This window comes from Telmatherina bonti (assembly GCF_933228915.1).
Source record: "Telmatherina bonti genome assembly, chromosome: 14".
NCBI lineage: Eukaryota > Metazoa > Chordata > Actinopteri > Atheriniformes > Telmatherinidae > Telmatherina > Telmatherina bonti.
This window is the reverse complement of record NC_136612.1, coordinates 11991414-12063502: the sequence shown is the minus strand read 5'-3', so window position 1 is coordinate 12063502 and position 72089 is coordinate 11991414. Positions and strand designations below refer to the sequence as shown.

The 72089-nt window shown below is 40.2% G+C and overlaps 4 protein-coding genes across 4 annotated transcripts in view; 3 read left to right on the top strand and 1 right to left on the bottom strand.

Annotated features, from left to right (window-relative positions):
• Positions 1-1330, top strand: part of epor (erythropoietin receptor) — a gene marked incomplete at its 3' end in the record, with an annotated part of 3070 nt that extends 1740 nt beyond the window's left edge. The window contains exons 5-8 of the mRNA XM_079253006.1: positions 1-93; positions 206-293; positions 425-512; positions 596-1330. The exon at positions 1-93 is cut by the window's left edge and continues 64 nt beyond it. Of these exons, the coding sequence (XP_079109132.1) occupies positions 1-93; positions 206-293; positions 425-512; positions 596-1330 (1004 nt within the window). The remainder of the gene's footprint in view (positions 94-205; positions 294-424; positions 513-595) is intronic.
• A 2909-nt stretch (positions 1331-4239) lies between these two features.
• Positions 4240-7834, bottom strand: swsap1 (SWIM-type zinc finger 7 associated protein 1; the record flags this gene model as incomplete). The annotated part of the gene is made up of 2 exons (XM_079253284.1): positions 4240-4785; positions 7565-7834. 2 exons carry the CDS (start codon positions 7832-7834, stop codon positions 4240-4242), a joined length of 816 nt encoding a protein of 271 aa, XP_079109410.1.
• Positions 7835-12098: 4264 nt separating this feature from the next.
• Positions 12099-28237, top strand: znf653 (zinc finger protein 653; the record flags this gene model as incomplete). Its single annotated transcript, XM_079252935.1, has 10 exons — positions 12099-12382; positions 12526-12566; positions 15231-15548; positions 15643-16142; positions 16228-16405; positions 19339-19423; positions 19559-19670; positions 19750-19864; positions 23224-23323; positions 28060-28237. 10 exons carry the CDS (start codon positions 12099-12101, stop codon positions 28235-28237), a joined length of 1911 nt encoding a protein of 636 aa, XP_079109061.1.
• An 11212-nt stretch (positions 28238-39449) lies between these two features.
• On the top strand, positions 39450-48451 carry tspan34b (tetraspanin 34b; the record flags this gene model as incomplete). Its single annotated transcript, XM_079252671.1, has 7 exons — positions 39450-39506; positions 43468-43683; positions 47637-47711; positions 47802-47909; positions 47983-48108; positions 48217-48309; positions 48392-48451. The coding sequence occupies 7 exons, from the start codon at positions 39450-39452 to the stop codon at positions 48449-48451; spliced, it is 735 nt and encodes a 244-aa protein (XP_079108797.1).
• Between the last annotated feature and the right edge of the window lie 23638 nt (positions 48452-72089).

The window sequence follows — 72089 nt, the reverse complement described above, 5'->3', positions numbered from 1 at the left end:
GGGTGCAAGTCCGTGTAAAGTTCGATGGGATCGCGTATGATGGTTATTGGAGTGCCTGGAGTGACCCAGTGTTCATGGAAACTCTACCTGCAGGTGGATATTCATGTTTTGTACTTAGAATTTATCATTACAATGTGTATATCATACTGCATTTCTATTCTACATTCAGAGCTCTAACACACTCATCTCGCTGTACCTCTTCCAGAACTTGACCCACTCATCGTGTCCCTGACTCTCATCATCTCTTTCATCCTCTTTCTGCTGTTTGTAATCATACTTCTGTCCCATCAAAGGTCAGTGCGAACACAAACAAAGTCTGTTGTCAAGCCACAAATGTGTTTGTTGCTCCATGAAAATTTTAAGTGCTTAAAAGATAGAAAAGACGAATTGGGTAATCTATATTTAACTTCTGTTTCCAATTCAGATTCCTTATAAAGAAGATTTGGCCAGTTATTCCAACTCCTGACAGCAAATTTCAAGGTCTTTTCACAATTTATGGTGGAAACTTTGAGGTAAGAGCAAGACTACGGGTCTACAAGCTAAATCCAATGCTCAGGGCTACAATGTTCTCATAATTTTCTGTGTTTATGTGTAGGAGTGGTTAGGACAGACCAGTGGAGACCTGTGGTTGACTCCAGCTTTCATCTACTCTGAAGAATACCCTTCTCCCTTGGAGGTTCTGTCAGAACTCAGCCTTTGTACCTCTCTGACTTCCCCACCTCTCCCACCAAAGGCCTCTAAAGCCTTAACCGCTTTCAGTGGTGAGGATATGAGGAAAGGGGTGGTCGAGGGACGGGCGTTGGATATGAGAGATTCAGATCTCACAGATGGGTGGAAAGGCTTGCCACACAACCATTGGCTAATGGATCGGTTGCGTGCGTTCCAACAGCATCCCGTCCCCTGCTCCCAGTCTTCCCTGCTTGAATCTCAGGATACCTACGTAACCCTGAGTGGTAACAACCACAGTGAAGATGAGCAAATGGACGACACTCTTGAGGAGGCCTTACCCCTTGAAGTCTTCTTTGCCTCTAGAAAGACAGCATTGTGTGAATCTCACTCTGATCTGGGATCCGTGCAGCAAAGCTCTGGATCCGGTCACCTTTCATCCCAATCCAGCTTTGAGTATCCAAACCTTGCCAGTACATCAAAAGACTCCGGGTACACGTACATGGCCGTGGCGGACTCTGGGGTCTCAATGGATTACAGCCCAATGAACAGAGTTGATGACATTGGGAAAGTGGTTATCTATGCTAATGAGTACAGAAATGAGATGCCTGCTCATAGAAGACCCTTCCTGGTGAGGCAGTACCCTGTTCATGACGATGGGTGAGAGGCAGCAAAACTCAACAGACTGCATCTGGACGAGACTACAGATGAAGTGAAGAATATATTTGGATCTCCACTCAGGCTATAAAACCTTTCATCTACTGTCAAATTAGTCGAGGAGCTGACCGATACCAATGTGTAAACTGAAAGTCTCAGAGAAGGCTCCACTAGATGTATCTGTACAGGACACTACAAGTACACAGAAAATGTCAGCTGTGATTTACACAACATAATGCAGTTTTGAAGCATGCATGCTGATTCACAAGTATTCTATCTTTCATGAGTTTTCAAGTTGATGGAATAACATTTTGAGTATTTCAACAGTGATGTGTTGATATTTGAGTTGAGTGCGCTCTTTTTAGCTTAAGTGACAAAGTGGCTATGAGATTAAAATATACAGCAGCTTCAGCAGCATCCTGAAATGCAAGACTGTTAATGGTCAGGACAAATGCTCTGCCCCAATTGTCAACAAATCCCTTTACTAAGCTAGAAACCAACAAAAATGTTACAAATATTCTGTAAATAACTAAAAACTTGAGCAAAATACACGAATATGTTAGTCTAGCTATAGCATGCTTAGCTAAATACTAATGTTAGCATGCTAACATTCGGCTCAAGCTGTTAACAAGATAAATGCTGAGTTTAGTGAAAATATTAAACTTTTAGAAATATAAAGTAACCTACTGATCAATTTTTTTTATATAATACTAGATAAAAGGTTTGAATTAGTATAGTTGAAGGATCATGTAGGTCATGTATGTAAGAATCAGAGCAATTTATCTAGTTAATATTGAGCTATGCGTGCTTTTATTTTTAGTATGATTAAAAAAAAAAAATTGCTCTGAGATTAAAATATATTGCAGACATCCTGAAATGCAAGACTCTTAATGGAACAAATGGTCTATACCTGTTCTTATATTTAGTTACTTTAAACAAGTTCCTTTACAAAAGAAACAAATTATACACAACTATACCAAGTGTAGTGCGTTCAGCTAATTACTAACATTAGCATGCTAGCATAAAGACAACACTAATATTTGTCACAATATACTAGATTTATATATATGTTATGATGGGTTAGATTTAGATTGAGCTTTGTTGCAGAAAGCACTCAAAGTGCTTACATTTGATCCATTACTTCTCCACTCTACATTCATACTATGTGTTAGCATGCTAACATTGGGTTGTTGGTGTTTACAACATCTAAAGCTTTAAGGGATTTATTGACCAAAAACTATATATAATTTTGCCACTCTTTAAATAAAATCCCCAACCCTCAAGCCGTGTCAAGTAAATTCGAAATCAGAATCACACTGTATTTGTACATGATTATTCAGTTTTATCCCAGTTTCTGCAGACTAAACCATTAAGTTGCATTTTCTTTCATGACACAACCTTGAAATAAATCCAATCAAACTTTTATTACTGTAGGCTGTGCAGCAAGGCTTTTTTTTTCTGGGAACTGTAGCTGTTTTTAACCTTGTCACTCCTAAGTTTTTCTCTTTTCTTTTGTAAAGATAATTCTGCCATCTATACGTTGCAGCATGCATGAACGCAAAATATTTAAGCTCAATTACAGTGTTTTAAGTTTAACTCAGTCGTGTTTTTTCATAGTTGTTTACTTCTGTGGTGTTGGGTAACTTCCCATTATTGAAATTATTATTATACGAGTATATCAAAACATTATTAGGCATTCTTGATTTGCTATGTTCCAGTAAAAGACAAAGATTTACAGCAGGACTATTTATTTATCTTCTGCTGTTTTTTTTCAAAATAGCCTTTTCTTGATATGCTACATATATTGTATATGTATATACTTTTTTACATCTATTTTCATGTGTCTCCTCTTCATAACACTTAAGTTGTGGCTGTCCCCTTGCTGGGATGAATAGTATAAATTGTATTTTCTCCAACATAAATACACAGAATTTAATTAAATAAATAAAAAACAGCTGGTGAAGTATGTCTTTTATATTTTTTTTCCTTAATGCTTGAACAATAAATACATGATCAGTGCATTTGTATGTTGCTAAGGAATACTAAAATGTTTCAAATGCTTTTGTTTTTATTTATTTTATTTTAATTGGGAAATACTTCTATGTTATCCACCACTCATTTCTAATAAGTTGTCATGTGTTCAGTGTCTTGACCTAATAATGTTAAAATGTGAGCAATTTGAAGAAGAGGACTGTTTAAACACAAGCTGCCATGGAACCAGAAAATGAAGTGGTTTCTTCACGGTTCAGACATTTTTTTATGGTTAATCATCCAGTTGAAGAACAACCTAATGTGCAATAAGCACTCAAATCATTAAACAGTTTTACATGTACAGGAATAATTGGACCTGTAGAGGTTATAGTGCAGTTTAAGTTCATTGACATCATACAAAAAGCCAACTATCCCTACTTTTTGGAATGGTGTATAATAACCATTTAACTTTTAATGTGGCTTAAATCATGTATTCCTCATTCTGCTCAGTTTGACCTTCAGCAAGTCATCTGAATGATATCAACATCACTAAACTTATCAAGCTGCAACCATGTGATTGGTTGATCAAATATTTTGGTTAATAAGGAATTGAAAAGCGAGGAAAAAGAAGACCAAATATTAACTTTTAGTCCGTCATCCTTTAGTGCACAATGTATTTTCAGGTCTTTTTTTATTTAAAGTATTTCCCAAAAATGTTTCCTTTTTGCATATTATTCAGTCAGCCAATCCATTTCAATATTTTTAAAATTTTATTAATGTGATTAAAATGAAATATCTTTACAATGTGTTTAAAAAAAATACAAACACAAAAACACAAGCTCATTTACTGTTGCTCACCTAGAACTGGTGGGATAATCTAATGCATCATCTTAAAGGTTTTATCATATTACATGGTAATAAGAGTCAGGACTGTTCTAGAGTTTTTCAGACTAACTTAAACTCCATTAAGCCATCAGGAAAGATGAAGAGCTGCCACTCTTGAGCTAAACTTGGCTTGTCTGGACAGTTTTCAGCAAAGATTCTTCGCCCAGAAAGATAAATGTGCCACGCTTCCTCTGCTGCGGCAGCTGCAGCTTCATAGCCTCTGTTCTGATCCAGAGTACAGCGGGTCTGGAAGTAGCGGTCCAGGACATCGAGAATGGGATCTGTGGCAGAGGAATCCTTGCTGTCGTGATCCGTTTCCACTCCTGACAAGAAGGAGGCGATGATACGGCAGGGGGCCGAACTCGACCCTCGTTGTTCCAGGAGATCCGTGAGAAAAGCAGCAGTGTCACAAAGCAGCGCGGCTACGTGCGCTGCAGCGGACTGCTCACCTGAGTGAAGCCCACTATGGCTGCTGCCTGCAGGGCAACATAGGAAGCCCTCCAGTCTGTCCACAATGATGAGTGATGGAGGTATGGGGGACTCATGTAGGCTGGCAACCTGCTGGAGCAGCTCCTCCAGAGTTCTGGGATATGAAAATGTGATTTTCTAAAAAAAATAAATAAAGAAATAATCAAAAATATATCTATGAATTCTATTTATATAGCACTTTTCATACAAAGCAGCGTAAAGTGCTTTACATAGCAAAACTATAAACTAAACATCAAGAATATCCCAAAATAAAAAATAAGCCATCACATATAAACATTCAAATCATAAAACACACATTTAATCGTTTTCTTTCACACTTAAACAGGTTGATCACATGAACACTCCCATCTACCAACCCAGTCCCTAGTCCCAAACCCCACAGACAAACCCTGGTCCCCAGTATCTGGCTTTAATGCAGCTATGACACAAAAGAAGCCGTACGACTGAAAGAAAATAAGACAACATTTCTTTTTTTTTCCCTCTCAACTCAGCAAAGCAACATTCATTCATTTTCCGAACCGCTTATTCCAATTCAGGGTCGCGGGGAAGCTGGAGCCTATCCCAGCCGGCTTTGGGTGACAGGCAGGGTACACCCTGGACAGCTCGCCAGTCCATCACAGGGCCACACACAGAGAGACGGCAAAGCAACATATTATATTATATTTATTTTCATTTCAGGCCAAAATGCAGCAACTGAAAACACCTTTAACAGAAATTTTCTCCCTTCTGTCACAAGTCTCACATCATAGTGGAGGAAGTTTGCTCTCTTTTCCTATTCTGTTCCAGTTTAGTGACATTTCTGACCTCACAACTCCCTGCTTCTGACTGAATTTGATGGAACAGTGACATTCATTATGTACAGCAGGGGTGTCCAAAGTCGGTCCTCGAGGGCCGCTGTCCTGCAGGTTTCCCATGTATTCCTGTTCCAACACATCTAGCTTCTACTAAATGGATCAAACAGCCAATGACGTGCACAACTGATTAAGCTCTACTACTAATTAATTTGAATCAGGTGTGTCTGAGCAGGGATGCATAGAAAACCTGCAGGATTCTGGCCCTCGAGGACCGGAGCTGGACACCGCTGATGTACAGTCATGGAGCCTTTTTCCCTGCAACATCCTGTTGCTGAAAAACTTTCCATCGCTTTTTCTGTCAGGCTGTCATGTGACAGCCGCATTTTCCAACACCCCCCCCACGTCAGATGCAAACAGCAGGAGATCAATACAAGGGCTGTGTTGATCGAGCACCATGCCTGATTCAGCAAAGAAAGGCAAGAAGACATTACCAGAAAAAGTGAGGAGAAGAAAGAGAGGCAGTGATAAAAGCAGGGGTTCATACTGGACTGACTTTTACTGCCTGGAAAACCTGAACAATAATGACTCAGCTTGAGGTAACGCAATGCAAATCTAGTGTAACCTGATCTGTGGATTTTTTTTTTTAATTTACATATTATTCATATCAGTAACTTTATTTATTTGCTATATTATTACAAGGCTGTCTTATATATTTATATAAAAATGTATATATGTATATATATAATTTTAGACCAGGGCTATTAAACTTGATCCCATGAGGACTGAAATCCTGTAGGTTTTCATGTTTCCCTGCTCCAACACACCTAACTCAAATTAAATGGATCCAACAGCCAATTAATTTCTGCTTAATGACTCATTAAACGATTCATTGTTGTGCTATTTACACATTAATACTTGATGTTTTTATTTTTGTTTTATTTTCTTTTTTGATGAGCTTGCTGCCTCTTGATGTCAAATTTCTAAGATTTTGTCAACAGTACATTGACAATAAAGTATCTATCTATATATCTATCTATTAAGGCTGTGATGATATGCTTTTGTCCCGATCCGATTCGATTCCGATTTTTTGGGGGGCCGATTCGATTTAAATTGTGATTCTCAAAATTCTTCAATATTGATGATTTTTGTAGATTAAAAACAAACAAAAAAAAATTATAAAACTTCTTTTTGCTAGTAATCTTTCTTCATTTCAGTTAGGAAAAAACAACACAGTAGCCAGATCATCATTCTGCTGCTATAATGCCCAAGAACATAGTAAAAAGATCAATAAAAACCATATAAATGGCAAAAATTTTATAGTGGATTAATTTTATTTATTTGGAAAAAAAAAATCAATTTTTTTTGTTAAAAAATCAATTTAAAATTGTGAAGGAAAAAAATCCCAATTTCTCGATTAGATTTTCCCACCCCTACTATTGTGCTCATATGTATTCATCCCCTTTCATTAAAGAAAAGGCTGAATTTATAACAGTCACTCAAATAACTGGAGACTTAAAAAATGAACAATGACTAAAAACTTGCAAAAAATATAATTTAGTAATATAAGACACTGGTTTTTCATTTAATTGAGTTGCAGAAAGAAAAAAACAAAAACAAATTGGTCCTGGACAAATTAGAGCACTTTTCTGTTGAACAGTGGGACAAAATACCTGTCAACAGGTGCAGAAGTCTGACTGAGAGGAACAGAAAACACCTGACTGGAGCGGAAACATTAAAGGATTGTTCAACGAAATTTATGAGTGATGTAATATGTAATAAATTATCTTATTTGTTTGCTTTAAAAAAAAATTCTATTGAACCAGAATTAGAAAATAATGTAATGATTTTCTTAAAATTTTTATTTATTATTACTTTAGTCAATTTCAGCTTATTTTACAGGCAGCTGTTTTTTTCCTTCTTTAATGAAAGGGTATGAATAAATATGAGCACAACTATCTATCTATCTTTCTAAACTGTAAAAACAAAGGACAAAACGTCACTGTATTCGCACATTAATACAGTTGTTAAAGACTAAATTAAACCCATTAGAAACAGAAACCAACATGCATGACAACACGGTCTGCGGATAAAGTGAACCACACCTTCAGACTCTCTGGGCTCAGACTGGGAACACACTTCTGCAGAGACACTGGGAGACTCTGGATTTGTGTTTGGGCGAAAAACACCACTTTAATCCCCATCTCAGAGGCTGCTGTGACGGCCGCCAGTAGCAGCATGGAGCGGCTGACCCGCTGGTTTCCCACCAGTAAAGTGCTGCAGGGTGCTGCTGGTGGAAGACTGGGTGTGACGTCATTCCTCAGAGCTGTCTGTGACGTAAACGTCCTGAACACTAACGTTAAAATATCAGCCATCATTAATAATGACACAATGCCTGTTAGGATTTGTGCAAAACGAGCTCAAGCTTCCCGCTTCTGTTTACGTGTTGCACATTGGTGTTCGGGCTGTTGCAGTCCGACTGGAACATATTTGGGAAAAAAAAACAAAAAAAAAACGTTCCGCGTGTATGTCATAGACATAGACATATATATACATAGACGCCGCATTGTATCACGCGGCCTATACGAGCTGACGTCTCATCGCGCCACCATCTTGGATGGGTCTCTATGCGCCTCCAATGCAGTTATTTGTAAGGTGTAGGTCCAATCACAACAATAATTGCACGAATTTTTACCTGATTTTTTTTCCCCACACTTTGGTTTGTTACAAAAGGCAGAGATATTGTTATGATACAGATCACTGTAAAACATTAACAACAACGTGCTTTTATTCTAAAATATTTTTATGTTGCTATTTAACTAAGACATAAGGTAGCTACAAAATAAATTAATGTATAAATGAATTTGATACTAACATGTTTGATTGTTTATTGATGCATTTGGATTTATCTACCTATTTTTATCTGGTTAAATAAATTATTATTCAATCTTGTGAAATGTAATTCCACACAATCTGCTTTTAATATTACACCGGTCATAGTAACTGTATGCTGAACAAAATACATAAATAGTTGCTGGCTTTCTCTTGCCTATGGTTGACTCTTTATTTACTTTTGTTGATTTATCAAAATAGAGATGCAGTTGTACAAAGTCTGAAAATAAAGTATTGGATCAAAACTGTGCAATTCAAAAGTTACCCTGAAAAACACTCAGAGAATGCAAACTTCCGCCAAGGACTTTGAAAAGTTCCTGGATCTAAACGGTGACCTCAACCACCACCAAAATTAAAGCAGTTCTTCCTTTTCGCACACAGACAAACAGACAAACAAATGACGATAAAAAACATAACCTCCTTGGCGGAGGTAATTATGCTACCATGTAAAACTCTCTTTGTGAAGTATCAATGTCATATTTTTCACAAACAGATGACGGTAAAAAACATAACCTCCTTGGCGGAGGTAATTATGCTACGATGTAAAACTCTCTTTGTGAAGTATCAATGTCATATGTTTCCATAAAGAGCTCATAGGAGTAAATTTTATCATTTGCATTTAGTAGAATATTCACTGTGTTACCATTATTTATAAACCGGTTATGCAGAAAAGTGTTTTGTTTTTTTGTGTATTATATACGTTTTGTGGGGAAACTACTTTGACTCTGTAGCTATGGGGTTCCGTTTGTGTAAAAAAAAAAGTATATGTAATATGTGTACATGTTGTTGGTTTATGTTGTTCCAATGTGTCTTTGGTACATGTCTATGGCCTAATGTTTTTAACAAGTGTTGTTGGTTTTTGTATGTGTCAATATTGCGTATGTATTTCCTGCATATGTACATGTTGTACATGTACATGTTGTATATGTACATGTATCTGTTGCATATCTATTTATTGCACATATAAATGTTGGATGATGTAAATGTTGTACATGTATGTTGTTGCATTTGTGTTTGCTGCATATGTAGACTTCGTATTTCGCTGCACGTCTTTACCTTCTGATTGGCTAATGTCGTTGCTTTCTGTTGTTGGTCAATGCTGTTGGTTTATGTCGTTGGTCTCTGCCGTTGTTGCCTTTGTCACAAATAAATGCTGAAATAGGCCATGTCTGGTCTAAGTGTTTATTAGACATTACAAAAAATGTTAGAATTTTAAAAAATACATATTTTTAAAAGCTTTCAAAATATTTCCATTATAGCATTTTTTCCCTTCAGGCGGTAATTCGGACAGCAAAGGGGTCCTAATGCAAATAGCGCCGGGATAATGATGTTGGCTACTTTTAATTTTAATAACCTAAAAAAAATATCTAAAAATATCTTCTTGGAGTTTGGGTTATTTACTGTGTATGATTGTGCGGCCGCATTGGCTGGACTCGGACTACTCTGCATGCTAGCGAGTGTCTGGGCCACCGGATTATTCTGTCGTTCAACTGGTTCCAACTTTATTGGGACAGCAGGGACAACCCTATTTGCTCAATGAACGCTAATCTTTATTTCTTCAATGAGGGTTATTTTATTATTTAAATTGAGAATATTAACGTATTCTTTGAAGATATTGTCACATTTCAAATTATCACAATGCTATTTGTGCCTTTATTCACAGGCTCTGAGGACTCACTGCAAAGTTTTGCATCCCTAAAAGTGGGAATCATTGCCTAAAATGTTGGGTTGATCTATCTACTTTGATAACTTTTGATACAGTCCATTCACATTTTACAGATATCACACATTTTACATTTTGCTATATATACATATGTGTATATATATATATATATATATATATATATATATATATATATATATATATATGATATGAAATATATTCATATATATTCATATGTGTTGATATGTATATTGTTATAAAATCACAATCGTTTGTTTTATCCTGACCTGAAATTTTATGTTTTGTTCACCCCATCAGTAAATGGTTTTACTCTGTTCACAATGTTCACATTGACAACTCAGATTTTTTTTTTTTTATTAAATATATTTTATGTCAGTTTTCTGGTTCAGTCTTGCAGGTGATGGTAAAAAAAACGTGTTAGATGTTCTTCCCAAGACTAAACAAATGTAAATACTTTGGGGGATGTATCTTAACTTGCATTTGTGTTAAAGAGGTCCCTCCCCCCCATTATGTTTATATCTGAATGTGAACTTTGTGTTAATGTGTAATAAAGATATTTGTCTTTTCTGTGCTGAAGATGTATCTTTTTGTACTGTGTGGCAGAGTTTAAATATGAAATCTTTAATGTTTTCAGTTACATGAGCAATTTGGACTTAAAATGTAGGCTTCTGTAATTTTGTCATTTAAAGATAATAAGGGAATTGAAGGGGACATTTACTTTGTGCGTATAGTGGCCTCGGCCGTCATGCTGCTGTAAAACGTGAATGCATTGTATCAAAAGTTATCAAAGTAGATAGATCAACCCAATATTTTAGGCAATAATTCCCACTTTTAGGGATGCAAAACTTTGCAGTGAGTCCTCAGAGCCTGTGAATAAAGGCACAAATAGCATTGTGATCATTTGAAATATGACAATATCTTCCAAGGACACGTTAATATTCTCAATTTAAATAATAAAATAACCCTCATTGAAGAAATAAAGATTAGCGTTCATTGAGCAAATACGCCCCCTGCTGTCCCAATAAAGTTGGAACCAGTTGAACGACAGAATAATCCGGTGGCCCAGACACTCGCTAGCATGCAGAGTAGTCCGAGTCCAGCCAATGCGGCCGCACAATCATATACAGTAAATAACCCAAACTCCAAGAAGATATTTTTAGATATTTTTTTTAGGTTATTAAAATTAAAAGTAGCCAACATCATTATCCCGGCGCTATTTGCATTAGGACCCCTTTGCTGTCCGAATTACCGCCTGAAGGGAAAAAATGCTATAATGGAAATATTTTGAAAGCTTTTAAAAATATGTATTTTTTAAAATTCTAACATTTTTTGTAATGTCTAATAAACACTTAGACCAGACATGGCCTATTTCAGCATTTATTTGTGACAAAGGCAACAACGGCAGAGACCAACGACATAAACCAACAGCATTGACCAACAACAGAAAGCAACGACATTAGCCAATCAGAAGGTAAAGACGTGCAGCGAAATACGAAGTCTACATATGCAGCAAACACAAATGCAACAACATACATGTACAACATTTACATCATTCAACATTTATATGTGCAATAAATACAAATGCAACATGTACATATACAACATGTACATGTACAACATGTACATATGCAAGAAATACATACGCAACATTGACATATACAAAAAGCAACAACACTTGTCAAAAACATTAGGCCATAGACATGTACCAAAGACACATTGGAACAACATAAACCAACAACATGTACGCATATTACATATACTTTTTTTGACACAAACGGAACCCCATAGTAGCAAGACCCGAAAGCGGAGACCTATCCAATATGGCGGCTATGCTGTTTCACTCCCCAGCATATATTATGTCTATGGTCAAAGCCTACTTCATGAATAACTCTCTCACGACATTTTGGTCTACGTGATTAGTTTGGTGTGCCTGTTCGGTTGACAAACTCACAGTAAAAAAAAAAAAAAAAAAAAAACCACTTAGAAACAACACTTTATGATTGCTTCCGGTGAAGCTTAAACTAACTTCCGGTATGTTAATCACATCAGCTGTTAATGCCAAGATGGCGCATCGCCCGGCTGACAGTCCCCAGGACGCGAACCAAGCCGGGGACCAGGGTGTTTCCAGGCGCTGCAGGGGACGTCCAAGGCTAACAGACTCCGACCGAGCGCAGAGGCGTCTGGAGTCCCGGAAGAAGTACGACGTGAGGAGGGTTTACCTCGGAGAGGCGCACAAGCTGTGGAGCGAGCTCCGCAGGCGGACTGGTCTGAGTGATGCTGGGCTGGCGGAGTATCTCCTCCAGCTGGACTCCACGTACGGAGAAACATACCAGCTAAAGTATTGCGGGTTAGAAATATCTCCTCACGTCGTTTAGCGTCTAAAGAAGAGTCAGTAGTTGTGTGATTTTAGGTTTACTTGCTATTACTTCACTGCTGTACAGATTTAAATGCAGAATAGTTTAATTAAATGATGTTTTTTCTGCATTACAGGAAGAAATCTGCATCAGAAGTATCAGGAAAACAGAAAAGAAGTGAGTAATCCTTTTACAAAGTAGGACTATTTTCCTAAATCAACCTAGTATGACTAACTTGGAGGTGTTTTACCCAGTGCTTTAGGCGGAACAAAATAAGTGGTGGTATTCCCTTAATGATTTATGTCAGTTTGTCATGCAAATATGGGACAAAAACATGGCTGATACTTATATGTAGATCTATAGATTGATCTGTATATTAATAGTTTTATAGCACAGAAATTACAAAAAAACCAGCAAGTTCTGAATCAAATCCACATTTGCCGGATTCAAAGTGCCATGGAGACACTTATGAACTTTAAGCCTCATTGCTGGACATTAAAAACACTGAAAGGTAATACATAAACTTAAAGTTAATTAACCCTTACATGCATGAATTAATAATAAAACAATGCAACATTTTTCACATTTTTAAATAAAAAAAAAAAAAAAACCCACTGAAGTGGTTTATTTACAAAAAATACCCTCCTCATTCATGAATATGCAAGAAAACAGCTTGGAAATAGATGCCCACTACAGGGCCACTATCCATGAAAGGATTAAAAACAAAAAAACATTTAGACTTATTTAGCTTATTACCAGACTAATTTAACGGTGTATTACTATTACACTTTTCCTCTGTGAAATATGTTTTCCCAGCATCCGACCTGGTCCATAACACTTAGCAATATTATCTTATCTTTAATCTAGAAATAATCTTCAAAAACTCAAAATACTGACCAGCCGTACACTTAGTCTGCATCATCTGACCTTCATTGTCTGGTGTCGTAAATGACTGTTAAGTAGTACTACTGTAGTAAATGACTGTTAAGTAGTACTACTGTAGTAAATGACTGTTAAGTAGTACTACTGTCATCACTCAGCTCTGCTCCAGTTTGTAACATTACAGCCGCCATAGTTTATTTTCTCCGCCTTTCCTCTCATTCAAAGCACGTCCACTTCAATGTAAACACAGAAGAGTGAACAACGTGACGTGCGGCGTGACGCTGTGGATGACAGCAAGGGTTATGCGTCTAAACCGCTATTTCTTTTGAGGCGACTTTTTTAAAAAAAAATAAAAATCAACAAATATAAGTTGTAATATGTGGTGAAGTCGTAGGAGGATATACTGATTGCCGAAGAAAGCTGGTAAGTCCCAGTCTGCACTATATGCTGTAAAAAATAGTCCCGGTACGCAAAGGGATAGAAATTAAAAGTGCCGGTACTGCGTACCGCTGCATACCAGCCCACTTAAGGCACTGGTTTTACCTGACTTTTTTAGGGTACGGGTCAGTATAGAAGCCAGGGCTGTGACGATATGCTTTTGTCCCGATCCGATTCGATTCCGATTTTTTTGGGTGCCGATTAGATTTAAATTGTGATTCTCACAATTCTTTGATATTGCTGATTTTTGTAGATTTAAAACAAAATAAAAGTATAAAGCTTTTTCTTTTGCTCGTCATTTTTCTTGATTTCAATGAGGAAAAAACAACACAGTAGACAGACCATCATTCTGCTGCTATAATGCCCAAGAAGACAAGTTAAAAGATCAAATAAACCAATAAAAATGACAAAAAATTCATAATGAATTATTTATTTGAAGAAAAAAATTGATTTTTTTTAAAACAAAAAAAACTATTTTAAAATTCTAAAGCAAAAAGAAAAAATCCAGATTTTTTTATTTTTGATTGGATTTTCCCACCCCTAATAATAGAAGCTTGAAAAAGAAACTGTGCAGAAGGAGCTTCTTTATGCTGATGTTAAAATTGATGAGCTGTAAACATGGACAGATATTTAATGTCATGCTCTGACATTCATTCTCACATTTTTATCTAAGGAAAAATGTCGTAGTAGTGTTGTATTATTTACATGACATTTGCATAAAGAGTCACTGTTCTTCTTGTGTTGGGACACTTTTCCAACAAAAGTCAACTTGGATTTCATATCTGACATTAGATTTGCACGAACAAGCTTGATTTCTACAGCACAGTTTCAGTTTCTTCTTTGTCCTAAAAAAGTTAGTTTGTATGCAGCGAGAATATAGAAAACATAGAAAAAAATAATAATAACAGAAAGCACAGCAGCATCTTCACATTACAGGATAGAAATAAAACAGCAAAACAGAATAAAAACTAAATAAACAGTCATTACAATGAGCAAGCACCAGCTCCTCCTGTTGTTTCTGTTTAGTGTCTCAATGAAAGAAGAGTAAAATCATTTTTGTATCTTTGAGATTTGTTTAGTAATTCTGCAGCCGAGATGGTTAATATCATGTACATGGCTTTATTCAGCATCTGTTTGGTAAACATTTCAGTAAGACGACTAACTTTCTACCCACTATCTAACTGGCCACATCCACAATCCTTAAGAGTAAAATTTGTGCAGTTTCCTGAGTGTAAATAGTCATTGTCTTAAAGCCAAGCTTAAGTTGTTTATTTATGAAACTGCATAAATGTTAAGATGTTACAGTTTGATAACACTGCGCTGGAAAAGTTTGCAGCCTGACGCCTGCCTGCAGTCCAGATCGGTCTGAATGTGTAAATGTACAGAGCATCATGACAGAACTAAACAGCAGCATGACGATGTACGATGTCTGAAATCTTGTATTAAGCCTAAATTAACACAGATTCCTCATCAACCTTTGTTGATGTCCCCACTAATCTATCAACCTTCGCTTTCTCACAGGCGGAAATCAGCCTGTGTCCAGCCTCCAGAGTCTTGTGTGTTGGTACCAGGAGCACAGGAGCTCCTGCCCCCATGAGCCCCAGCTCAGAGTGCTGCAGCCCAAAGCCAACTTGTCCACCGCTGCTGTCTGGCAGTGCGACTCCAACCACTCCTTTGTGCAGTACCTTTTCTCCCCACAGAGCGAGGCGAGCGAGTCTGAGCATGAGGAGAGAGGAGACGAGGACAGTGACGGAGACGCTGCAGTCAAAGCCGACACACCGCTGGCTAAAAGCTCCGTAAGCCGACAGAGAAGGAAGGAGGCTCACAGAAAGTTAAAAGGTGCAGCTGTCTGTTTTCATTTTGGGCTTGATTTTGTAATAATCGCTCTATGTCATTATTATTTATCAGTCTTTTTAATCTACGTCCTTTGTAGATGTCGGGGAAAGTGTGTCAGAGGAACAGCAAGCAGCTGTGGGCCAAAGGGAGGAAGCTGTAACTCCAAACCAGCTGCCTGCAGCAGAGTCGCCCCCCAGCGATGCTACGCAGACAGGACAGCCTGTGTGGGAGATGGAGATGATTCAACAGCAAGGCATCCTCACAGGAGCGCTGCACCCCCTCCCTGCAGGGGATCTGAGGCAGGGCCAGGATGGAGGGGAAGGAGAGGGAGAGAAACTCACAGAAGAAGAAGAAGAAATCAGTGACGGGCACGATTTTGAGTGCATGACGGCCTCCTTAGCCGACGAGCCGGATGAGGACTCGGTTCTGTCGCAGAGTTTAAACGACTCCGTTCCACTGGGAGGTGAGCTGGAGCTGACGGTCCCACCGGCCCTGCAGCCACGAGAGCCGAGCGAACTGTTCAACCCTCACGCTCTGCAGACGGTGGTGACCGGCTGCGAGATTCCTGACCAGACGACGGGTCTGGAGGGCTCCCAGGTAGGTGAGCTGAGGCTGCACACCTCATGGACTGATTGTTGTTTTTTCAGAAGTGTTATTGTTGTTTATTCCTGGCTTGTCCCAGTTGATAATCATTACCGGCCCCAGTTATGCGACTTTGGCATCGGAAGGGATCCAGCTCAACGTGGGCGGTGGAAATGTGGAGGAAGTCACCTGCTCCATCATCGGGGGTCCCACCTACAACCACGTGTGTGCACCTGACTCTAAAGTCAGAACAGCGGAGGAAGAAGACTCCATGACAGGTGGGCTGAATTTATTACTTAAACTTTTTGGACTATTTTAAACTCCATATAACAACTGCTGTTGATAAGTTAAGTCCATTTATTAATAATTTTTATGCAACTAGAGCATAATATCAACAAACCGAGCAGTTAAAGGGGATGTAGGAATACTGAAAAAGCTGAGATGGTGAAGACGACCTACTGAAGTTCCAACTGAGCATCAGGATAAAGGAAAAAGGAGATTTAAGTGGATTTGAACGTGGCTTGTTGTTGCTTTGAGTACTTCAGAAACTGCTAATCTGCTGGGATTTTCACACAAAACCATCTCAAGTGTTTCCAGAGAAGGTCTGAAGAAATAAAAAGAAAATATCCAGCGAGCTCCAGTTGTCTGGACCAGAATGTCAGAGGTCAGAGGAGAATGGGCAGACTGGTTGGAGATGATGGAAAGACAACAGGAAGTCCAGTAAGAACTGGTTCCAACCAAGATCTGCAGAACATCATCTCTGAACACACAACACGTCCAGCCTGGAAGCAGATGGTCTCCAGCAGCAGAAGACCACAGCGGGTTCCCTCCTGTCAGTAAGAACAGGAAACTGAGGCTACAATTCACACAGACTCACCAGAACTGGACAATAGAAGATGGAGAAACTGGTCTGATGAGTCTCCAGTTCAGCTCCACGTTCACATGGTAGGATCAGAATCTGCTGGAAACATCAAGCAGACATGGATCCATCCTGCCGTCAGGATCAAGGCTTCAGGCTGGTGGTGGAAAGGTGTGCTGGGTATTTTCATGGTCCACTTTGGACCTCTTAGTCCCACCATGACCTGGTTTAACCAGCACAGCCTACCTGAGTCCTGCTGCTGACCATGTCCATCCCTTTCTGAGCACAATGTAGCATCTTCTGATGGAAACTTCCAGCAGGAGGATCCATCATGTCACAAAGCTCACATCATCTCCACCATGACGATGAGTTCACTGTCCTCCAACGGCCTCCACAGTCACCAGATCTCAGTCCAACAGAGCAGCTTTGGGACGTGGTGGAACGGCAGATTCTTATCATGGATGTGCAGCAACTGTGATGCTTCATGTTGACTTGGAGAAAATCTCTGAGAAAAGTTTCCAACACTGTTTTGGCTCTGTGACAGGAAGAAAGAAGACAGCTCTGAAGAAGAAAAGGTGTCTAACTTGATACCTGCAAGGTGAACCTAATGAAGTGGCCAGTGGTTACGTCTGCCTGTGGTTTCTACAACTGCTTCACAAATCCACGTCAACATGTTGTAGCATCTTTCCACCACTAGGGGGCCATCTCACAGCTGTGGGGTTTTGCTGCTCTTACCTCTCCACTGCTTTGGTGTGAAAAAGTCAAGTCAGGTGGGAGTGGAACTAATAAAGGTTATGAAGATTTAACTGTGCTGTTACTGATAGTTTCACCTGTGCTGCTTTTCCATTCATGACGGTGTTTTCTTCTTTACTTCTGACTTATTTGATTCCTTTTACTTATTTTATACCTTTTACGAGGGCGGTGACTGCTTTTGTCTCGATTCAATTCAATTCCAATTTTTTTAGGTGCCGATTTGATTTAAATTGCTATTCTCACAATTCTCCGATATTGCTGATTTTTGTAGATTACAAACAAAAAATGTCTAAAATTTATTTTGCTCGTCGTTTTTCATTTCAATTAGGAAAAAAAAACGCAGTAGCCAGACCATCATTCTGCTGCTATAATGCCTAAGAAGACAAGTAAAAAGATCAATAAAAACACAATAAAAATGACAAAAAAATTTTATAGTGCATACATTTTATTTATTTGGAAAAAAATCAATTTTTTAAACAAAAAAATTTATTTTAAAATTGTGAAGAAAAAAAATCCAGATTTCTGATTTTTCTATTAGATTTTCCCACCCCTACCTTTAACCAATCCTGAAGCTTCTGCGAGAGTTACACATCTGCAAACGTTCTCTTGTAGGTGTTCTTAGTTGGAGAATAAAACTGAGTCACATCTTTTATGCATAAAGTCCTGCGTTGTCAGCCCCTCCCTCCAGCATTCAGTCAACATTTAGGGTAATCTCCGGAGCTTATTTGTTGTTTGTTCTTTTGTGTCGGCACTTGAAAAATAGTAGATAAAAACTATCATTTGTAGGACTGGAAAACATGTCATGTTACTGCTGGATATTATATTAACGATAAGGCCTGCTATGTATGTATAAATACTTAAATATGTGGTTTTCATCATTCAGTTGATTTTTGTACTAACCATAGCCAGTGTGAGGTCATATTTGGAGTGGACATTAACCAAATAAAACTATGCAAAGTATCTTAGCTGTGCGACACAGAAGTCTATAAACCTTAACTGAAACATTATGTTGCACTAAAGCAGTGTTTCCCATCCCAGGTCCTTTTAACCCCCTACCCTGCATGTTTTACAGTAACCCCACTTTAACACACCTGAATGAAGTAAAATGCTTGATGGTCACGTTCAGTAATGTGACTCAGGTGTTTTATAGGAGGAACAAGTAGAAAACATGCAGGCCAGGGGGTCCTGAGGACCTGGACTGGGAAACACTGCACCAGAGTTTGATGTTTTCACCACATCTGGCAGGAAAAGTTGGTTTTATAACACATTTATGTTTGTCTTGACATTTGCCAGCTTTGCTTATTAACTTTTGGGACATGGCAACTTTTTAATGGATGTCAGTGGTGATGGACAACGTATCATTTATCACTCTGCTCTCTAACTGCAAACAGGAATATGAATCCAGTGTACTTTATGTAATTCCTGTAAGCTCCATAATTGGTAAAAAAAAAAAAAAAAACGTTATTTAAAATATTTTTTTTAAAATGTGGTGTTCATGTTTACATCCCTGCTGTCTCGTGTAGTGAAATAAAGTTGTGTGTCTGTAAAAGTGCTTCTTTGTGCAACCAGCTCAACCACAACCTCTGTGTTGTTGTGCAGGTTTGAGTGACAAACAGCTGCTGCAGCCTGCCGTGGAGACTTTGGAGCTGAGCAACAGCAGACAGCTGCAGAGGTGTCTGAGCAGGTTAGTCCTCCACATCTCACCGAAACAAAGCTTTGACTCCCATCAGAGCAGCTGGTATTGTAATGTAGTTCTACTCCTCTTTGTTCTTGTACGTTAAGTTCACAGTTTGCGTTTTTTTTCCTTTTGTAGTGTCAGGTCAAGGAGAAGCAAACGAGGCCCCGTCATCGAGGCTGATGGGATGCTGAAGATGTTCCACTGTCCGTATGAAGGCTGCAGTCAGGTTTATGTAGCCATTAGCAGCTTTCAGGTGAAATACTGCTTCATTCTCGTCACCTTTATCCTCCTTTCCTCTTGCAGAAGACTAAAGTAATAGTTGTTGTGTGTAGAATCATGTCAATCTAGTTCACCGGAAAGGCAGGACCAAGGTTTGCCCTCATCCTGGCTGCGGGAAGAAATTCTACCTGTCAAACCACCTGCACCGTCACATGATCATCCATTCAGGTGGGCTCTGACACATTCAACAACTCTATATTCATAAATAGACTTAACTGTTCCTTCATCAGGACATGTGTCTTGTTACAGCGACAAACACACACATGGTTTGTAACTGAATAAACATCAAGATGTTTAAAAACTAGAAAAGCTCTCAGAGAGTGCAGACCTCCACCAATCAGCTCTTTTCAACACATACAGTGATTTCCAACCTGTTATAATTCTACATTCATGTCATATGGAAACACGATGAGATTCCCAGACACACTGATAATGGATCCACTGTGTCTTGGCTTTTATTGTGGTGTTTGTTGCATGTTTATCTCTTAGTTTGTTCTCTTACAGTGATGAAAACGCCAAAGATCACATGTTTTTTCCTGTTCTGGATGGTAGTATCCAGAATGTTGTTCCTGTTCTGGATGGTAGTATCAAGAACGTTGTTCCTGTTCTGGATGGTAGCATCCAGAATGTTGTTCCTGTTCTGAATAATAGTATCAAGAACGTTGTTCCTGTTCTGGATGGTAGTATCAAGAACGTTGTTCCTGTTCTGGATGGTAGTATCCAGAACGTTGTTCCTGTTCTGAATGGTAGTATCAAGAACGTTTTTCCTGTTCTGGATGGTAGTATCCAGAATGTTGTTCCTGTTCTGAATGGTAGTATCCAGAACGTTGTTCCTGTTCTGGATGGTAGCATCCAGAACGTTGTTCCTGTTCTGGATGGTAGCATCCAGAACGTTGTTCCTGTTCTGGATGGTAGCATCCAGAACGTTGTTCCTGTTCTGGATGGTAGCATCCAGAATGTTGTTCCTGTTCTGGATGGTAGCATCCAGAATGTTGTTCCTGTTCTGGATGGTAGTATCCAGAATGTTGTTCCTGTTCTGGATGGCTGTTCTGGATGGTAGCATCCAGAATGTTGTTCCTGTTCTGGTTGGCTGTTCTGGATGGTAGCATCCAGAATGTTGTTCCTGTTCTGGATGGCTGTTGTGGATGGTAGCATCCAGAATGTTGTTCCTGTTCTGGATGGCTGTTCTGGATGGTAGCATCCAGAATGTTGTTCCTGTTCTGGTTGGCTGTTCTGGATGGTAGCATCCAGAATGTTGTTCCTGTTCTGGATGGCTGTTCTGGATGGTAGCATCCAGAATGTTGTTCCTGTTCTGGATGGTAGCATCCAGAATGTTGTTCCTGTTCTGGTTGGCTGTTCTGGATGGTAGCATCCAGAATGTTGTTCCTGTTCTGGATGGCTGTTGTGGATGGTAGCATCCAGAATGTTGTTCCTGTTCTGGATGGCTGTTCTGGATGGTAGCATCCAGAATGTTGTTCCTGTTCTGGTTGGCTGTTCTGGATGGTAGCATCCAGAATGTTGTTCCTGTTCTGGATGGCTGTTCTGGATGGTAGCATCCAGAATGTTGTTCCTGTTCTGGATGGTAGTATCCAGAATGTTGTTCCTGTTCTGGATGGGTAGTATCCAGAATGTTGTTCCTGTTCTGGATGGTAGCATCCAGAATGTTGTTCCTGTTCTGGATGGTAGTATCCAGAATGTTGTTCCTGTTCTGGATGGTAGTGTCCAGAATGTTGTTCCTGTTCTGGATGGTAGCGTCCAGAACGTTGTTCCTGTTCTGGATGGTAGCATCCAGAATGTTGTTCCTGTTCTGGATGGTAGTATCAAGAATGTTGTTCCTGTTCTGGATGGTAGCGTCCAGAATGTTGTTCCTGTTCTGGATGGTAGTATCAAGAACGTTGTTCCTGTTCTGGATGGTAGTATCAAGAATGTTGTTCCTGTTCTGGATGGTAGTAACCAGAATGTTGTTCCTGTTCTGGATGGTAGTATCCAGAATGTTGTTCCTGTTCTGGATGGTAGCATCCAGAATGTTGTTCCTGTTCTGGATGGTAGTATCCAGAATGTTGTTCCTGTTCTTGATGGTAGTATCAAGAACGTTGTTCCTGTTCTGGATGGTAGTATCAAGAATGTTGTTCCTGTTCTGGATGGTAGTATCCAGAATGTTGTTCCTGTTCTGGATGGTAGCATCCAGAATGTTCCTGTTCTGCAGTATCCAGAACGTTGTTCCTGTTCTGCATGGTAGCATCCAGAATGTTGTTCCTGTTCTGGATGGTAGCATTCAGAATGTTGTTCCTGTTCTGCAGTATCCAGAACGTTGTTCCTGTTCTGGATGGTAGCATCCAGAATGTTGTTCCTGTTCTGGATGGTAGCATCCAGAATGTTGTTCCTGTTCTGCAGTATCCAGAACGTTGTTCCTGTTCTGGATGGTAGCATCCAGAATGTTGTTCCTGTTCTGCAGTATCCATAACGTTGTTCCTGTTCTGGATGGTAGTATCCTGGATGGTAGCATCCAGAATGTTGTTCCTGTTCTGGATGGTAGTATCCTGGATGGTAGTATCCAGAATGTTGTTCCTGTTCTGGATGGTAGTATCAAGAACGTTGTTCCTGTTCTGGATGGTAGTATCAAGAATGTTGTTCCTGTTCTGGATGGTAGTATCCAGAATGTTGTTCCTGTTCTGGATGGTAGCATCCAGAATGTTCCTGTTCTGCAGTATCCAGAACGTTGTTCCTGTTCTGGATGGTAGTATCCAGAATGTTGTTCCTGTTCTGCAGTATCCAGAATGTTGTTCCTGTTCTGGATGGTAGCATCCAGAATGTTGTTCCTGTTCTGGATGGTAGCATCCAGAATGTTGTTCCTGTTCTGGATGGTAGCATTCAGAATGTTGTTCCTGTTCTGCAGTATCCAGAATGTTGTTCCTGTTCTGGATGGTAGCGTCCAGAACGTTGTTCCTGTTCTGCAGTATCCAGAACGTTGTTCCTGTTCTGGATGGTAGTATCCTGGATGGTAGCATCCAGAATGTTGTTCCTGTTCTGGATGGTAGTATCCTGGATGGTAGTATCCAGAATGTTGTTCCTGTTCTGGATGGCAGTATCCAGAACTTTTCCAGGATCCACATCTATCTTTGATATTCTGTAAAACTTAAACTTCTCTTGGATTTTCTGTCAAACCAACTTGACTATTTATTGTGGAGTTAAATGCATAAATACAGAATAGGATCCTTTCTCACAATCATGAAGAATCATTCTAAACATTCCTGGATCCAGATGCTGATCCGGATCTCTCCCAACATTAAATAGAATCTAAGTTAGACCAAGAGTTGTTCTGGGAAAATAAAAACATGAAAATCCGTCCGGTAGTTTTTGCGTAGAGTTGCAGACAGACAGATAACCGCTGGCACATGACATAACCCGGTGGAGGTAATAACAAGGTTATTCCACACTTGAGAATAAAAATGTAAAACAAAGTTACGCACAGTGTGATTATAGAGTAAAGCATTAAACACTAAATGTGAATGTGTGTCTCTGTGCAGGTGTGAGAGATTTCATCTGTGAGACATGTGGGAAATCCTTCAAGCGCAAGAATCATCTGGAGGTTCATAGACGGACACACACAGGAGAAACACCACTCCAGTAAGAAAACACACTGACAACATGTGTGAAGTTCTGCACAGAGCTAGAGTGGCCAGATGTCACGCTTTGTATGGGATAGTCCCGCATTTCTATTACTTTTCACACAAAACGGGGCGCTGTCCCGCATTGTTACGACCAGTCTTCACTTGTGTGAAGGAAAACAAAACAAAACTGGCTTTTACTAATTGTGTGTGGCAAAATATTTGATGTCTGTCACATCACGCTGCCTACTGATTTGAGTTACACTCATGTCAATCAAACTAGGAGGTGGGACTTAATGCACATCTAAGATGCACCCAATAACAAAAATAAATAAATAAATGCACCGATTGATCATGGAGGACAAGGAGGCGACCGCAGCGAAGAAGAAAAGGAAGTGTTGTTACAACAAAGACTGGGAAAGCATTTATTCCTGGGTTAAACCTGTTCGAGGAGGCTGTGAGAGGGTTTGTCAAAGTCATTTTTCCATGTCACACGGCGGGGAATATGACGTGAAACGGCACAGAGTCACAAAAAACGCAGATTTGTTATTTTTGGTTCGTAATTTTATTACCAAAAGGCAGAATAGAAAGTTTATGTTTTGATAATTTGTCATGGCAGAGTGGAGTCTCACATTTCCAGTCTTTGTCCCACATTTGGTGAGAGAAGATCTGGTCACCGTACGCAGAGCAGCAGTAGGAAGTGTCGTCCTGCACCACTCAGATGGCAGACTTCACATGCAAGTTCTCTGTTGGTGCTTTTCCATCATGTTTTCAGCTCTTCTCATTTATTTATTATTTATTCTGCTTTACTTTTGTTTTTCCTGTTGAGCGGAACCCAAACGGTCCCATACTTTTTTGGCTTTTGGTATCTCAGCTGTGCCGAGTCGGAGCCGTACTGTGATGTTTTCACGCTGCAGCTTGTTGATGACAATCTTCCCCTGTGTGTCTGAGGAACTCTGTAGCGGCACACACATTTCCTTGTTTAGGTCTGGAAAAGTTACGGCATGAATTCTGGATATTTGAGCAGACGCATCACAGACTGAGCAGGACTAACGATGTCGCTGCGCTCTGCAGCTCGGTTGTTATGGTTACTGGCAGCAGATATTGAAACTCTCTCACCTGATGCCAGTCATAACCACGTTCAGAAGCACAATCATCCATCCATCCGTTTTATGCCGCGTATCCGGGGTCGGGTCGCGGGCCAGCAGCCTAAGCAGGGAAGCCCAGACTTCCCTCTCCCCGCCACATTTGCCCGCTCATCAGGTACGATGCAGAGGCGTTCGCAGGCCGGCCAAGAGATGAAATCCCACTGCTGAATCAGTGCAGGATATGAAACACACAACAAAGTTCTGTCTCTGACCCGTCACAATGAGATGTGCCATCTGTATTAGAACACGACGACGTGTGAAGAGGTACCGAGTCAATCTGTTTAATGGAAAACCGCCATATTTTCATCTGTTGTGAAAACAGCAAAACAACTGACAGTCAGTGTGGTCATTCATTCATTATTCATACCGCTCGGTCTGATTAAGGGTCGCGAGGGAGCTGGAGCCTATCCCAGCAGTCTTTGGGCGAGAGGAGGGGTACACCCTGGACAGCTCGCCAGTCCATCGCAGGGCTAACAAAGAGACAACCATTCACGCTCACACACACACTCCTAAGGACAATTTATAGTAACCAATTAACCCAACATGCATGTTTTTGGACAGTGGGAGGAAGCTGGAGTACCAGGAGAGAACCCACGCATACACGGGGAGAACATGCAAACTCCACACTGAAAGGCCACTAGTAGGTGCTGTCCTGTATACCGGTTCACACCAGCAGGTGGTGCAGTTGTACTGCAATCAATATCACAAGAAGTGTTTAAAAATCCCGTCAGCACGAGGAGACGTTGGTATAATTAGCTCATAGATGTAATGGTAAATGGTAAATGGACTTGTACTTCTATAGCGCTTTTCTAGTCATACAGACCACTCAAAGCGCTTTACACTACTTGTCATATTCACCCATTCACACACACACACACACACACACACACACACACACACACACACACACACACACACACACACTCATAACCCGATAAGCACATCTGGGGTCTTGCCCTAGGACACTTCGGCCTGTTAGGGAAAGCCTGGAATCGATCCCCCAACTTTCCAGTTGAAGGACAACTGCTCTTCCTCCCCCCGCCCCGTCCCCTGCTCACTTTAGAGCTGCAGAGTGTAACGAATTCAAAGTTCATTGACAGAAAAATGTAAGATATAAAAAAACAGTTTTTTTTATTTCTAATCATCTTTTAAAATAACTTATTCTTTAATTCTCTTATAATGAACCATTTATGTCAACTTGCTTTGGGTTCACGTACATAGCAGCTGCTATATTAAATCAAAGTCAAATCAAGCTTTATTTGTATTGCAGAAAAGTTGTTTAACATTAAAAATAATTTAAAAGTTTCACATTTAAAAACACACACACACACGTTACCCACACACGCACACCACCCAACCCTTCCTCTGACCAAAAATGCCAAAAATAAAAACTAACTTTAGGATTCTGTCATCTGTATCTGGCTTGACACTGCTGTGAGTGGCACTATTTTTACTACGGTGTCTCTGAATGGACAAACAACTCTGTGTACCTTCAAAGCTACAGCACTGGTTTTGTTTCATAGATGCTGGAGCACCGTTTGGGATAGGTAACACCTTAAAAGGACCACAGAAGAAGACAGTTTAAATGTACATAATGTTAAAGTAGTTTCTGCACCTGAGGCCACCGGATCCATTCACACATGGAAACATGTTTGTCTAGAAAAAAACGTCCATCTTTACCACTAGATGTCAGTGATTCTGACATAATGTACCTTTTAATATCTAACATCTTGTGACACAAAGAAATACTTTCTTGCCGCCGTCTGTAATGACTGAGTTCAGTTCCATTTGAATGACTTTATTCAACCCAGACAGGCAGCTTGTAAGGCACACAGAGTAATGTGACAAAGAAAACCTAAAGCAACACATCAACAACGTGACATACAATGTTGATAAAAAAAAAAAAATCTAAATGGCTTCAAGACAGCAGAAGCAACCAGATGACGGAGCTGGAAGTGTTGCTTAAAACTGCTGAAGACCTGATCCTGAAGCCTCATCAGCAGAAGTGATGGAGCTGAAAGGCAAACCGGCAGTGGTGTCAAAATTATTCACATTTATTACTCAGGTAAAAGTATAGATACTCAGGTTTAAAAAGACTTCTGTAAAAGCAAAAGTACCAACTCAATTTTTTTTTACTTAAGTAAAAGTGTAAAAGTACTGATTTAAAAATACCTAAAAGTATAAAAGTAAAAGTAATGCAGGTGTGAAAAATACCATTAAAGAGGAAAGCTTAACCTGTGGCACCAGAGCCTACAGTGGACTCCCCCAAAATAAAGTTTTTCTAAATGTTATAATGACTATAATGTTATATCAGAAGGTTAATACTAAAAAATCTGGGAAGCTCTGCATCTTCTCAGCCACTTAGATTCTGATGAAAAATGAAAACATTTGGTTGCAATGCAAATATTTTAAAGAACCATTTATGAGCATTAAGATGTATTTCATGGCCTGGATGGAATGACTGTAAGCATTGTAATGTTGCAAAGAGTCCAACTTATCAGCAACCTTTGTTAGAATATAAGTAAATATAAGCTTATCTGTAGGAAGGGCAACAGATTTGTATTAGGAGACAAACAAAAAAATGAAGTGATAATTGATAAGAAAATAGTCTAGATACCCCCAAACTTCTACTTAAGTAAGGTAACGAAGTATTTGTACTTTGTTTCTTGACACCTCTGGAATTAAAGCAGTTCTGAGGGTAAAAAGGCTCCAGATAAATGACTTTATAAAAAGGCCAGTGAGCGTATCTCCATCTAGACACATAAATCCCTCCAGTTTTTACGTTATCCTTCTCCCCCCTCATCGTTAACCCCCCAAAAAACATCCACACAACATCATATTGTCCATCTACTTGGCAATACCTGCAACTTTATGGGAGTTTGCTGCTCTCCTTTCCTTAATATGTAACCTCTCTGTAACCTGCTTCATTCTTAAAGCCGCTTCACCAGTTTAAGGTCCAGCTGGTGCAGAACTGGTGATCCTGACATCTGGATGTGTGTCTTTGCATTGTTCATGTCAGTTCATTATAATCCACATGTTCTCCAGCCTCTTAAGGCATTAAATCTGTGTCAAAACAACTTGTCCAATATTTAATCTTCCATGTACACAAAGTTAGAGCTACGTCTCAAACAGCTTATCCATATATATATATATATATATATATATATATATATATATATATATATATAATATACGCATGCAGAAAAGATGTAGGACAAACTACTTTTATTTGTATTTTTAAATTGTAAGGAGTAGAAAGTACAGATAATTGTGCAAAAATGTAAGGAGTAGAAGTAGAAAGTTGTCTAAAAAATAATTACTCCAATGAAGTATATATACTCCAAATATCTACTTAAGTAAGGCAACAAAGTATTTGTATTTAACACCTCTGCAAACAGGTGTTGACATGTTCAAAATGCTGAAGATTTAACGTGTCGTCGATGACGGTACTCCTCAAACTCCTTAAGTTCAGATGCAACTTTTAAATGCTGTTCAAAACTTTCCCCACCTCATAATGTGACCATTAATTTCTGTAGTTCAACAGAAAAAAGACATGTAAAGGAAAAACAAACATGTAATGTAACTATGTGTCATAATCCTCCACCAGGTGTGAAATCTGCGGATACCAGTGCCGCCAGCGAGCGTCGCTCAACTGGCACATGAAGAAGCACACTCCAGAGGCCCACTACAACTTCACCTGCGACTTCTGCGACAAGCGGTTCGAGAAGCTGGAAAGCGTCAAATTCCACAAGCTGAAGAGCCACCCGGAGAAGCAGGTGACCTGAACCGTCGCGAGACCCCTGGATGGACCAGGAAGACTCCCAGTGGAGAGACTGCGGTCGTCCCGGCGCTCGCGTGGAGGACGCCACAATCATCATGGCTGCTTGCTGTGAAGCAGAAGCAAGTCGGTGCCACAGCTGAGCAGGACACAAGCTGTCAGAGGAGACGGCAGAAGTGGGTTTTTAACCTGCTGTGTTCAGTGCAGAGAGGAAAAAAACTCGTTTTGGAGCATTTATTAAACTCTTCCTAAGAGACTGTTATGCAACTGTTCAGTCAGCTTTGCAACTTTAGCAAATCTCCATGGGTTTCTTAGTCTGTCTGCTTGTTGAAGCCACACAGGTGTCTCAGCTAACCAGCTAACTTCCCCTTCTGAAGGAAAGGTTTCACATCATTATCGTGTCTGTGTTCAGTCCTGGCGCTGAGGTGGCGGTCACACAAAGCGAAGCAGCTCATGTGGAAGGACGCTGCAAGACATCATGTCCGTTTAGATGAGACTTCGCACAGTAGATAACGTTAAAAACGTTATGACATCATATATCCATGAAACATATGAGATGAGACGTATCTGTCAGCTCGGCTCGAACTACAGTTGTGCTCATATGTATCCATCCCCTTTCATTAAAGAAAAGGCTGAATTTACAACAGTCACTCAAATAACTGGAGACTTAAAAAAAGGAACAATAACTAAAAATTTGCAAAAATATAATTTAGTAATATAAGAGACTGTTTTTTCATTTAATTGAGTTGAAGAAAGAAAAAACAAACAAATTGTTCCTGGACAAATTCGAGACTTTTCTGTTGAACAGTGGGACAAAATACCTGTCAACAGGTGCAGAAGTCTGACTGAGAGGAACAGAAAACACCTGACTGGAGCGGAAACATTAAAGGATTGTTTAACTAAATATTAGTTTATGACTGATGTGATATGTCATAAATTCTTATTTGTTTGCTTTTTAAAGAAATATTTCTATTGAACCAGAATTAGAAAATAATGTCATGATTTATAAAAATTTTTTATTTATTATTTCTTTAGTCAATTTCAGCTTATTAACCAGGCAGCTGATTTTTCCTTCTGTAATGAATAAATGAATAAATTTAATGAATAAATATGAGCACAACTGTAGCTGGAGCTTCAGTCGGGTTTACACGACCAAGTAGATGAAATATGGAAAACATTTTGGGATTCAGACCCTTCATGTCAAATCCTGCAGTTTCTTCTTGTTTATAAACACATTTTTATGACAGTGTTGTTACGTATGTTTAGTGTAAACACACTATCATGGTCTAGAGTCTCCATGGGATCCCAGTCTCCATCCTAATCAGATCAGCAGTTCACATTCAGTGTGACTCAGCTGACTTCCAGTTTACTTCTTGTTTAACAACAGCAAGCATAGAAAGTAAAAGAAGAACAGCAGCTATTGCTGTCATCACCACATGAGCGCTAATTTATCCACAAGGAGAAGTGGATGAAAGAAGGACCTTATCCGGCTAAAGTAAAGTGATTATAAACCTTTATAAACTTCGGCATGTTTTAGCTCCATGTGATCTCAACGCAAACTTCACATCGTTTTCTTTCAGCGTCTTTTCAGAAAGTCTTTGCCTTGCTCTCCTTGTCTTTATGGCTTCCCAAGAAACCCTGAAGTAGCATCGATCACTCAGCGATCTGACCTATAGGAGCAACGAGAAACAAATCAGACGTAAGGCATTTTGTCACAATCACACACTCTGGTCTACGACGGGGAGGTTGACCGCCACCTCATGGTGTCATGTGGATACAAGCAGATCCGGCGTGATGACGCCACGTCAGAGTTGGAGCTTCTTTTAATCTGGACGGCGTTCTGCAGCGACATGTTTACAAAGAGGGGAAAATGATGCCGTGGTAATATTTAAAGGCTGTCGCTCTGTTCTTTAATGCACAACCAGGAGAGATTACTGATTACAAACCGGTGTGGTGGGTTGATGTGGAGGCGGGACTGAAACTGACTCGGCTTCCACGTTTGGTTTTAACATCCGCCTCCAGCTGCTTTAGGTTTTCACACGTCAGACTCATAGAGAACATGTTTTATTTTGTTCAGGTGAGGATGTTTAGATGCATCTTTTTATCATTTGTGTTTCCCGACTCAATGCCACGAACAAGAAAACATGAGTTCTCAGGAAATCTCACCTCCCTCCTGTGGTTTTCCTTTCTGTTCTGTTTGTGTTCAGTCTCTAAGTAAAAGCAGTTTCCCTCTTCATACGTCACTTTTTTAGTACTTATTGTAAATATATGGCGTTTTAATCAGCTTTTTCACTTAGTTATTTCTTTGTCACAAATGATTTCTTTGTGACGAAATCGGTGTGTGTGTGTGTGTGTGTTTCTGAGGAAGTGTGAGTGTGCAGAAATCAAGGATTAAATGTTTGACCTTTTATCATAAACTCCTACTTCAGTGAAGTGGACTTATGCTGATCAGCCACAGCATTAAAACCACCGTGTGAGGAGCTCTAGTCTGGATTTCATGTCGACATTCTCGCAGTTCAGCAGCGAGTCCTGGAAGGTGAACACGTCCGAGGTGTTCACCTGGACTCCAGAGACCCATTTTCTGGGATCTGGTGGTGAATAAAATGAACTCCTATCTGCAAATGACACATCTTCCAGATACCATCCCAGAAAGGAGAGCTGTTTGGAACAATGCGTTGGAACAACCAGAAGCATCCAGTCAGCCGGTCTGGAAGGAGTCAGATAAGGTGCTAACACATTTAATGGCTTAAAAACAAACAGTGAGATCTTGCTATTGAAGCTAAAATGGGTTTGGAGATGTGAAGGAAGCTGGAATTGATACAATGTGGTCTCAATTATAAAGAGTGGAACTGCTCCACACTGAAGAAGCTGCAAATGAAACCGCAGAGAAGCTTTGATGGACCTTCCAGCATCAACAAGGTGAAAACATCGATCGCTTTCTCTAAATGATCAGTTGAAAAGTTTTTACCTTTTCAAAAGCATGATCAAAACACTCCCATGATGATAGTTTTTTTTTTTAAACAAATCTCTCCTCATGCTAGTTGCTTCTACGCTGCTCTAAATCCATCTGAAATAAAAGAGCACATAATCATGACAATGTAGCTCCAAGCCAGTCCTACTTGTGCCGTCTCCGTCTGTCTGTCCAGTTAACACAGACTGATCAGTTTCTCCTGATGTTTCAATGCAGCAGACAGCAGGTGGAAATTAGAAGCAACTAGCAAGAAAAGCCCTAAAAACAAATGAGGTGGTGGACACAAAGTTCCCTGCCTTCATCCTTTCTGCCAGATTTTTGGTCACATTTGCATCTCGCCAGTCACTCACCAGTAGATGTAACATGAGACGGTGTCTGCAACCCGCAGGTCAGGTAGTTACACATCTCCCAGCACAGTGTGGAGAGCATGGAGGAGATATCAGGAGGTTTGAAGGAGGGCAACAACTCAGCAGAAGGACTGCTGAATTACCTCCAGCAGGGCATTAATGTACAAGTTTCTGCTCAAACTGTCATACTCCATGTCGGTGGTACGAGGGCCTCGTATATGGTACATAAGTGGGATGATTGTCATTTGCCAGAGAACTCCATGGTTTGAAGGTTGGACATCTGTGCCATGTGCTCTTCAGGGACCAGAGGTCACACTGAGAACATGTGACAGACATGGAGTCTGACGCTGTGGAGAACGTTGTGCTCCCTGCAACAGCATGACTGGTTGGCAGTAGGTAAGTGATGGTGTGGGGAGGTGTATGATTGGATGGCCACACACACCTGACTGCTGTTGGGTACCAAGAAGAGATCCTCGGGCTCATTGTAAAGTTTGGAAAGTTTATTTTGATATGTCCAATAAAATAAAACATACAAAAAAAAAAACAAAAGTAACTTAAAAAAGAAACAAAACCAGACATACTCTCAAAGTGATTGTCAGACCATATGCTGCTGCAGAGGATCTACATGCCTTCTGATGAGGGACCATGCTCGGCCTTGTGTGTGAGGAGCTCCTGCGTGATGAAGGCATTGATGCTATGGACTGACCAGACCTGAATCCAATCCAGCATCTCTGAGACATGTCTCGTTCTGTCCACTGCAATGTCACACCACAGACTGTCTGGTGTGTGACTGATGCCCTGATTGTCTGGGAGGAGGTCACTCAACTCGGACCCATAAGGGCTGCAGCCCTACAGGTTTTCAAAGTATCCCCGCTTCAAACATCTGACCCACAGAAGGTGGTATGTGGAGTTGGTTGCTTGAAAGTAAAACATTTTCAGTATTGTGAAATCTGTAGAAACGGCATGGACATGAGACTGAGAAGTGATGTAATGTTCATCTTCCTTTAAATGTTTCTAGTCATATGATCCCATGTGGGGTGGGCACTTTCACTCATTCATAAAGTGGAGTTTCATGCACTGAAAATGGTTGTTTGTCACAAAAACGAGGAAACCTTTTTAAAAGTTCCTGAATTCAGATGAGGATCCAGATCACTCCCAAAATCTAATCTAATCTTAGACCAGGACTCATTCTCTGAAAAAAGTCATGAAAATCATCCAGTAGTTTATGTGTAAAGTTACCATCACACAGACAGACAGACAGACAGGTAAATACCAGAAAAGCATAACTTCCTTGGTGTAGGTAAAGGAGTCGACATGCCTGCTCTACGTTCTCATAAGCTAAAATGTCTCTGTGAAGTTCACATCATTTACATCTGGGACTACTAACATGTTCTGGTGTATTCATGCAGCGCTGTTCACCAAACATGCAATGAAAAAACATTCATAAAAGCACCAAGCAAGGGAAATGTTTGTTTTGTGCACATGGAGCTGCGTTTGAAATGAGCAGACGTTCCCTCCTATTGTTGGGTAATGCATCAGAAAGGATCCACCCTGAGGCTTGTTCAAATCAGCGCACCTCCAACACGTCATCAAAGTTAACAACTTTGTTTACATGCTGTGCCTTAAAAAATCCCACTGCAGTCCCTGTCTCCACAGCAACGTTCATCTGATGTACAAATGATCCGTTTTTGCACTTCCAGACTGTGATTTTAGGTTTTCTTTTTCAGGTTTCTTATTAGGAAGATGTTAAATTCTAAGTCAAAGATTAAAATAACTTTCTGTGAAGTGAATTAAAACCTACTTTCCTACAGTATTTATGTTTTTAGCCCCAAACAATTCCAGTATGTCTGATTCTTCGGGTACTAACCAGGTGAACACAAGTCACAAAGAAACTGATTTTAGTGTTTCCCTCTGCATGTGTAGAAGCTGGGATAAAGACGACGATTAAAGCTTTAATTTTATTACTTTTATCCTTTTTATGTAACCTTTATTTAGCTGTGTAGAACCTCACTGGGATTAAAATCTCTTATCCTAGAGCGTCCTGACCAAGAAAGCAGCAGAACGGTTAGAAAATTCACATCACACAGGCGAACAATTTAAAAATGAGATAATAACAAATAATAAATATGTAAATAGCCATTTAAAATCCCTAATTCAAGCAGAACATCGACACACAGATGGATCTGCCTCCAAGCAGTCAGCATTTCCTTAAAAACCTCGAATGAGACCATTTAATGATATTTCAAGTCTGTTTGCAGTTTGTTTCCCTTTTTCCGTCACAGCTTTCACCCTGAAAATAATAAAATACTTTCATATGCATTTGGATTACTGATTGTCGCGTCGAATTCATTGAAGCTGAAATTGATTTATAAGTCTTGTGACTTTAACATACAGTATGTTTTGTAACTTTACCACTATATTTGATTTATTTCTAACAAAAAAAAGCAAAGAGTAAAACTTAAAGGCTCGTCCTCAAGCAGAAGTTAAATCTACCAGTACAGCTCCAGTTCACAAGATTCCTCATCAGATGCAAAAATGCAGCTTAAGTATACAAGAACTGACAGAATTTAACCATAAACTCTACCAGGAAAAGTATATCCAAAATATGGTTATATTTCATCAATGTCCATTATATTTATATGCACAAATCTTTTGTTTTTTTAGGAAAAAAAATCTAATCTACAATCTGAGAGAGCATTTTATTTACTGCTTATTTAGTTTTTCTTTATCTTATTATTACTCATTATTACATGTTCATTATTTATTTATTTGAGATGTTATTCTCATGATGACCTCATAATCACTCGTTAATTATTTGATCTCATAATTGTCAGGCTTGTATTCATGTTGTAAGTTACGTTTTCCTATCATTTTTTTAAAATAAATATTTCTTTTTTTAATAAATATAATAGTATAAATAAATGATATAAATATAACTTTAAATATTATTTTTCTTATAAATAGTTTATCAATGTCCTTTATATTTACATGTACAAATCTTTCTTTTTAGAAAAAAAAAATCAAATCTACAAGCAGAGAGAGCATGTTATTTACTGCTTATTTAGTTTTTCTTTATCTTATTATTACTCATTATTACATGTTCATTATTTATTTATTTGAGATGTTTTTCTCATGAGGATCTCAAAATCCCTCGTTAATTATTTGATCTCATAATTGTCAGGCTTGTATTCATGTTGTAAGTTACGTTTTCCTTCGTTTTCATTTTTTTTATAAATATTTCTTTTTTAATAAATATAATAGTATAAATAAATTATATAAATAAAACTTTAAATATTATTTTTCTTATAAATAGTTTATCAATGTCCTTTATATTTACATGTACAAATCTTTCTTTTTAGAAAAAAAAAAAATCAAATCTACAAGCAGAGAGAGCATGTTATTTACTGCTTATTTAGTTTTCTTCATTTTAATATTACTCATTATTATCTGTTCATTATAATTTGAGATGTTTTTCTCATGATGATCTCAAAATCCCTCGTTAATTATTTGATCTCATAATCGTCAGGCTATAAGTTACATTTTCTTATAACTCAGAAAGACAAGACATTTTTCCTCAAGATAAGCTGCTGCTGGAACTGTTTACTACAAGATAACGAGGTTTGTCTTCACACGCTTCAAGACGATCCAGGTGATCTCTAACTGAGTCATTATCATCACTCAACTGATTCCAAATAATGACAGAAATGCTTTTGTTATGTCAGAAAACAGCCCTTGGTGGTGACCAAGGCCGTTTACTCATTACCTTGAGGTTAATGATGTTACAAAAAATGTCCAAACCTGCTGCTGTAGGCTTACAAACCTACAATAGATTAATCTCATGAGGAGTCATCCATGATTTCATTGACTTCCTGGTTTTCTTAAATATTATCGGACTTTGTTTGCCTCAGAGTATCTAAATATTCTTCCTTTGAAAAGTTGGCAGCGATTCTTTATTGTGTTCACATGCAGCTTGTTCTTTGCATTGTAGCTGTGTTGGTGGATTTCACAGAGAGCAAAGGCTGATTTGTCGAAGTGATCTCTATGACATCATAATGTCTATTTTTCATGCATTGTTGCCAGAGGGTCCAAAGATAATGGACATGTAAGGCTTATTTTCTATCTTGCACACTAAGATGCCTCCAGATTATCTTAATCTTTTGATGTCATGAACAACAGATCAGATTGGGTCGGGAGTGACAATATCTCCCAAATGGAGGAGTTTAAATATTTTGGGATCTTGTGCATGCGTGAGGGAAGGACGAAGGGTGAGATCAGCAGGTGGATCGGTGCGGCATCTGCAGTAATGTGAACTTTGTGCCGTGTCATGGTGAAGAAGGACTGGGTCCCTGCTTTTTGCAGATAACTTGGTCCTGTTGGCTTCATCTGGTCGTGATCTCCAGCTCTCGCTTGAGTAATTCACAACTGAGTGTGAAGCGGCTGGGATGAGAATCAGCACCTCCAAATCTGAGACCATGGTCCTCAGCTGGAATAGGGTGGATTGTCCCCTCCGGGTCGGGAGTGAGGTCCTGCCTCAAGTGGAGGAGTTTAAATATCTCAGGGTCTTGTTCACGAGTGAGGAAAGGATGGAGCGTGAGATCGACAGACGGTTCGGTCTGTCGTGGTGAAGAAGGAGCTGAGCCAAAAGGTGAAGCTCTTGATTTACCAGTCGATCTACGTTCCCACCCTCACCTATGGTCACGAGCTGTGGGTCGTGACCGAAAGAACGAGATCTCGTATACAGGCGGCTGAAATGAGTTTCCTCCGCAGGGTGGCCAGGCAGTTGATGCAGTTGTCTCCTTTAGGATGAGGAACTCGGTCATCCAGGAGGAGATCTGAGTAGAGCCACTGCTCCTCCACATCAAGAGGAGCCAGTTGAGGTGGCTAGGGCATCTGGTTAGGATGCCTCCTGGACGCTTTCCTGGTGAGGTGTTCCAGGCACGTCTCTGCAGGAGGAGACATTGGGGGAGACCCAGGACACGCTGGAGGGATTATATCTCTCAGCTGGCTTGGGAACACCTCAGGATCTCTTTGAAGAGTTGGCAAATGTGACTGGGGAAGTCTGGGCTTCCCTGCTTAGGCTTCTGCCGACCCCGGATAAGGGGATGAGAATGGATGGGTGGATGGAACAATAGATCACAGAATAATCAGTCTTATATTACTGAACTTCTGAGAGACTCTTCCTCCCTAAGGTGCTCTTTTAGTAACTAATTAGTTGCCTCATGTTCCTCCTCCTGTTCACCTACACCTAGCTCTGTTTTCAACCTTTTCTTGATCCTATTTAAATGTTTGTTTGCCATGTTGCTGCCATCCAAGAACTGACTTTTTTGTATACTTCTCACTTCAAGTTTTAATATTTTCCATGTTTTATTGTGACTATAATATTGATTTATAATATTTTAAATTTTAATTCCATGGCATTGCAACCCTTTTGAAATGTGGGGTTTGTAAGTGTGGAGCTGTGTGTATTTTGTACACAGCTGTCTCAGGAAAAATGCTGGAGCTTTTTTATTTTATTTGCATACGTTGTGGCTATTTACATGTGTTTTGTTAAGCTACAATCAAGCTGTGCCCGTGACTGTGGATACCCCCACTGGAAGGCACAGCTTCCTCTAGCAAATGAAAAATCTACCTAGTTGTTCTGGAACAATTTTTGCAGCTATTGCCAGCCGCATTTTGTTGTCGTACTTACAGAATGTGTCCAGTTTAATACCATGAATGAGTTTAGCATGCAGTGTGTGGGCTTGTGTAGCTACACACAGGTGATACAGGTGACCTCCCTCTACCATTTTCCCCCACACTCCCTCCCTCTGGAGCTACAAGCCTGACTCCATGGTGATGTGTTATTACCCAGCTGCTTTGGTCACACCCACACACACCCCCGTCTTGCTCTTTCCAGCACTTATAACCAGCCAGCAGCCTAAATGTAAGAGCAGACTTCTGAAAAAGTCCCTCAGAGGCTCTTTTATGTGCCACAGAGTAACAAAGCCATAGCAAACAAGAGACTAGAGGGTATACTTTGGGTTATTTACTGAAGCCAGGAGAATAATACACCCTTGTGTTCCTGCGACCTCACAGCTCTCCTACAACAGCCTCCATCAGAGCAGGTGGAGACTGATATAGTCTCACAGCACAGCCTTCAGCTTCTCTTGCAGGTAAGAAGAAATAACTTCACTTTCAGATTTTTACCTCAGTTTAAACAAGAGGATTTGTCATGTTAGCTTTTTGTGTTGTTATTTATCCAAACAGCGTACCAACATAGAGAGGGATCCATCCAACAATGATCCTTTGTCTCCCGAGACCTGCCTGTAATTATTCCCCTCAATGGAGTCCTTTGAGACTTTTCTGTTTTTGATGGAAGCCTGTTCTGCAGAAACAGTTTGGGTTCTTTGAGAAGAGAACAAATGCAGATCGCTTTGCGTGATAGCACGCACAGAGAAGGGAGTTATCTCTGCTTTGGTACTTTGTGACAGGGAAAGGTTTCTGGTGGATCATTTTTCAGCCATTAAGGAGACATTGCACGATTTGCATGTGACTTCAGCTTGTTAATACATCACCAAGCTGACTCCTCGGTGTCAGAGTGCAGCTGCTGACCACGAGGAAGTAGTGAAACGGTTGTGGGAGTTTTGGGGAGTCAAGGCAACGGCGTCACGCACACAGCTGTATGATTATCCTGATGAACGGCAGCTTTACTGTAACAGAACGAGTGACCTGAACGAACCTACCAACAACTTCCTGTTTTAAATTTCTTATTTCTGAGTGGATATTAGCAGAAGGTGGTGATGTCATTAACTTATCAGCTTACATACACTCCCCTCTAGAGATACATTTAAAGGTGTTTTATGAACCCTGAGGGAATCCTGTTGCTGTTTTTATAACTGGAAAAAGAAAGGAATATCTTGGATTTTTAGTTGTCATGGCCCTTCTGGCCAAATGCAACCATCCTGGCTAAATTAAAGACATAAAAAAACTAAAATGCTTCAGCAAAACCACAGGTATGAATTAAATAATGGAGAAGAGAGGTCACAAGGGATTGTGCTGTTCTAAGAAAGCAGCCTGTTGCTACTTACAGAAGAGTTCTGCCCTGTCACTGTCACTGGAAACACAGTTTATCTGTTTTGTTGCGCCACACAAAGGGCACTGTTCCCCTTCTTGGAGCTCTACACAAACACATACACCACATTTTAAAGAAACGTTGAAGCAGCTTAAAACCGTGGATGGTCGGCCACATTTCCTATGCAAATCCATACGAGTGTTTGTCTAAAATAAAGCATGTAGATTCATTTCTGGTTAAGGATTGTTTGTATAATAATTTAGCTTTAAAAAGGGAAAATTTGCTGGCATACTGGGAATTTTAATATCAATGATTCTGATCTCTAGTTCCTGAATTTGGTTGCTTTATTTGCATATTGCTGGTTTTCCATTTGTGTAATGAAAAAAAAACATTAAAAAAACAGAAAAGCTTACTTCCTCAATCATTCACCCCTTTAAAATCCCCCAACCAGTCCCGATGAAAGGTGCTGAGTCGCAAAATTTCAGGGACTCCAATTGTTAGATAAGTTATTAAGCTTGGTCGCCACTTTGTGAAGTTGACAACGCTGTGAATGTATTACCTACTTTGAATTTCTTGACATCGGGACACACATCATGTCGGACATGAATGACTCTTACAGATGTGTTTTTACTTCTGGTGTCCCAAAAGCTGCCAAAAATAAAACCTTAATGACAAGCAGTGAATGTGTCAGAGAGGAAGTACAGAGTTGACACTCTGGTCAATGAACTGTCAAATGATGGTCGTATTAACGCAACCCACTCACATTTAATAGTATTTAAAGTCATTTCTGACTAATTTGCACATTTTAACCACTTTTTTTTCTCTTTAGGAAATACTATCAGCTGCAGAAATGGGATGTTTTGGTTTCCTCAAAGTCATGATGTTTGCCTTCAATGGCATCATCTTTGTAAGTAAATATCTTCTGCTGTTTATTAACCATAAGTTAGCTTTGATTTCATGTTTTACAGTTGACTCCTGCATGCTTAGATGTTAGTGTGTACTCATGCAAATAAAGTGGGAGAACATCAGCACAGAGAGACAGAACACATGTCAATAGATCTTTCCACCACATGAGCAGAAAGTTTGAAAAGAAAATAGTTTATTTAAATAACCTGTTGGTTGGTGGACCCTCCCTCGACGGCACCTCTCCAGGTTTCGTTGTACATAGATGTTTTCCCCTGCTTGCAGGCCAATTCATTTGGCCGTCTGCTAAGGTGCTTGTTAAAAGAAATATCTAATCAGCTAATCTAAACTAAACACATGTAGTCATGTAGACATGGTGAGTTGTTAAGTTCAGACTGAGCATCAGGATGAGGAGGAAATGGGATGAGTTGACTTTGAACATGGAGTAATGGTTGGTGGTCTGAGTATTTACTGGGATTTTCACACACAACCATCTCCAGGGTTCACTCTCAAAAATAGAGGTACAAGATAAGGACATTTCTGTACCTATAGGTACATTTTAAAGAAATGTTCTCTCAAAAGTACAATACTAGTCTTTAAGAGACCAGAAGCACACCTTGAGAGTACGAAAAAGGGTTCAAAGTGACAAAAAGTACAAATTTGTACCATTTCGACCATAAGGGTACCTGCAGCATTGAAAAATGTAATGTTAGTGGCTGTAATGTTACAAACTAGAGCAGAGCTGAGTGATGACAGTAGTACTACTTAACAGTCATTTACTACACCAGACAATGAAGGTCAGATGCTGCAAACTAAGTGTATGTCTGGTCAGTATTTTGAGTTTTTGAAGGTTATTTCTGGATTAAAGATAAGATAATATTGCTAAGTGGAATGGACCAGGCCTAATGCTGTGAAAACATAAAAAACATAACTTGATAAGGTGAGGTTGAACTTGATAAGGTACAAAAATAGATCAGAACTGAAGGGTACAGAAATGTCTCTCAAAAGAGTACACCCCCAGCGACAAGCATTTGTACCTTTTTAGGTACAAGCTGGTACCTCTATTTTTGAGTGTGTTCACAGAGAATGTTCTGGAAAAAGAAAACACCCAGGTGGGATGCAGTTGTCATGTTGATGGTCAGAGGAGAACACAGAACAACACAGCATATAACAGCAGCAGAAGACCCCTCCTGCTGCCACTCCTGTCAGCTAGAGACGGGATTTCTGGATCTTAGCAGGAACTTTCAAAGAGTCATTCAAAAGACTGATTCATTCTTTTTTATTTTATTATATTTTTTACAAGCCAAGTTAGGGTTAAGTCTATTTTTTTTTTGTCAAAGAATAATGACTGACAGCAACTGAATGGTTAGATTTGGACCAGAATACCTCAAACTTACACATCCCAGCAGTGTTGGTAAGAATAGTGAGATATTGGCTAGAATTTCAATTTTCCCAAAAATATCTACATCGCATGGAAGAAAATGTATCCTATCCTTTTTTTCCCCTAAAGTTTTATGTTGTTTTCCTTATTTTAAAGCCTAAAATAGAAATAAAAGTGTGGTTCTTAAAAACAGCAAATCTCCAGAAGTAACAGGGGTGGCCAACTCCTGGAGCGCCACAGTGGCAGCTGTGTGGTTAGATTTGGATCAGAATAAATCAAAGTTACACATCTCAGCAGTATGTACTATACTGGTGGGAATAACTAGTTAGAATTTCATTTTGTTTGAAGTTTCACTGTTACCATTCCTTAAGAGGTGACTCAACATCCTCAAGCTTTGAATGTGAGATCCTTTTTCCTCAAACCAGGATGTTCCTGCCTCTCACCCAGTGCTTGCTGGGATAGGCTCCAGCTTCCCTGCAACCCAGAAGGGGACTGAACCATATAGAAAGTGGATGAATAAAGATTAATAAAAAAAAAGAAAACTTGTGGCACAAAGAAAAAACTGAGCTTACTGCAATTAATTTCCATGCATAACAATTTTACTCTGACATTTTTCCCACAAGAACATTTTAGTAACGCAAAAAACTACAATATATAATATATTTTCAACAGACTTATATAAAATCTACTGTGCAGTCATTAAAAAATACAGGAAAAGTCCAAAAATAAAGGACAAATACAAGTGAAAATAGAATAAAACTGCGCACCATTCATGTAAATTTAAGTGAACACAAATATAGAAATCCCACTATTTTTCTCACAACTTGGTCTAAGGATGCATTCACGGAACTGGAGTGTGTGGCACACGTCTCACATGAAGGGAACATGGATAATTTATAGATAGGAAAGAAAAGCAGCTCACAAATAAATAGCTGGCAACTTAACTTTAACTTTAATCTATTCATTTATGAAGTTCACATCTCTGGTAAAATAGACTCAAGAAAACTGGACAATTAGCTGCTGATGGCGTAGTCGTGTGAGGGATGTTTCCTCAGCTAGCTGTAGTGTAGAAACTTGGTTGTATGGTGCAGGAGGACTCAAATAGATTGTGTTGTAGCTGTTAACTTCTTTTAATAAGAAAACATCTGGACCAGGAGGATCCACACAGGGAGAGAAGTACATGCAATGGCTTCCCATTATAATCTGCAAACAGTGTAGTTACCCTCTGGTACGGTGGCTTATAGGGACAAAAGACAACTTTCAGATTATCTATATTCAGTGTACTAACCCACATGCATATACAGCCAACAAATCTGCAGCAACTGTGTGATGCTTCATGTCAGCATGAAGCAAAATCTCTGAGGAATGTTTCCAACACCTTGTTGTATCTGTGACACCAGGAACTAAACAGTATTCACATTCAGTACTCAGGTAGAAGTATAGATACTCAGGTTTAAAAAGACATCTGTAAAAGTAAAAGTACCAACTCAATTTTTTTAATTAAGTCAAAGTGTAAAAGTACTGATTTAAAAAAGACTTAAAGTATAAAAGCAAAAGCAAAAGTAATGCAGGTCTGGGAAGCACTGCACCTTTTCAGCCACATAGATTCTGATGAAAAATTAATTAAATTATGAGCATTAAGATGTATTTCATGGCCTGGATGGAATGACTGTAAGCATTGTAATGTTGCAAAGACTCCAACTTATCAGCAACCTTTGTTAGAATATAAGTAAATATAAGCTTATCTGTAGGAAGGGCAACAGATTTGTATTAGGAGACAAACAAAAAAATGAAGTGATAATTGATAAGAAAATAGTCTAGATACCCCCAAACTTCTACTTAAGTAAGGTAACGAAGTATTTGTACTTTGTTTCTTGACACCTCTGGAATTAAAGCAGTTCTGAGGGTAAAAAGGCTCCAGATAAATGACTTTATAAAAAGGCCAGTGAGCGTATCTCCATCTAGACACATAAATCCCTCCAGTTTTTACGTTATCCTTCTCCCCCCTCATCGTTAACCCCCCAAAAAACATCCACACAACAACATATTGTCCATCTACTTGGCAATACCTGCAACTTTATGGGAGTTTCCTGCTCTTCACTGTACAGACAACTCTGTCCTTAATATGTAACCTCTCTGTAACCTGCTTCAATCTCTAAGCTGCTTCACCAGTTTAAGGTCCAGCTGGTGCAGAACTGGTGATCCTGACATCTGGATGTGTGTCTTTGCATTGTTCGTGTCAGTTCATTATAATCCACATGTTCTTCAGCCTCTTTAGGCATTATGTCTTATTCAAAACAACTTGTCCAATATTTAATCTTACATGTACACAGAAAGTTAGAGCTACGTCTCAAAAAGCCTGCATAGCCACCGTTCTTCAAGCTCAGAGAAAAGCGCAACACACACACACACACGCATTTTTGTAACATGTAACAGCAGATGAGTGCAGACACATCATTACTTTACCCACAGTAAATGAACAGCTCACAACAGGTTATAATGTCTGCTAAATAGCAACAAGCTGAAGCAGCCTTCTCCATGGCATGTGACATGCTCCTGAACTGAAGCACTTCCCTCCTCTCAGCTGGCAGGAGCCGCCATCCTTGGTGTTGGGATCTGGGTGAAGGTGGACAGCGGGTCGATCATCGGTTTCCTCGGGAAGATTGAAAACGCGCCCAAAGAGCTGAGTTACGTGCTCAACGTGGGCTACCTGCTGATAGCGATAGGGGCCCTGCTGGTCTTCATCGGCTTTCTCGGCTGCTGTGGAGCCGTCAAGGAAAGCAAATGCATGCTGCTGCTGGTGAGTTGTTGCCTCACACTGCTCAGACAAGGCTTCAGGAAATAATGAGAAACTTTATAATGTTTTCATTTTGAACTTATTAAGCGATGGAGGAGACGTTTAAAGTGTTTGTGGTAAAAATCAGAAGAGCATTTGGACAGTGCTCATTTTGCCAAAGCCCCTAAACTAGACTGGAGAATATTTTGACAGTATTTAGATCATATTTTGTGTTATTTCTTAAACTTTAAGACTTGTAGAGCAGAAAACAGTGACTCAAGGTAAGTATGATGATGTAAGTAGAAGGAGAAGCATTTAGTTGATGTCTGGACAGACAGAGGTGCAGACAGGTTACTAAATTTCCAGTTGGTAGAAAGTCTGTATCTACAGCAGAATCATCCAGTTTAATGTTGCTTAAAAAAAGATAAATGTAAGATGGATGAAATTATCCTTTATTTTTATTATCATTATAAAGAGAGAACATATCAGTATACTTTCAGTATACAGACATAATAAAAACCATGATGCCAGGTGCTGTGAATTTTGCAAGAACGTCACACACATTAAAAAAATTTGTAGGTGAGACAAATATTTACAGTTTTTAAGGCCTTTTTGTTGAGAGTTCCTGATGAGTTTTTATATATGCCAGAGTGTCATTATAGAAATGTTTAAACACAGGTCTTTGCTTATTATACAGGATGAAATTATGCTTTATGGTAAAAAAAAAAAAATCTGGCACCACGTTAGAGAACAGAGAGGAGTCTAAATAAAACAGACTTTACTGACCTCTGGTGGAGGGAGAAAGTGTACAAAAAGAGAAACCAGTTGTCGTGTCAAAAGCTTCCAACTGAGTAAAATAACTGCAGCCACGATGAGAGATGTTCAGATCCTCTAAATACCAAAGAAAGAGCTTTCGTGCCTCTTTCATCATCTGCTTTTACAAAGGAAAGACTGCAGCATCTTTTATGAAGAAAACGAGACGATTCCACCCCAGAATGTCTTGGGACTACGTCTGTCCAAGCACGGTTAGAAATATCGGAGTCTGAATGTGAGATAGAGAGGTGTCATGTGTTTGACAACACTTCATCATTTCATCTGATGTCATGTCTGACTCAAAAACAGGCCTGAAGTTGTAAAATGAACGTCTATCAGACACTTTGAAGACAGTGAGGTGCATCGGCTGAATCAGAATGAAAGAATTTAGTCTGAATGAGGATTCACACTGTTTATACTCTCGTTGGACTGCTATTCTCTCCGTTTCAGGGCCTGGTTGATCCTTTCCCCTTTTATTTTTCATACATTCATTCAATTTCAGATCTAATCATGCCTTAAATAACACCATCACTCAGCATTTTCTTGTGTGTTTCATCCTCATGGGACATGTCCCAGGAAAGAACTGCTCCCGAGGGGTAGTCACACCAGAATCTCTTTGCTTTCTCTTCATGTTGGGCTGAAATACATTCACACATGTGCTCCTTTTAACAAACTATTTGGTATGCATACATGTTTTAAATGCAAATACATATTTGATCTGATGTATCAGGCTGGCACAGTCACATACATAAAATAGCTTATATATCTTATGGCAGCGGTGTCCAAAGTTGGTCCCAAAGGGCCGATGTCCCGTAGGTTTTCAATGTATTCTTGTTCCAACGCACCTTTCTCATGTTAAATGAATCCAACAGTGTTTGAAGTTCTGCTCTCATGGTGCCCAGCAGTATAGAATCAGGCACAGTCAGGTGATGTAATCTTGATGTAGCCGACTCAGTTGTTTTCTCTGAACTCTCTCTGACCTGTTATCTTCAGTAGGGCTTGTTGGATGCTAAATCATCTTTCAGTCCTACGTGTTTCTTTAGATGCTCACTCTTGTCTCAGACCTGCGAAAGATCCGCCCAGATACATCAGAGATCCTCAGTCTTGGTCCTCAAGGGACCAGTGTCCTGCAGAGTTTACAAGTATCCCTGCTGCAACACATCTGACTGAATTGTGCAGAACTTGATATCAAGCTTGAGGCTTGATGACTGACATGTCTCTGTGTGCTACATCTCTTATTTTTCCACTCTAGTAGGCCAGAAGTCAAAACAGGCCCTGATTAGAAGTCTATTACATTTAAATGATTTTAATACGGTCAGATTAGTTCAAATGTACCGAAAGTCAAGTAGTTCCAGATCTTTTTAACCTATAACTAGCTGAAAATCTTAATTGCACAGCCATTAATGTTGTACAAGCTATTTCTGAGATGTTTTCTTCAAATATTCCCCTGCAGGGTGGTTGTGTGCAATACTGCCGTACCAAGAAAAAGGTCTCATATGAATGATACAAGGACTGATACGTTTTTTTATACACTGCTAAAAAAATGAAGGGAACACTTAAACAACACAATGTTGCTCCAAGTCAACCACACTTCTGTGAAGTCAAACTGTCCACTTAGGAAGCAACACTGATTGACAATCTATTCACATGCTGTTGTGCAAATGGAATAGACAACAAGTGGAAATTATGGACAATTGGCAAGACAAACCCAATAAAGGAGTGGTTCTGCAGGCGGAGACCACAGACCACTTCTCAGTTCCGATGCTTTCTGATGTTTTGGTCACTTTCGAATGCTGGGGGTGCTTTCATTCTAGTGGTAGCATGAGACGGAGTCTACAACCCACACAAGTGGCTCAGGTAGTGCAGCTCATCCAGGATGGCACATCAATGCGAGCTGTGGCAAGAAGGTTTGCTGTGTCTGTCAGCGTAGTGTCCAGAGCATGGAGGTGCTACCAGGAGACAGGCCAGTACATCAGGAGACATGGAGGAGGCCGTGGGGAGGGCAACAACCCAGCAGAAGGACCGCTACCTCCTTCTTTCTGCAAGGAGGAACAGGAGGAGCACTGCCAGAGCCCTGCAGAATGAGCTCCAGCAGGCTACAAATGTGCATGTGTCTGCTCCAACAGTCAGAAACAGACTCCATGAGGGTGGTATGAGGGCCCGATGTCCACAGGTGGGGGTTGTGTTTACAGCCCAACACCGTGCAGGTGGAATTTGCCAGAGAACACCAAGATTTGCAAATTCACCACTGGCGCCCTGTGCTCTTCACAGATGAAAGCAGGTTCACACTGAGCACATGTGACAGACATGACAGAGAGTCTGGAGACGCCGTGGAGAACGTTCTGCTGCCTGCAACATCCTCCAGCATGACCAGTTTGGCAGTGGGTCAGTAATGGTGTGGGGTGGCATTTCTTTGGAGGACCGCACAGCCCTCCATGTGCTCGCCAGAGGTAGCCTGACTGCCATTAGGTACCGAGATGAGATCCTCAGACCCCTTGTGGGACCATATGCTGGTGCAGTTGGCCCTGGGTTCCTCCTAATGCAAGACAATGCTAGACCTCATGTGGCTGGAGTGTGTCAGCAGTTCCTGCAACACCAAGGCATTGGTGTTATGGACTGGCCCGCCCGTTCCCCAGACCTGGATCCAGCTGAGCACATCTGGGACATCATGTCTCGCTCCATCCACCAACGCCAAGTTGCACCACAGACTGTCCAGGAGTTGGCGGATGTTCCCTTTATTTTTTGAACAGTGTATAGAAATATCAAAATGAATTAGTCATTGCAGATATTACTCTGTGGAATTAATGTGTTATATTTTTGGGGGAATACTTTTGACTTAAAAGCCTTTTTCTTTCTTTTCTTAATTACAAACCTTAATTATAAAAGTATTCTTTATGTAATTCATTCCATTATTCTAGATTATCTAAACATGTACGTTGCACTATTACACACGATTGAAACTAATCAAATCTGCATTAATATGCATTATTCTCCAGTTACAATCAAACAAAACCACTTTTATGACTTCAAGTTTACTAGTAACATTATTTACAAGAAATACAATGACTTGTAATTTACTCTTCAGACAGGTGAAGATTGAGGGGTTTTTTTTCCTGATAGACTTTGCAGTCTTAAATAACACTTTTGACTCTGATCTTCCTCAGTTTTTCATCATAATCTTGCTGGTCTTCATCGCAGAGGTTGCAGGAGCTATCGTGGTTTTGGCGTTCAGACCTTTGGTAAATCATTAAAAAACTTATAAAAGCAAATTGTCATGACCAAAGCATCAGCAGGGATTCAAAGTCACATCCTGTGTGCTTGCATCACAGGTAGATGAGCTGTTTGCAAAGGTTGGCACAGAAGCTGTTAAGAGCATCAAGAAGGACTACGGGAAAAACGACGACATCACAGGACTGTGGAATATCACAATGAGTGCAGTACGTACATCTTAAGACTTGACAATGACTTGTCTCCTGTTCAGCTTCAGTTAACCCTTTGCTCTCTCTCCAGTTGAAATGCTGTGGATTCTACAACTTCTCAGACTTTACAGATTCTCCGTTTGATAAAAACGGCACATATCCGCTACAGTGCTGTCTGGGTGCTGTCACATGCAATCAAACTTTGGCACAAAACGCGGTATGAAATTCTTACCAAGTGGAAAGAAAAATAACTTCTATACATGATCCAAGACATTTTTATATTAATAATGGCGTTAATTCTACCTCTTTTTGTCATCTCCACTAGAATATCCTTGGTTGTTACCCGAAAATCAAGCATCTGCTTGATGGGAACGCTGTAGTGATTGTGGCTGTAGCCTTGGGGATTGCAGTTTTGGAGGTAAGACGAATCATCATGCAGAGGATTTATTTCCTGTTTAGTACACATTTGGTAACTTTACTAAAATGCATTTCACCCTCAGATATGTGCCATGGCCGTCTCAATGATCCTGTACTGCCGGATAGAATCCACGATGGGCTGAGTACACACTGTGAACGCTTCAAAAGGATCCCTGTAATCACTAGTCTTTTTACGTCTTCTATCTGCAGTGGCTCCGCATTGATGACAGAGACCTGTCTGGTTTTGTGCAATCAACTTAAAGACATAACAGATATTTTTAATATGCAGAAATATATTTAATAGAGTTCATTTATGAATGTAAATCCTTTATTTCTATGCACCATGTGTTGTAAACGTGCTCTTGCCGTCAACACAGCCAGTCCATGAGGAGTCATACAATACAGTTATTGTGGTAATGAAACAAGAGCTGGAGTCCTTGTTGGAGACGGGAAGCACAACTGTGGAAGTTCTTTGCCATCATGTAGCTTGTAAGATGGTGAACCATTTTTTGTTTGTAAATTGTGAAGTGATTGACTTTGGAATAAAGCTGATGTTTCCATGAAAGATCTCATGTGTTTATTTGGCTTCATGCATTTCTGGAATATCAGAGAAGTCCATAATAGGAAGACGAAGCTGCAAATCAGCTGCTTTCCTTATTTAGTATACTTAATAAGAAGTACAGTGGCTAAATGGGCATTTTACAGAACATGTTTAAAGCGAGTTTACACAAACAAGACTGATCTTACTGACTTTAACTAGATTTGCAGATTTATCTCGTGTTGTTGGTCATGTCTGTTTAAATTGCTGATAGTTGTACTGTAGCTGTATTTCAGCAATCCTTTAGGGTTGACTATTTCTGATCACTTTTTCTTTCACTTTCAGAATAAAACTAATAAAAAAAAAAAACATGTAACAACAGAATGGAGGTCTCTGCACATACCAGAAGGACAATTTTAGGTTAAAATGTCTCATTTCAAGGTAGTTCATTGAGTGCCCGATAAAGGGTGAAGCAATGTTTACAAAGAGAAAAGTTTGCTGTGGCTCGGAAATACACAAAGAATCATTTGCAAATATTTTTCTTCATTGATTAATGCCGTGTTACACCTGATGGTCCAGAAGGATGGAGCTCTGGGTGGTTGGTGAACTGGTCACCATGTCCCAACAAGGCTCTGGTGGTTCACCTGGAATAATGAGGGTGACATGGTTGACCTCTCTAGGATATCGGGTGGTGTCCAAATGACCTCTGCGAAACTCATCTAGCTGACGATTTCCTGCAGTGATAGCAAAGTATTCTCCAGTAAAAACAACTCACCATACCATGCTGGAAAAATACAACTGTGGCTGCTATCCCCTGCTTACCCTATCAACCCCTGAACTCAAACCTACTGACAAACTGTGAAGCATCCATACAGACGAAGGGTTGTAAACCTCCAAACAGCAACTTCTGGAGGCTTTTCTGGTCTCCGATGAGATGAGATCCAGGCAGAAACTATCCATGGACTTCCAAGTTTAATAGATGAGAGAGATGTGAAGATGATTTCATGACGTCTTTTTTCTTTTTAAATGGAGTTGTATCTGGAAATGGATTTTAGATTATAAAAATTAAAAGTTTTTGGTCCCCCTCAAACACACACACACACACAAGAATAAATAGACATTTTCTCAACACAAACAACATATGCGTAATGATTTACCATTAGAAGGAAGCTGCACTTTATTCATGTCTGTTCGGCTTTGTTCTGTGCTCGCTGTCTGGAAAGAATCTTCCTGAAATGAGATTAACTTCCTTTTCGGAAAGTAGTGGTTAAAGTACGACAGGTTTAATATGCCCAGTATAATATAAATAATAGACAGTAGTACAGTAGACACTTGCAGGCAAACATATAAGTTGAATGTTTGCCTTGATGATGTGGTAAAAACTGTAGGACCAGTTAGTCTTGCTTCATTTTTACTTCAGGATTTTTTAGAATTAATTTAGCAAATTAAAGGTCTATTTTATAGGCTTCTTTAACAAAAGTTTGATGTTTTGTCCTAATTTTAAGGCTACAATGGGAATTAAATTGTGGTTCTTGAAAACATGCAGTCCTCAAAGTGTTGGAAGTTTCCCCGCTGCAACCGACCGGCTTTACAGTCTGCTGATGTTGCCTTTCACTTTGTGGTGCTGTGATCACAAGTTTGAGTTCGGAGACTCTTGTTATTCGACTCAAATATTTGTGGATACATTTTTTTTTCTTTTCCTCAGTCAAGAGTTCAGAAAAAAGAGTTCTTGTATGTGCTGTTTGGCACGTGTGTACATTTATGTCATCTGAGACTATTTGTTATCAGAAGCTTAAATTTGATGCATATTTAAGAGCTAAAAGAAACATGAGTTTTTGTTTTTGGTTAATATTGTTAGATATGAGCCACACAGTGGCGACTGCAGTTGCAGCAAGAGTTAGAAACACAAGGGGGCGGTGTGACACCAGCGTGGGCAGTCTAAAAGCTGTTCATTCATTCATTATCCCAACTGCTTAGTCTGATTAAGGGTCGCTGGGAAGCTGGAGCCTATCCCAGCAGTCTTTGGGCGAAAAGCAGGGAACATTTTGGACAGCTCGCCAGTCCATCACAGTCTGTAAGCTGTTGTTCTGAGTTAAATAAAGCAGAGCAGTTAAGAACCATCTGGTTGTAATAAATATGTAATAAATATGTAATGAATATGTTTTTTTATTTTTCTGATAATAGCAAAAATAACCTTAGAGAGGTCTTTATAGATATATTATGTGATGACATGAGTCTCAAAAAGGATTATTTTATGTGTTATTAAGCATGGTTTATTATGAGCTACTGGGGGGGATTGTGACTTTATGAGTTTGTTTAGGAAGTGTGTTTAAGGGGTTTAAAAGCAAAACAAGTACAAACTTTAATAGTGGATTCTTTTCTTTATGAGATTTTTTGGAAAGATTAAGTAAAAACCTAAATGGATCATTAAGTTTAAACCCTTAACATCTTAACATAATTATCATTAAATGAGGAAGATTTTACAGACAAACATGGAACAACTACACAGACGGGCTGAGTTCAGCTTAGTTCCCCAGGCCTGAGAAGAGAGTGGGGTTGGACCGAGCTTCAGACAGCATTACATTCCAGGAGATTTGATAACCAGCCTGCCCAAGGCCAGTACAGGGAAACATTCAGATAGCAGCTTTGTTTTGAGTCAGGCTGAGTACTGGCTCAGCCTTTGGTCCTTAGTGGTCTCAGTTGGGCTCTGAAACAGCCGAATCGGGGTCAAATTCCACCAAGCTGAGCATCAGTTTCCCCACGATGTTTCCCACCTACAGAAGAGCTCCAGAACCGCAACCAGCCTGCCAGTTCGGGCCAGACTGGCATCCAGTTCATGGACCAGCTCTATACACGCATGAGTTCAAGTGCTAGTTGCTTGGCATAGTACATCACAGATCTTCCAAAATTTGCAACACACCAGGAAACCACACACACTAAACAGCAGAAACCCAGTTATCATAAATCCAATTCTGTGGAAATCCTCCACAGAAAGAAGCGACAGACACATGACCTTCATCCATATCCAGCAGCATGCATTCTGTCAGGACCTGCAGGCTCTCCTTCGCCCGTTCTTCAGGAACAAAAAATTGTGACACCTTTGACACATCATGTAATGCTAGCAGCCTTAGCTAGCGGGTTATAACAGATACTTTTTCCTGCACTTTCTTTGGGAAATGTAAGTCTTACAGCTTTGGGTCTGAATGACAAAACATTGTCTTGTGTATGCCCTCACACCAATACTATAGCCGTCCCACAAACATGTTCTGGGTCTGTGGAACGAAAAGGTAGTCCGACATCAGGTACTGTCAGACCTCTCTGAAGATCCACATGTAAAACAGGCCAGAGTAAAAAAGGAAGTTGGAAAGAAAAAGTCAAAAGTATGTTTATTCCGGTATGCAGGCTTCACATGCTTACCTTTAAATCATTCTTACTATTTTCTGAAAGTAAAATCAGTTTACATACAATAAATTAATAATGGATAAAACTGAAGTCTTCATCCAAAGCCAAAATAACAAACAAAAGTAACATAACCCAAACACTCTCAAGGAAAATGAGAAGTTCTTCCCAATGACTGCAGTTCTCTTACTTAAAAATGTCTAACTTCTGTTTATAATCAGACTGAACACTCGCAGCTTGTTAATTAAACAATGTCAGAAGCTCAAAACACACACACAAAGATTAATTTGAGAGAGTAGTTAGGTAGACAGCTGCTGCCAGAGGCCGCCATTACATTACAAAAAGCAATCTTGGCAAAGGTGTATGTTCTAGGCGGGAAAGAAATCTGGAGGTAACTAGAATTTAGGAGCAGCCAACCAGTAGATGACACGTCCCGGAACAGCCAATCACACTTGAATCTGACAAAAGATGCGAACAAGTATAAAAGCGGCAATAGGTTAAAACCTATGTATTGACTGAAACTAGCCCACCAGTTCTCTCCAAGGGAATACACCAATACTACAGCAATCCCACAAACATGTTCTGGGTCTGTGGAATCAAAAGGTACCTTTATTTGCCATTATTTGCCAGCCACAGGCTCACACACACACACACACACACACACACACACACACACACACACACAGATGTTGTGTATGTTGTAAGCCCATACTTTTCTCCACCTCTTCTCAATCCCCCTCAAACTTGACAAATAAAAAGTCTTTTCATGGTTTTTTTTATTGCCAATTGTTTAATCACTTTCAGTTAAAACTGCAGAAGGTAACTTACATATACATACAAAATGATGAACATATTTGTTAAAACTCTTTATCTTCTGGCAGTTTAAGTGAGCCAGATAATCTGTGAAAATTAAAATTCACATTCCTTTTTCTTTTCTTTTTCCATGTTATACTTTCAGGAGTCGAGGCTGGCTTTAGGCAGGGGCAAGAGGGGGCAAGGCCCCCTCAAACAACTACTTTGGCCCCTCAAATCAAATCAGCCAAAACTGCACAGAGCTGCGTTGTACAGCATTGCATTGGGGACCCCCCTCCTTCTCCCCCAGTGAACAACCAATCAGCATTTAGTATGCAAATGAGTTGACAAGCAGCCTGATTGGTGGGTGTCAGATTTCTCCCCCTAGCTGAGGTGCAGCTCATCGATAAACGTCGATAGCTTCGCATATATCTGATGTTTGAGGAAAGACACGGACTGTCTCTTGGTATTTTTGTCTCCATACAGAGACTCACATGAACTCCAGATGGCAGATATTTAATGTGAGGAACTTGGAGTAGCAGCAAGTAAATAAAAGCTGCGTTGTCAGCTCCTTTCGACGGAAGTGCTGGTGGCTTAAAATTACCTTGGAAAGATTTTGTTCTTATATTCAGTAATACAAGATTTGATGCATTCTGTTCGTTAAAAGCACCATCTGCAACGTGGCACGGATATAACGTGCTTACCTCCAAGACACAGCGACAGCGAAATAATAACTAGAACATAAAGATCTGAGATCGAAGTTAAAAATACTTCGCCACATGAAACATCTATTTCAGCAGCTTATGAAGCTGATGTATCACCTTACATGTTGATTATTTTGGGATAAAAGTCAAAGAAATATCAAAAGCGCACCGATCAGGAGGTCGACGGAAAAATGCGTCAACAAAAAGCAGCAGTTAAAAGAGCTGCTCAACATTTCCTAAATGAATTAAACGGAACTGAAAACCTGCGAAGTATTTTTCTTAACATGAATTGAAGATGTTTTCATGAAACATTTGGGCTCAGAGACGCTAATGTCGACAAGCAAAGCGTTTCTTCATAGATCCAATATGGAGTCAGGAGCCAGAAGCAGATAAGACACAAGACACAGCGTGTTGGAGCAGCACCTTCTTTTCCGTCTCCTTCCCAAGTTAGCAGCACGCAAAAACAAAATCAATTAAAATAAAATGCTTGTGACTGTGTTTTAGTCGTTGTTTGTAAAACCAGACGAGGCTGATTCCTTGCTGCAAAGCAGCAAACTTCACAGCTTTCCAGCACAAATCCATGTTGGTGAACCGTTCGTCACTTTTTCTTTTTTGGATCATCGGTGCTCACCTGCTGGTTTCACTGTGAAGCTGTTTTCAGTAGACATGGACAGTCCTTGTGGGTTGTAGTATAAAGCGCTTATTAATTGGGGACATGCTGGCCTTGGTGCGGCTCTCTCCTTACTGGGAAAGCCGTTCAGCAAGACTTGTTTTCCGGGATGAGGACAAGGCGTCTCCCGCTGCGCTCAGAAATCACCGAAGCTCTGTTCTGCTGCCTGACTATTACATGTTACAACGTGAATAGTTTTTCGGGTTTTCACACCCGCTCTTCATCCAGGGTTTGGACAACACATGACTCATGAATCGAATACCCAGTAAAGCTTGATATGTGATGTTGACTAAGATAAATATGATGGTTTATTCCACTATATGAACAACTTTTATATTCAGTGGGAGCAGCATGGTTTTGAATAGATTTAACATGCTACAAGGCAAGTTGCAAAGGACCAGAAAAGACAGGAGAGTTATTACACGAAGACACAACACACGTAAAATGGGATTTTAGATAAATATGGTATAATTATACATTAGTACAAAAGCCTTAATATAGTATATAAATTATCAATTTGAGGAAAATGTTAAATAGTCAAAACAACAATTAAAAATAAAGTTCACTTTTAATAACTGGGTTGTACAAAATACCATGAAAACCAAAAGACTAATCTGCAGATACAGTCTCTGTATGGAGACAAAAACACCAACAGACAGTCCGTGTCTTTCCTCAAACATCAGATAGATGCGAAGCTATCGACAATAACCGATGAGCTGCACCTGCCGAGGTTCATTAGCAGCTCTTCTTCTTTCCATTGTTTGTTGATTCATTTTTATTAAAACGGATGAATTTGTTAAAAGTGTATCAGTCTCAACCAGAGAAGCTGATATATGGTCTGTCATCGGAGAAAAGACGTTACATTGAGTTTAATGTAACGTATAAGAAAAGAGCTGTAACTCCCCAACCGGTGATTAGTCCGAAGCAAAATGGGAGTGGATCAGCCCATTTGCATGAAAGCTTCACATTTCACAGACATGTACAGCTTTCCCTCCGCCTCATCCGCTCAACTTTCCGTGGCTCAGCGTGTAAAATGCAGTTTCCACAACGCAGCCGTGTTTGCGCTTAGACACCTCTCCCTGATTGCGAGAAAAGCAACGAAGACGTTTCCTCCAATAAGAAAAGAGCTGTAACTCCCTAAACGGTGATTACTCCGAAGCAAAATAGGAGTGGATCAGCCCATTTGCCTGAAAGCTTCACATTTCACAGACATGCACAGCTTTCCCTCCGCCTCATCCGCTCAACTTTCCGTGGCTCAGCGTGTAAAATGCAGTTTCCACAACGCAGCCGTGTTTGTGCTTAGACACCTCTCCCTGATTGCGAGAAAAGCAACGAAGACGTTTCCTCCAATAAGAAAAGAGCTGTAACTCCCCAACCGGTGATTACTCCGAAGCAAAATAGGAGTGGATCAGCCCATTTGCATGAAAGCTTCACATTTCACAGACATGTACAGCTTTCCCTCCGCCTCATCCGCTCAACTTTCCGTGGCTCAGCGTGTAAAATGCAGTTTCCACAACGCAGCCGTGTTTGCGCTGAGACACCTCTCCCTGATTGCGAGAAAAGCAACGAAGACGTTTCCTCCAATAAGAAAAGAGCTGTAACTCCCTAAACGGTGATTACTCCGAAGCAAAATAGGAGTGGATCAGCCCATTTGCCTGAAAGCTTCACATTTCACAGACATGCACAGCTTTCCCTCCGCCTCATCCGCTCAACTTTCCGTGGCTCAGCGTGTAAAATGCAGTTTCCACAACGCAGCCGTGTTTGCGCTCAGACACCTCTCCCTGATTGCGAGAAAAGCAACGAAGACGTTTCCTCCAATAAGAAAAGAGCTGTAACTCCCTAAACGGTGATTACTCCGAAGCAAAATAGGAGTGGATCAGCCCATTTGCCTGAAAGCTTCACATTTCACAGACATGTACAGCTTTCCCTCCGCCTCATCCGCTCAACTTTCCGTGGCTCAGCGTGTAAAATGCAGTTTCCACAACGCAGCCGTGTTTGCGCTCAGACACCTCTTCCTGATTGCGAGAAAAGCAACGAAGACGTTTCCTCCAATAAGAAAAGAGCTGTAACTCCCCAACCGGTGATTACTCCGAAGCAAAATGGGAGTGGATCAGCCCATTTGCCTGAAAGCTTCACATTTCACAGACATGCACAGCTTTCCCTCCGCCTCATCCGCTCAACTTTCCGTGGCTCAGCGTGTAAAATGCAGTTTCCACAACGCAGCCGTGTTTGCGCTCAGACACCTCTCCCTGATTGCGAGAAAAGCAACGAAGACGTTTCCTCCAATAAGAAAAGAGCTGTAACTCCCTAAACGGTGATTACTCCGAAGCAAAATAGGAGTGGATCAGCCCATTTGCCTGAAAGCTTCACATTTCACAGACATGCACAGCTTTCCCTCCGCCTCATCCGCTCAACTTTCCGTGGCTCAGCGTGTAAAATGCAGTTTCCACAACGCAGCCGTGTTTGCGCTCAGACACCTCTCCCTGATTGCGAGAAAAGCAACGAAGACGTTTCCTCCAATAAGAAAAGAGCTGTACCTCCCCTACCGGTGATTAGTCCGAAGCAAAATGGGAGTGGATCAGCCCATTTGCATGAAAGCTTCACATTTCACAGACATGTACAGCTTTCCCTCCGCCTCATCCGCTCAACTTTCCGTGGCTCAGCGTGTAAAATGCAGTTTCCACAACGCAGCCGTGTTTGCGCTTAGACACCTCTCCCTGATTGCGAGAAAAGCAACGAAGACGTTTCCTCCAATAAGAAAAGAGCTGTAACTCCCTAAACGGTGATTACTCCGAAGCAAAATAGGAGTGGATCAGCCCATTTGCCTGAAAGCTTCACATTTCACAGACATGCACAGCTTTCCCTCCGCCTCATCCGCTCAACTTTCCGTGGCTCAGCGTGTAAAATGCAGTTTCCACAACGCAGCCGTGTTTGCGCTTAGACACCTCTCCCTGATTGCGAGAAAAGCAACGAAGACGTTTCCTCCAATAAGAAAAGAGCTGTAACTCCCTAAACGGTGATTACTCCGAAGCAAAATAGGAGTGGATCAGCCCATTTGCCTGAAAGCTTCACATTTCACAGACATGTACAGCTTTCCCTCCGCCTCATCCGCTCAACTTTCCGTGGCTCAGCGTGTAAAATGCAGTTTCCACAACGCAGCCGTGTTTGCGCTTAGACACCTCTCCCTGATTGCGAGAAAAGCAACGAAGACGTTTCCTCCAATAAGAAAAGAGCTGTAACTCCCCAACCGGTGATTACTCCGAAGCAAAATGGGAGTGGATCAGCCCATTTGCCTGAAAGCTTCACATTTCACAGACATGCACAGCTTTCCCTCCGCCTCATCCGCTCAACTTTCCGTGGCTCAGCGTGTAAAATGCAGTTTCCACAACGCAGCCGTGTTTGCGCTCAGACACCTCTCCCTGATTGCGAGAAAAGCAACGAAGACGTTTCCTCCAATAAGAAAAGAGCTGTAACTCCCTAAACGGTGATTACTCCGAAGCAAAATAGGAGTGGATCAGCCCATTTGCCTGAAAGCTTCACATTTCACAGACATGCACAGCTTTCCCTCCGCCTCATCCGCTCAACTTTCCGTGGCTCAGCGTGTAAAATGCAGTTTCCACAACGCAGCCGTGTTTGCGCTTAGACACCTCTCCCTGATTGCGAGAAAAGCAACGAAGACGTTTCCTCCAATAAGAAAAGAGCTGTAACTCCCTAAACGGTGATTACTCCGAAGCAAAATAGGAGTGGATCAGCCCATTTGCATGAAAGCTTCACATTTCACAGACATGCACAGCTTTCCCTCCGCCTCATCCGCTCAACTTTCCGTGGCTCAGCGTGTAAAATGCAGTTTCCACAACGCAGCCGTGTTTGCGCTCAGACACCTCTCCCTGATTGCGAGAAAAGCAACGAAGACGTTTCCTCCAATAAGAAAAGAGCTGTAACTCCCCAACCGGTGATTAGTCCGAAGCAAAATGGGAGTGGATCAGCCCATTTGCCTGAAAGCTTCACATTTCACAGACATGCACAGCTTTCCCTCCGCCTCATCCGCTCAACTTTCCGTGGCTCAGCGTGTAAAATGCAGTTTCCACAACGCAGCCGTGTTTGCGCTTAGACACCTCTCCCTGATTGCGAGAAAAGCAACGAAGACGTTTCCTCCAATAAGAAAAGAGCTGTAACTCCCTAAACGGTGATTACTCCGAAGCAAAATAGGAGTGGATCAGCCCATTTGCCTGAAAGCTTCACATTTCACAGACATGCACAGCTTTCCCTCCGCCTCATCCGCTCAACTTTCCGTGGCTCAGCGTGTAAAATGCAGTTTCCACAACGCAGCCGTGTTTGCGCTTAGACACCTCTTCCTGATTGCGAGAAAAGCAACGAAGACGTTTCCTCCAATAAGAAAAGAGCTGTAACTCCCTAAACGGTGATTACTCCGAAGCAAAATAGGAGTGGATCAGCCCATTTGCCTGAAAGCTTCACATTTCACAGACATGCACAGCTTTCCCTCCGCCTCATCCGCTCAACTTTCCGTGGCTCAGCGTGTAAAATGCAGTTTCCACAACGCAGCCGTGTTTGCGCTTAGACACCTCTTCCTGATTGCGAGAAAAGCAACGAAGACGTTTCCTCCAATAAGAAAAGAGCTGTAACTCCCCAACTGGACAGAACCACCGAGAAGATTATAGTCTCCGCCCATCGCAAGCCGAGTTGAGCATAAAAGGCAGGTGCTGCTCTCAGTGTAACATCTTGTCGCCGATGACAGATCATAGATCAGCTTGTCTGGTTGAGATTGATACACTTCTAACGAATTCATCCGTTCTCATTAAACTGAATCAACGAACAATGGAACGAAGAACTGCTGCTGAACCTCGGCAGGTGCAGCGCATCAGTGATTGTCGAATTCTTCGCATGGGTCTACATCTGACCCTTGCTGAAAGACACGTGGTGTTTCTCGGTATTTCTGTCTCGATACCGAGACTCTCGTTGATCGTGGACTTCAGATGCCTGATCGCGTCTGCGCGACTGACGCGCTGGTGTCTTAAAATCACCTTGGAACGATTTGAGGTTCAACTTGATTATCGATATGTGACGAACTCCGTTCGTCAACAGGACCGTCTGCAACGCGGCACGAATGGCGTGTTTGTCGATTTGTGATGCACTCCGTTATCATGAGCGTTGTCTGCAACGTGGCACGAATGACGTGCTTATCTCCAGGACACAACCAACGCGACATAATTACTAAATCGTAAAGAAATGAGATGGAGGCGATAAACACATCGCCACACGAAACGTCGATTTCAGCAGCTCATGAAGCTGATGCTAAGCGGCCCTACATGACGATTATTGTGGGATAAAACTCAAAGAAATATCAAATGCAAACTCCGAATCCGGAGTGTCCGAAATCCACACTCGACGGAAAATTGACGGAAAAAACAGAAGTTAAAGGAGCTGATCGACATTTTCAAAATGAATAAACTGATTTGACAACTTGCAAAGTGTTTTTTCTAAACATGAGTGTAAGATGTTTTCATGAAACATTTGTGCTCTATCCAGAAACGCAAATGTCGACAAGCAAAGCGTTTCTTTTTAGACTGTGTTTTTAGTCTCAGCAGGTTGTTTGTAAAACCAGACTAAGCTTATTCGTGGCTGTGTACGCTGTGATTTTCAACACAGAAAGCAGCAAACTTCACAGCTTCCAGCAGAAATCCTGGTTGGTGAACCGTAGTTTTCTTCGTCACTTTTTCCTTTTTGGATCATCGGTGCTCACCTGCTGGTTTCACTGTGAAGCTGTTTTCAGTGGACATGGACAGTCTTTTTGGGTTGGTTCACACTTTGCGCTTATTTATTGTGGACATGCTGGCCTTGGTGCGGCTCTTTCTTTCCTGGGAACGGCGTTCAGCAAGACTTTTTCCAGAATAATACACGACGTCTCCCGCTGCGCTCAGAAATCACCGAAGCTCTGTTCCCCCTGATATTACATGTTACAACGTCAAGTTTTCACACCCATCTTCATCCAGGGTTTGGAAAACATATGACTCATGAATCAGATACACAGTCATGTCTGATATATGATGTCGATTAAGATAAATATGGTGGTTTATTTCCACTATATCAATACATTTTAAATTCAGTGGGAGCAGCCTGGTTTTTAAAAGATTTAACATGCCACAAGGCAAGTTGCAAAGGACCTGAAAAGACAGGAGAGTTTTTTTTTTTTTTTTTTTATGTCACAGCACCCACACCCACACGAAGACACAACACACGTGAAATGGGATTTTAGATAAAGATAGCATATTTATACATGAGTACAAAAGCCTTAAAATACACTCAGTGTCGAGTCACACAATATTAACCAGTGCAGAGATCTGACAAGTTTTGCTCTATACCCATTGAAATGACATTTAACTGCTTAGAAATAAATGTCAAAAAACAAAACAAAACTAATATATAAATTATCTGAGGACAAAATCCAACAAACAAAAATAATATTCAGTTTTTCTTTTTTTACTTTTTTTTTATAACTGGGTTGTAAAAAAAAAGATGCAGTTTAACAATTTGCTCAAACTCTTGTCCCTGGTTGAGACTTTTCTTTAAAACGTGACATGAAAGACACTGTTGTGTATCTGTGCTTTTGTGCAATTTTGTGCAAGTGTGTGAATAAAGAGTAAGTCTGTTTTGGTGATGAGTGTCGTGCAAATTGTCCAAGCTGTTTTGGTCAAGATTAGGATGTTTGCTAATATCTGGCGATCTGGAGAGTATGAATTCTGCCTCCTGATAAAGAACTTCCTGCGATTTTCCGTCTTATTTTAGTGAAACTCTTTCCTTCTCGATGAGGTGTTTTAGCTGTTATAATTGAAGATTTTAATATGTAATAATTCGGCCACACCAACACCAGCCCCTGCCCGATCAATAAGCAAAGTGTGGTCCGACCAACCTTCAACAGCTGTTCATGTCAACTAAAAACAGCTTCACTATGAAAAATGCACATCGATGATTTGAAGAATAATAGTTGAAGAAGATAAAAACAAAAAAGTCACACCAAACAACAAATAACCATTTTGATTTCTGTTTTATTCCACAAATAAAATGTCTTTCATTTTCATCAACTCTGGATGTTCCGGTACAGTTGGGTCATTTTACCAGCTGTGGGGCTCCTCGGTTACTATTTACTACTTCACGTGTAAATATGTAATAGACAGGCGACACAAAGCCCCGGAGATTTCATATGAAGGCCGACAGATGTCTGAACGCAGCGGGAGAAGCCTTGTCCTGATCCCGGGAAAAGTCTTGCTGAACGGCTTTCCCAGTAAGGAGAGAGCCGCACCAAGGCCAGCATGTCCTTGGTGGAACTTGGATTTTTTCCCCTTCTTCTATCTGCCATTCTCCCATCCAAACTTCTTATTTTAAAGTTTGTTTAGTTATTTTAAATGTATTTTGTTATTGACAATCCTGAAGGATCTTCTGTAGCGTTCACTGCGCAGGGCAGTGGGGGGTCACTAAACAGTAGAGCCTGCTTTGTACAAATAAACTTTTTGTAGCAGTGTTTTCATCCTTACATGATCATTCTGTGTTCTCTTTGTCAGGATACTGATGATAAGGAAAGCCTGTACAGTGATGTACCAGCAGGGATCTCCTGCTATGATCAGGAAAACGTGTCTCCACACATGCAGTCCCTTCACCATGATGCATCTCCGGTGGGAATCATCCTGGAGGGAAATGTTGTGATGACTGCGGAGAGTCTGCACCAGGCTTTGTACATTGTCTTTGGACTCACCTATTCACTGCATCTTAACTCCACAAAGTACATGAAGAACACAGATTTTTTTCAACAGGTACTTCTGAACTTTAGTAAGACAGAACTTAACCTGAAACTTTAAACAATCAAGAATCAACTTGCAATGTAAGGTCCCAAAATCTCTTCTTCCCAAGTTGTCAAGTGTAAGGTTTTTTGTTTTGTTGTTGTTCTTTTTGAAATGAATCTCAAGTAGGTTACTTTCTTTTAAAAAAATGTTTTTTACATCTTTGTTTAAACTGTTACATGTCCTGAAAGTATAACACGGAAGAAGTAAAAAAGGAATATGAATTTTTTTTTTCACAGATGATCTGTCTCACTTAAACTGCCAGAAGAAAATGAGAGTTGATATGTTGATCATTTTGTATGTATATGTAAGTTACCTTCTGCAGTTTTAACTGAAAGTGATTAAACAATCGGCAATAATAATAATAATAATAATAATAACAATAATAATAATAATAATAATAATAATAATAATAATAATAATAATAATAATGATAATAATAATAATAATAATAATAATAATAATAATAATAAAAAAAAACATTATGAAAAGAGTTTTTATTTTTTAATTTAATTTAATGTACTACAGGGTAAAGTGAGGATTAAAAGAGAAGCAAACACTTAAAAAGTGGTATTCCAGCATATAATGCAGTTTCAATTTTTACCTTTGTTATATCACAGATCTTTTTTTTTTTAGTCCTGAAAATAATTTAAACTTAAGTTCAAAGTTGTCAAGTTAGAGGGGGATTGAGAAGACGTGAAGAAAAGTATGAGTTTGCAACATAATACACAAAATATGTGTGTGTGTGTGTGTGTGTGTGTGTGTGTGTGTGTGTGTGTGTGTGCGTGTGTGTGTGTGTGTGTGTGTGTGTGTGTGTGTGTGTGTGTGGTTTGTAAATGCTAATTAGCCAATGTTTAGCAGGGCTGAGTTTGACCATGTTTGTTCACAGTTGAATATGTGAAGAATAGACAGTCAAGCTGCTACATTGAATGTAGTCCACTGCACTTATTGAACTAATGCTTCATTTATTAAAAAAGTTTAAGTCCTACATGTATTTCCTTGCGGAGTAAAGCTCAAAGAAACATCCATAGCTTACTGCTGAGGATTGTTTGAGAACAACTGGAAAATGTGTCACTAAGAGATCCACAAAACATCAACTGCAGCTAAAGGAGCTGGTCAACACATTTTCAATGTGATTAAAACAAAGTTAAAACCTTGTGAAGTGTTTTTCTTAACATGAGAGTAAGATGTTTACATGAAACATTTATCATATATATATATATATATATATATATATACATATATATATATATATATATATATATATATATATATATATATATATATATGTGTGTGTGTGTGTGTGTGTGTGTGTGTGTGTGTGTGTGTGCGTGTGTGTTTGTGTGTGTGTGTGTGCGTGTGTGTGTGTGTGTGTGTGTGTGTGTGTGTGTATATATGTTGGCAGAGCCTCTATTCAGAGAAACATGCACTGTGTTCGTCCATAGTTGGAAATTAAATCAGATAAAATAAAATGTTTGTGATGATGTTTTAGTCTTGGCACACTGATGTCAGTTTGTTGTCATGTAAAACCCGAGTAGGCTGATTCACAGCTGTGTTTGTTACGACTTTCTACACAGAAAGCAGTAAATCCCACCGTTTCCAGTGCAAGTCCTCATTGGGGAACCATTAAAAAAAAAAAAAAAAAAAGTACTTCTTCCTCTCTGGATCATCAGTCTGCATCTGCTTTCATTGTGAAGCTGTTTTCAGCTGACATGGACAGTCCCTGTGGGTTATTAACTGGAGACATGCTGGGGATGGTGAAGCTCTTACTTGGGGTTTTGTTCAGAGCGTTTCACACTCAGACATGTTTTTCTCTCTCAGCTGTCCTCCTGCTCAACAAGTCTCTGCTTGTCTATAAGAATTATCTGCTTCAGGTGAAACCTGTTTTCACTCTGACAGGATCCTGTATGTAAAAACAAACTTTACTCAACGTGCTTCAATGTTTCTTTGTTGGTACTTTTGTTTTACTTTGCAGTACGTCATTGTTTCACCCCTGTTTGTGTAATTATGTTTTACAGTGCCATTTTCTTTGTGATCATATCTTCATGAACATGTGAACAGCTTCCAGCACAGACTACAGTTTACTTGTCATACTGGGGTTGGTGTTGAAATTCTGCCATCTGCCTGCTTCAAAGATTCCCGTCTCATCTGGACAGATCAGACTAAATAGTGAACTAAATAGTTTAGCCTTGGATTTGAGATTATGAGCCGGTCTGAGGTGAAACACAGCATGCTGACACACAAGCAGAGACGTATTGAGTGTGAGGACAGAGTTCAGGAAAGCAGTTTTGTAGAACTACGACTCCCTCCAGCTGAAAACAAATGAACCCCATGAGTTTTCTGGTTTTCACACCCAGTTTACAGCTCTGGTTTGGAAAACATATACAGGTTCATGATTCAAATACCCAATAAAGCTGAACTAGTTGTTATATCTGATACATGTTGGTAAAGGCAAATATTATGGTTTATTTGAGATATATAAATTATTATTAAATTCAGAGGGTGTAGCCTGATGATTATAAACAGTAAAATGACACTTTTATTAATTTCAAAAATTGTTTTAAAAACAATAAACAGTTATTTTATTATAACATTTATTTATCTATTAAATGTTTAAGTGTCCTGTGTTGCTATGTCCAGTTATTTGCAGGGTGGCCTCAGCATGTTAAAACATAAAATAGAAAAATAAAATAAAAACAGGTAAAACTAACAGTCCTGAGCCACGATGGTCCTTTTAAAAGTCAGGGGGAGCAGAGTCAGCCACACTAGGTCTTTATGAAGTGGAGTTGTGAAAAATCACCATTGTGTTAGTGTGAATAATTAGTAGCTCAAATACTGAAAATATACTGCAGACTATATAAAGCTATTATGTTTAATAATGTTAAAGTATGTCAGTATAATGCAACGTCCCTGACAGCGGTTTGGCTACAAGAAATTGATCAGGTGAATTATGCTCTGCATAAGTAAGACAGAAGCTCCACTAAGTGGCTGTATTGTGTAATTACACATTTAAGTCTCAAGTTGGTGATGGAAAAATATGCAGTTGGCACTGCAAGGGTGGATCTAGGTTTATTTTAATTGGAGGCAGGAGGGATACACTCAGAACCAGAAAAGGTTTATTGCTAAGTAGGTTTACACGTACAAGGAATTTGTTTTGGTGTATGGTTGCTAAAAAGAGCAGATATTTACAGAAGAAAAATAATTAAAATAAAACCACTAAATGTACAACAACCGTGACAAGGTGTGTATGACCTTTTCATTTAGGACTCTTAACATTAAAGCTGGGGTAGGTGCTAGCAAGATGTGAAGGTGGCGCCTTGTCTTGGCTCCTCCCCCTCTGGTTTTGCTCCTTTCCTGATCCAAGGCTTTTTTATTTGCAGCTTTTTCCACCAAAGATTTTCTCTTTCTCGGCTGTTTAGCAGGAGGAGGCAAATAAACCGACCCGGGTCGGGAAATCCTCTCTGCATTTTCTCAGCCATGTTTGCCTTCCGAGTTTCTTCTTCACTACTTTGTATTTTCATCCTAACATGCTGTTTATATGCAGGGTGTACCTATCAGGTATGTGCTGCTGGAGGGGGAGGAGGGGAGCCAGGAGAAGAAGCTCCGAAATATAAGAAATAAACAACTTCATTTGGGTCTGAAAGTTTGGATTGGTCGGAGTTTTTACAGATTTACTGTAAACTGAGGGGTCTAACTAGATTTCTTATTGTTTATGATTACAAAATGTACAGACTACTATGAGGACGAAGAACCACTTCACCCAGAGTAAAAAAAAAATGTCTCTGAGCAAGATTACCTACCCCAGCTTTCAAAAAGGTTTTATTATGCTATTGTAATCGCTCAGTGTATTACAAGAGTCTCCTCCAAAGACCCCCAAATAAGAAGCAGAGAACGACAGAGTAGAAAATGTCATATACTTTATTATTTGCAATTAATAGGAATGGCTGGTTATCACCCGGCAGCCCAACGTCTTATAATATGGGGATCTCTACGGTGAAATACGCATTAGCCTGCTTACAAGTGCACTGCAACACACAAAATATCACATCCCACACCAATAAGGCACGCAACAGCACTGCAAACAAATCCCATTAAGAGTCTGTCAGAACGGGAAGAATTTAAACACACTTATAAATAAGTCCCGCTATGCGCATCCCGTACCCAACACCCCCACTCTCGAACTTCACGTAGCCTGCGAGTTAAACTGCCATTGTGCCTAAAATCAATTAAATCTCACATACATCCATACACCCATACATGCACACACACACACACACTGAATAATTTTAAAACATCACTTAACTCGCCCAGGATTCGAGACCCTCCCCCAGGGTCTGAGCTTGGCACTGGTCCGGCCCAAAACAGTTTAGCTGTACGGGGGAACTGCCGGTCCAGCGCCGGAGGCTCCTCCGAAGACTCAAGGAGGGTCACCTCTTCAACCCGGAGAGTGGCAGGGGGCATGCTCCTAAGTCGCCCCAATCTAACCCACGCTCCACCTGCCTATGCGGCCAATCTAACCCTCTAGCCCTGCTTACTAACTTTGCCGCCGGCAGCCCTAACCAGCTGTGATCTGCACCCACCCCACATCAATAGTTACCCTGAGCGCTTGCGGTTTGCTTGGCGGGGCTTCAGCCTTTTAACATGCGTCAAGCACCACTCTCCAAGACACACTCTCCACTCTCACTGCTCCTTTTAATACCTCACCTCCATACCAGGTGATGCTACTCAGGTAATCACATCTGAACGTCACACCCCTTCAGTTTTCACACACACTCCCTCCAGCCATACTCATTACACTATTCCTGGTTTTCTTACTTACACTTACACTTACTGTTTTTTATCACCTAAACGCATTTTTGAGTTTTCCAGCACGCTCTACGTTTGGTTTCCATGGTGAAGGAAAGATTGGTTTTAGAGCGTTTTTTTCTACTTTGAAATTTTAGTGACATCCCGGAGGAGGGACTCAGTGATTGGTCACCTTTTCTAGGTTGTGGTCATTCACAAGAAAAAAGCCATGCCCACCTTCACTGCTCGGTATAACTAAAACTAGCAGTTGACCAATCAGACGCAGCCCGCAGGCAGGACACATGGCGGAACTTTCTCTGTTCGCTTGTTTCTGGCAGAGGCTGATCTGAGAGGATCAATACAAAATGAATGAAGGGGTTTGTGAAAAATGCTTGATTATTTCTTGCCCTTCCAGACTTGCATATTGAAATAAATTAGAAAAGCACTCCGAGAGCACAGACCTCCACCAAGCATATTGTGATTAACACCCAACAGAACTTCAAAGAGATCCAGAATCCAGGATCTCTTCCGGATCTCCACCAAAATGTAATAATTTATTCCTTGTGAGACCCCCACCATATCCTACAAAGTTTAATCAAAATCCATCCATAACTTTTTGAGTAATGTTGCTAACAGACAACCAAACAAACAAACAAACTTTAGCGAAAACATAACCTCCTTGGCAGAGGCAATTAAAAGACCAAGTAAACAAAGTCCGCAGAAATACGTAAACAAAAATATTGGACCTTCGTGCCCACCCAGCGGCATGGAAATAAACAAACAGCACCTCTACTGAACGCACACATCCCACAGATTCCAAACATACCAGCTTAATGTCGCTATGACCAAGATTCACTCAACCAGAGTCAAAAGAAGGCTGAATTTATGCATCCCGTTTGAAAAACATTATTATGTATTCTGTCTTACCTTTGCGGTTTTCGCCTCCACAACTTTAATCCACCAACATGAAACTGCATTCAGTAAAGCAATTACGTTTCCCATGGTGCTTCGGGAGTAGTTAGGAGGACAAAATCACAGTTTTCTGCCCGGTAACATCAGTTTGATTGGACGACAACAGATGAGCAGACAAGGATTACATGTGGAGTTTCCTAAGGTTCCATCCTGGGGCCTCTTTTGTTTAACATCTACATGCTCCCACTAACAAAGGTCATACAGAATAACAACATTAGTTACCACAGCTACGCAGATGACACACAGGTTTATATTATAATGTCACCAGGAGACTGAGGACCTCTACAGAATCTTGGTAAATGCAATGAGGAGATTAATGACTGGATGTGCCTAAACTTTCTTCAGCTAAAGAAAAACAAAAGTGAGGTAATCAACTTTGGAGCCAAACAGAAACTACAGGTCACCACAGAGCTTCATTCTATACACCTAAAAACCACCGACCAGGTCAGGAATCTGGGTCTAGTGATGGACTTAGACTTAAATTTTGAAAAAAAAACAAAAAAACAGTAAGGGTCAAAGTCAGCTTACTATCACCTTAAGAATATATCAAGGATAAAAAAAAAATCTGATGTGACAGCAGGACCTGGAAAAACTAGTCCAGGCTTTCAGCTTTGGTTGGATTAATTTCTGTTTACAGTGTTTTTACAGGTTTTCCTAAAAAGCCCATTAGACGCCTGAAGCTCATTCAAAACTCTGCTGCTCAAGTCCTCACGAAAACCAAGAAAGTTGACCACATCAGTCCAGTTGTGAGGTGTTTACACTGGCTAAGTTTAAATTATGCCTCCTATTTTCTAATATTTTATTATTCCTGTAAAGCACTTTGAATCAACTTGCTGTTGAATTAAGCTTTGTAAATAAACTTGCCTTGCTTTATATCGTGAAAGGTAAAGAAGAAAAGGTAACAGGAAAGTCTATTAAAAGTGAAGGGCGTGATCATTTTGCAGAGAGGAGGTGGATGTTTTATACTGTCAGTACAGAATTACGTTTTTAGAGAAATGGAGTGTATAAAGAGGAGAGAGTTGCTGCTTTGAGAGCAGCTCCTCACAACCGTGGAGTTCAGCATCAGCTGCTTCAGTTGCTGAGACTGATGAACACTCATTTTTTCATAAAAAATAAATTGACTACAATAAGTTCTGCAAACTATGGATCGAAACCACGGAAGAGGTGCTGCTTCTAGACCACAGCAGTCACAACTGTGTCTCTTCTTGTTTTGCTCCTGGTTTTGTGTGTGTTTGATCTACGACCAGGAAACTCGCAGGCGAGTTGTTGATATTTCCATCTTCTTTCTCTACTGCCCATGTTACCATCCACCATGAGGTGTTTGAATGGCACGGAGGGAACGACCCCTGCATCATCAGCACCAGTTGTCTGTGACTGTGGAGACAGGCTGATGGCTAAACAAACACTTAAAAATCATCTCCCCATTCTGGATTTTTTTTCAATAAAATTGAGCTAAACCATTAGATTTACTGGCATCAAACTTGCTGCTCCACAAACTGTTTGTCATCAACTGACTATTGTCACAGTCACTGTTTAAATAAAACTTCATCTGCAGAGGAAGATGATGACATTAAATAAGTCACTTGATTTTCTCACAGAAGTTTCTGCTGTGAGGTTACAGCAGAAAAACCTTCTGACTGATTAACCTGGTGAAAATTCTCCCTCTGCAAAATGCAGAAACAGACGAATGGCTTGCTTCCCTGGGTCAGGTCGCTGATCTGGAAAAATGTACTGGGATAAATTATAGCCTATTATCATCTCAGGACAGTAACCCTAAACCTGGGTCTTATGCAAACACAGGAGCAGACGGCAAGGGGCACTCAGTAGTGAGTTCGAAGACTCTTGTTGTTTGACTAAAATATTTATGGATTTAATTCTTTTTCACTTCCTCAGACAAGAATTCAGAAAAAAGAGTTCTTGTATGTGCTGTTTGGCACGTGTGTACATTTATGTCATGTGAGCCTATTTGTTATCAGAAGCTTAAATTTGATGCATATTTAAGAGCTAAAAGAAACATGAGCTTTTGTTTTTGGTTAATATTGTTAGATATGAGCAACACGACTGCAGTTGCAGCAAGAGTTAGAAACACAAGGGGGCGGTGTGACACCAGCGTAGGCAGTCTAAAAGCTGTTCATTCATTCATTATCCCAACTGCTTAGTCTGATTAAGGGTCCCGGGGAAGCTGGAGCCTATCCCAGCAGTCTTTGGGCGAAAGGCAGGGAACAGTTTGGACAGCTCGCCAGTCCATCGCAGTCTGTAAGCTGTTGTTCTGAGTTAAATCAAGCAGAGCAGTTAAGAACCATCTGGTTGTAATAAATATGTAATAAATATGTGATGAATAAGTTTTTTCTTTTTCTTATAATGGCAAAATTAACCTTAGATAGGTCTTTATAGATATATTATGTGATGACACGAGTCTCAAAAAAGGATTATTTTATGTATAATTAAGCATGGTTTATTATGAGCTACTGGGGGGATTGTGACTTTATGAGTTTGTTTCGGAAGTGTGTTTTAGGGATTTAAAAAGAAAACAAATACAAACTTTAATAGTTGTTTCTTTTCTTTATGAGATTTTTTTGGAGAGATCAAGTAAAAAACTGAATGGATGACATAGAATATAATGAAAAACAAAAGTAGATTATCTTATTTGATAAGAAGACATTTGGTTAATGCATGACAGATATGGAGTTGTTTCAGTGTGTGTGAGAGTGAGCGTATATTTGCCCTATTGAGGTGAAAAAGACTGACTTCTCCATGACTGGTCAGGGGTCGACTGAAACCTTGCTGAAAGTTTTATGGATGGAGCAAGAGGTGTGTTCTATGCAGAACACCAGTCATAGTTGTTCTGCTGAAAAGGGGATTGATAAAGAAGTGCTTTCCCTTCTTTGATTTTTATAACTAGACATGATGAGAACGACAGATCAGAGTGAAAATCAATTAACAAGATCATGATTTTAGAGCAGTTTGCTTCTTAAGTGTCTCTGTAACAGAGAAACAGAAACATTAGAAGTTAAAGTTTTAAAATTTAAAATCATATTGATATCTGCAAATGAAATGTCAGCGACTTATTTTTATGAACCCTTAAAGATGCATTATATATCTTTCTGACCTTAAAACTCTGTGTCCCGGACTTGTTCAGGACAGCGACATCTATCGTGTGCATTTCTATAGCCGCTGCTGCCCAGTAGCGACCCGAGCCATTACAATGCTGTCTTTTGCATGCTGGAGAGAGCTAACAGGTCAGGTAGGATGCACGATGGATGTCAAATCCGTAATAGTCAATGGATTACAGTAAGGGCACATTCACATCAGCCTTTTTGATTTTAATCTGAGTGCATTTGCTGGGAAAGTCCACTTCGTTTGAGGAAATGTGAATGCGCCAAACAAATTCTGATTTGGACCAAAGAAGTGAACTTGGCCCTCCTACAAATCCAGGTCCCGGACGGTTTCAAGCGGACCAAATACAGACTACAAAAAAAGTCACTTCCTGCATTTGGTGCAGCATTGCATTGTGGGTAAATATATAGCAATGGCATTAAGGGTTCTCTGCCTCGTCTGTTGTTCATACTGCGTTCTTTGTTGCTGTGTATTTACAATACAAAATACAAGAATACCTTATACATCCCCAATGGGAAAATCAAGGTTCAAATACAACCCGTCCAAGATTTTACAGACAAACATGGAACAACTACACAGACGGGCTGAGTTCAGCTTAGTTCCCCAGGCCTGAGAAGAGAGTGGGGTTGGACCGAGCTTCAGACAGCATTACATTCCAGGAGATTTGATAACCAGCCTGCCCAAGGCCAGTACAGAGAAACATTCAGATAGCAGCTTTGTTTTGGGTCAGGCTGAGTACTGCTTGGCTCAGCCTTTGGTCCTTAGTGGTCTCAGTTGGGCTCTGAAACAGCCGAATCTGGGTCAAATTCCACCAAGCTGAGCATCAGTTTCCCCACGATGTTTCCCACCTACAGAAGAGCTCCAGAACCGCAACCAGCCTGCCAGTTTGGGCCAGACTGGCATCCAGTTCATGGACCAGCTCTATACACGCATGAATTCAAGTGCTAGTTG